Raw genomic sequence first — 60,716 nt, 5'->3', positions numbered from 1 at the left:
AAGAATTACCCACTACCAGAGATTAGAGCTCTATGTGTCTTCAGCAGCTAAGAACTCTAATCGCCATCATTAGGAGGGGGCTTCTGTGTGATCCATATCCCCCTCCTTCGAAGTGTCTGTTATAGTTCCTGTTTGATACCTCTAACTTTGGTCTCTATTTATATCCTTTTTATGAGTACAGGAGTTTTTTAAGAAATAAACTTTAATTTGTTTCATGCTCTGGAGAGCTCTTTTAGAGCTCTCTAAAATCCATGCTGCTCTCCTTCACATGATTTGATGCCTTAAAGGCATAGGAAGGATTTACCTAGTTAGGAGGACCGAGACTACAGGTGTGGCACCTGGTAATCCTTTGGTGGGTCCAGGTGTCCACACCAGGTAAGTCCTCAGATTTCCTTTATTTTAAAATTTTCTATTGGGCCATCTTCCAAGGCACTTTTCCTAATTTATGTAATACCTTCCAATAAGTGGCGCTGCATACGAGGACCACTGGGACCTTTTGCAGTGGATCGATTTTTGTGCTGAAACAGGTATACTGCAACATTTTCCATGTTATCAGGTTTTCATAGTTTCCAGTATTGGTAACATAATAATTCAACAATTTAAGGAGGTGGGAACAATGAGTCAAAAGTATATTTCAGCATATTGCCTGTTCAAATTGTTATATTTCTGAGTTGTATACGTATTATTAGGTCCTGCGTGACCCTTGATGGGGAATTTGTACTGTATTTTTGCAAAAATTTTACCTAATAAAAACAGATTAAGCATAACACTGATCACCAGCAGTCATCCACGGGATTACTACTAGAGATGAGCGAACGTACTCGTCCGAGCTTGATATTCGTGCGAATATTAGGGTGTTCGGGATGCTCGTTATTCGTAACGAACACCATGCGGTGTTCGGGTTACTTTCAGTTTCCTCTCTGAGACGTTAGCGCGCTTTTCTGGCCAATTGAAAGACAGGGAAGGCATTACAACTTCCCCCTGTGACGTTCAAGCCACATCTATCCGTTTCTTTCCACATCTATCCGTGTGCAGTACTGTCCAGGCTGCTGTTAGCAGTGTTGCATATTTTTTTTTTTTTCTCAAAACTGGCTGTGCAGACCATTGCACCCGGCATTAATACTACAGGGATAGAATTGTGTAGGCAGGGCCAGAAGACATACATTATTCATTGAATAGACGCAGTGTGGCTTTTCCTTTGAAAAACAAGGGAAAAAATTCTATTTCGCCTGCCTCTGACAGTCCTCAGGGCTCTGGGTACGTGTGTGCTGCGTGCAGAACGTTAAAAAAAATCAGACGCAGCCAGCTACGTTTTACTGCAGGCTTGCGCCAATTTTTTTCCTGCATGGGAAATCCCTGATCTGCTGGAGCCAATAACTTTGCATCACTGCAGTGCTGTGACACATTTGCAGGGCCACAACACAGTTATTAAACTTAGTAGTATTCATTGAATACACGCAGTGTGGCTTGTCCTTTGAAAAGCAAGGGAAAAAATTCTATTTCGCCTGCCTCTGACAGTCCTCAGGGCTCTGGGTACGTGTGTGCTGCGTGCAGAACGTTAAAAAAAATCAGACGCAGCCTGCTACGTTTTACTGCAGGCTTGCGCCAATTTTTTTCCTGCATGGGAAATCCCTGATCTGCTGGAGCCAATAACTTTGCATCACTGCAGTGCTGTGACACATTTGCAGGGCCACAACACAGTTATTAAACTTAGTAGTATTCATTGAATACACGCAGTGTGGCTTGTCCTTTGAAAAACAAGGGAAAAAAATTCTATTTTGGCTGCAGGCTTGCGCCACTTTCTTTCCTGCCTGGGAAATCAAATCACTGGTAATACACCATGCTGAGGGGTAGGGGTAGGCCTATAGGACGTGGACGCGGGCGAGGACGCGGAGGCCCAAGTCAGGGTGTGGGCACAGGCCGAGCCAGTGTGGTGGCCAGGGGTAGAGGCAGGGCCAGACCGAATAATCCACCAACTGTTTCCCAAAGCGCACCCTCGCGCCATGCCACCCTGCACAGGTCAAGGTGCTCTACGGTGTGGCAGTTTTTCACAGAGACGCCTGACGACCAACGAACAGTGGTGTGCAACCTTTGTCGCGCCAAGATCAGCTGGGGAGGCACCACCAACAGCATGCGCAGGCATATGATGGCCAAGCACCCCACAAGGTGGGACGATGCCCGTTCACCGCCTCCGGTTTGCACCACTGCCTCTCCCCCTGTGCCCCAACCTGCCACTGAGATCCAACCCCCCTCTGAGGACACAGGCACTACCGTCTCCTGGCCTGCACCCACACCCTCACCTCCGCTGTCCTCGGCCCCATCCAGCAATGTCTCTCAGCGTAGCGTCCAGACGTCGCTAGCGCCACAGTTTGAGCGCAAGCGCAAGTACGACGCCACGCACCCGCACGCTCAAGCGTTAAACGTGCACATTGCAAAATTGATCAGCCTAGAGATGCTGCCGTATAGGCTTGTGGAAACGGAGGCTTTCAAAAGCATGATGGCGGCGGCGGCCCCGCGCTACTCAGTTCCCAGTCGCCACTACTTTTCCCGATGTGCCGTCCCAGGCCTGCACGACCACGTCTCCCGCAACATTGTACGCGCCCTCACCAACGCGGTTACTGCCAAGGTCCACTTAACAACAGACACGTGGACAAGCACAGGCGGGCAGGGCCACTATATCTCCCTGACGGCACATTGGGTGAATTTAGTGGAGGCTGGGACAGAGTCAGAGCCTGGGACCGCTCACGTCCTACCCACCCCCAGAATTGCGGGCCACAGCTCGGTGGTGGTATCTGCGGCGGTGTATGCTTCCTCCACTAAAGCACCTTCCTCCTCCTCCTCCTCCAACGCAACCTCTGTCTCGCAATCAAGATGTGTCAGCAGCACGTCGCCAGCAGTTGGTGTAACGCGGCGTGGCAGCACAGCGGTGGGCAAGCGTCAGCAGGCCGTGCTGAAACTACTCAGCTTAGGAGAGAAGAGGCACACGGCCCACGAACTGCTGCAGGGTCTGACAGAGCAGACCGACCGCTGGCTTGCGCCGCTGAGCCTCCAACCGGGCATGGTCGTGTGTGACAACGGCCGTAAGCTGGTGGCGGCTCTGCAGCTCGGCAGCCTCACGCACGTGCCATGCCTGGCTCATGTGTTTAATTTGGTGGTTCAGCGCTTTCTGAAAAGCTACCCCCACTTGTCATACCTGCTCGGAAAGGTGCGCCAGCTCTGCGCACATTTCCGCAAATCCCACACGCACGCTGCCACCCTGCGGACACTGCAACATCGGTTTAATCTGCACTGTGCGACGTGCCCACACAGTGGAACTCTACGCTCCACATGTTGGCCAGACTCTATGAGCAGCGTAGAGCTATAGTGGAATAGCAACTCCAACTTGCGCGGTGCAGTGTGAGTCAGCCTCCTCAATTATTTACAGAAGAGTGGCCCTGGTTGGCAGCCATCTGCCAGGTCCTTGGAAAATTTGAGGAGTCTACCCAGGTGGTGAGCGGCGATGCTGCAATCATTAGCGTCACCATTCCTCTGCTATGCATCTTGAGAAGTTCCCTGCAAAGCATAAAGGCAGACGCTTTGCGCTCGGAAACAGAGCCGGGGGAAGACAGTATGTCGCTGGATAGTCAGAGCACCCTCCTGTCTATATCTCAGCGTGTTCAGGAGGAGGAGGAGGAGCATGAGGAGGATGAGGAGGAGGGGAAAGAGACAGCTTGGCCCACTGCTGACGGTACCCATGCTGCTTGCCTGTCATCCTTTCAGCGTGTATGGCCTGAGGAGGAGGAAGAGGAGGAGGAGGAGGATCCTGAAAGTGATCTTCCTAGTGAAGACAGCCATGTGTTGCGTACAGGTACCCTGGCACACATGGCTGACTTCATGTTAGGATGCCTTTCTCGTGACCCTCGCGTTACACGCATTCTGGCCACTACGGATTACTGGGTGTACACACTGCTCGACCCACGGTATAAGGAGAGCCTTTGCACTCTCATTCCCGAAGAGGAAAGGGGTTCGAGAATGATGCAATACCACAGGGCGCTGGTGGACAAACTGATGGTAAACTTCCCATCCGACAGCACTAGTGGCAGAAGGCGCAGTTCCGAGGGCCAGGTAGCAGGGGAGGCGCAGAGATCATGCAGCATGTACAGCGCAGGCGGGGGAACATTCTCCAAGGCCTTTGCCAGCTTTATGGCTCCCCAGCAAGACTGTGTCACCGCTCCCCAGTCACGGCTGAGTCGGCGGGAGCACTGTAAAAGGATGGTGAGGGAGTACGTAGCCGATCGCACGACCGTCCTCCGTGACGCCTCTGCCACCTACAACTACTGGGTGTCGAAGCTGGACACGTGGCCTGAACTCGCGCTGTATGCCCTGGAGGTGCTTGCTTGTCCTGCGGCTAGCGTCTTGTCAGAGAGTGTGTTTAGTGTGGCTGGGGGAATGATCACGGATAAGCGTACCCACCTGTCAACCGACAGTGCCGACAGGCTTACACTCATCAAGATGAACAAAGCCTGGATTTCCCCAGACTTCTCTTCTGCACCAGCGGACAGCAGCGATACCTAAGCAATACGTATTATGCACCCGCGGATGGAAGCATCGTTCTCTCTCACCATCCAAAACGGGGACATTTCTGCTTCATCAATCTGTGTATAATATTCCTCCTCCTCCTCCTCCTGCTCCTCCTCCTGAAACCTCACGTAATCACGCCGAACGGGCAATTTTTCTTAGGGCCACAAGGCTCACTCATATAATTTTTCTAAACAATTTTTATACGTTTCAATGCTCTTAAAAGCGTTGAAACTTTAACTTGAACCAATTTTTCGTTAAACTGGGCTGCCTCCAGGCCTAGTTACCACTTAAGCCACATTAACCAAAGCGATTAATAGGTTTCACCTGCCCTCTTGGTTGGCCATGGCCAATTTTTTGGATGTACATTAGTACTGCTGATACAGCAATTTTTGTGGCCACTCGCCTACAGTGTAATCATAGCAATTTCTATGTTCTTCGCCTGCACTCATGGTACAGAAAGGTGTGTGGGGTTGGCCCACACTTTAGCTACATAAATGTAACTTGTGCCTTGTCTATACTGCAGCTACTGAAATGGAACGAAGACTGCGCTCCCACTATACTGCTGCTTCGGAATTGTTACTGGGGCCTGTCTTGAGTGCTACTATTACTGAAATGGAACGCATACTGTGCTCCCCCTATAATGCTGCTAGTGATATGTTAGTGGGGCCTGTCCTAATGCTACGGCTGAAATGTTACTAATTATGGGCTCTGCCTATACCGCTGCTAATGGTATGTCTCTGGGGTGTGGAAACAGAGGCTTCCCAAAGACATGATGGCGGCGAGGCCATTTCCCACCAACGCTGTTACTATTAAGGTGCATATATCCACGGACACGTGAAGAGGACACGTAGTGCCTCCAAAACATCCCCCGCCACGGCCCACTTAATCCTGGCCACATTCCGAAAACCAACTACATAAAACCGCGCTACCAGGTCCGCAGTCACCACCACATTACCACCAACGCGGTTACTGTTAAGGTACATATTACCAGTCTGACTGTGGCATGCAGTGTTGGCCGGAGCCCACCTGCATTAAGCACGACATTACTACCTCAGCTGTGTTGGGCAATGCAATGGGATATTTTTGTGTACCGCCGGTGGCTTCCTGGCACCCACCCATGCTGTGGGTCCACAGGGAATTATAAATGCATCTGTTTCCACTTGTAAAGAACCCCAGTCTGACTGGGGCATGCAGTGTGGGCCGAAGCCCACCTGCATTAAGCACGACATTACTACCTCAGCTGTGATGGGCAATGCAATAGGATATTTTTGTGTACCGCCGGTGGGTTCCAGGGAGCCACCCATGCTGTCGGTCCACAGGGACTTCACAATAGGGAGTTGTACCTGCCTGTGTCTATGAATTAAAAAGCCCGGTCTGACTGGGGCATGCAGACACCTTGACAGAATGAATAGTGTGTGGCACATAGGTTCCCCATTGCTATGCCCACGTGTGCAGCTCCTGATGGCGGTGGCACAGGATTCTATTTCTCATTGCTTCTGTACAGCATTGTGGGCTATCGCTCCGCCACTTTTAAAGAGGGTCGCTGCCTAGCCGTGCCAACCCTCTGCAGTGTGTGCCTGCGGTTCCTCCTCATGGCAGACGCACTTCTAAATAGACATGAGGGTGGTGTGGCATGAGGGCAGCTGAAGGCTGCGCAGGGACACTTTGGTGTGCGCTGTGGGGGGAGGAGGGGCGGTTGGGCAGCATGTAACCCAGGAGAAGTGGCAGTGGAGTGTCATGCAGGCAGTGATTGTGCTTTGTTGGAGGTAGTGTGGTGCTTAGCAAAGGTATGCCATGCTAATGAGGGCTTTTCAGAAGTAAAAGTTTTTGGGAGGGGGGGGGCCCACTCTTGCCGCTATTGTGGCTTAATAGTGGGACCTGTGAACTTGAGATGCAGCCCAACATGTAGCCCCTCGCCTGCCCTATCCGTTGCTGTGTCGTTCTCATCACTTTCTTGAATTGCCCAGATTTTCACACAAGGAAACCTTAGCGAGCATCGGCGAAATACAAAAATGCTCGGGTCGCCCATTGACTTCAATGGGGTTCGTTACTCGAAACGAACCCTCGAGCATCGCGAAAAGTTCGTCCCGAGTAACGAGCACCCGAGCATTTTGGTGCTCGCTCATCTCTAATTACTACTGACTCCCAACAGCTACAACTTCATAAAGTTCCCCCGCTTCTGAAAATCCTGTGCGATGTCTCTTACTACCATCTACTATATGCCATAGACTATGCCCACCCCCCACTGTCAGTGTGCGACACGTGGGTGGTCTAAGAAGGATGTGCTGATGTCCGACTAGATCACGCTTAGGATGGACAACTGCATTCTCTGAAAAAGGCTTTACTATTTATGCAGCTGAGCTGACGCAGCTTGGAAAATGACTAGAACTAAAGGGAAGACCCCTCGGGGCTCTCAAATTACACCACGAGGTACCCTACCGGAACTATTTGCAAACCAATCTCAAGCCGATGCACACATAGAATCGAAGCCGCCAAACCTGGCCACATCTGAGCAGCTATGTGACTCTCCCATACTGCAAGATAACCCAGACCCAGCATCCCCAGCTCTCACAGGACCACGGTCAGCTTTGCTAATTCAAATGAAGTCAATTTTCAAAGCAGAACTTTCTTCAGCAGTGAAGGAATTCACTGACCAAATAAAAGACCTTGGCCAGAGAACCCATAAGCTGGAACAGAAGACAGACGACATCGTGGTTGCACTGAAGGACGATAAACAGCGTATTGCAGAGCTAGAGTCCAGACTAGACCTCCTAGAGTCCAAACATGAAGACTTGGAAAACAGGTTCAAGACAGTGAATATCCAAGTTCGAGGATTCCTGGATCAGTGACCAGTCTGAAAGAGATGGCCACCACCCTTTTCTTCGCACTTCTGCCCAATGTTGACAAGCAACTGCTGCGGACGGATAGGATCCACTGGGCCCTCACTCGCTCTCCTAACCCTGATTTAACCCGAGATGTAATCTTGAAATTACATAACAGTGAAATGCAAGACCAGCCTCTGATGTCAAATAACCCAACTTCTAGGACTTCCTACCTCAGTCCAACTTTATGCGGACATAGCCCCCACTACACTAGCAAAACGCAGATCACTGCATCCGGTGACTCAGGAACTTCAAACAGCTAATGTAAAATATGAATGAGGTTTCCTGTTTGCCCTTCTTTTCCAATACCAGGGCAGATTGTATTCAGCAAGAACCCAGGCAGAGGCCTATCAAGCTGCAGAGATTGCTCGCATTGCAGTGACAACTGCATCCACACCAAGAGATCCACCACTGCATCCCAGATGAACATAGGAAACGACAGATCCAACCAGATGACCAACTGGGCCGCCCTCCACTCCAGCTCAAACCAGAATGGACTCGGCCATGGGAGCAAATAATCTTTGGGTGGGCACCCTTATAGGGCGTTGGAGCATGGATACATGTGACACTGGTCTGTCTGTGACGGTGTTGGGCTTGTCCATAATGGTAGATGCCTTAGGCCAACTTGAGCTGAGTTGCAATGTTCACTAAGTCTGAACTGTAAGTTAGTGTTCTGTTTTTCTTTAACTAGGTCATCAAGTCAGTCCAACCTTACACAATTCTCCAGATTCCTATAATAGGACTCTGGTTTAACAGGTGTCCACTGGCTGTCTTTATCCCATCCTTATGGTCCATATTCATTCATATAACATATTAATTCCCTCGGTAGAGAAAGTGGGCTTTCCTCTCATATGGTAAACACCACCCAGACGTAATATGCATCCAAGAAACCCACTATTTTCAGTCCTTCACCCCTACCTACTTTCATCCACAGTATTCCAGATTTTTCACTGCAATGGCTCCCACAAAACACAGGGGGGAATTGACGCTCTTTCATAATTCCCTACCCCTACATATAAATGCAGACGAAGATGGGCGGTTCTGCATAGTTTCAGGGACACTGTATGACCAACAGGTTGTATTTGTTAATGTTTACGCCCCCTCAGAAAACCTACACCCTACTTATGAGCTGCAAGCTCGCACAGTCAACAGCAGCCCAACTAGTTTGGGTGGGAGATTTCAACCTTCCATTCTCCCCGAGATTGGAGAGAGCAGCTTCCAATCACTCCTGTCTGGTTCCTCTATTGATTCTTATGGGAATTGTTCCAGTGGAGGGGGATTTAAGGAGCATAGAAGGTGTAAAGTAGATGGCCTAGAGTGCAGAAATGAAGGGCTCCTGTATTCCAATGTGTTGTAAAACCCAAAATAAATATTTCCACGATAGTGTATCCAAAGCCTTCTGTAGGTCCAGTGCTAGGTGTTTGTACTAGAGCCATGGATGTTGTCTAGGGCTTGTCTTACAGGTATAAACTCTACCTGATCCCTATGGACCATGGCTGGGAGATGGTGATTCAGTCGTGTAGCTAGAATGACTATAAATATCTTGTAATCCAGATTAAGCAATAAAATAGGTCTGTAATTTTTTAGGGACAGGTGGTCTTCATTTTCTTCTGGGATTACTTCTATTTTTCCAGGCACAATTATATTACAAGCCTAAAAATCGCTCATCTGAATGAATACATTGGAATCCGATGCTTCAGATAGTCCCAATTTTTTGACATGGCTACATTAGCTACATATATATATATATATATATATATATATATATATATATATATATATATACTCATCTGAATAAGGCCTAAGGCTGCGTTGCACACGTAAGAGGTACCGGCTTGCAGCTGAAACTCCTCTCAGTCATGACAGCCAGGGGAAGCGTGATCTTGGCGATAATTTTTTTTACGCTCATGCGGCTATTGGCTGCCGCTGCTGGGTGAAGTCTCATCAACAATGCACCTCATCTCATCGGAGCTCACCACAAAACTTTCTCGGCAGGATTTCCAGAATCCCATAAATTACGATAAAAATATGCAACAAAACTGCACAAAAACCACCTTACATAATCTTACCCGAAAGCTGGAGTCACACGCAGAGTTCTTTTCAGTTTCGTTTTCAGTTTGTTAGAAATCCCCAGAAAATGAATGCAGCAACCATCAGGTGTGAAAGTAGCCTGATGTCAGAAACCACATGGTGTATATGTCCCTGGCTGATAACAGAAAGAACAGCCCAACACCTGTAACCATGACAATAGCTGTAGGACCTGTGATGACATCACCGCCATGTGATCAGTATGTATGTGTATGACACCCATACTATTACCTCAGGCGGTCTGTGCCGCACCTTCTAAGTGTAAGGGCTCATGCCCACGGCGTATGCATAAGATGACACGAGTCTTTTTTATTTCTGTACGTAACAACATTTTCTTTGTTTGCCTGTCTAAGAGTGCTGGCTGGAGAGTTTGAGGTCTAATAGATATCAACCCCTGTTACTCCTCTCTTTCCACCACCTTCTCTATCTTGAAGTAGACAGGCAGGGCTATCGGGCACCATTGAGGCGGAAATTTCGGAACTAGGGGACTATTGAGGAACCATCGAAAGTGATTCCTTCTCCGCATGTTGGTCCTTTATGTGTGTCTGATCACTTGCATCATCACATTCGCTATACAGTAGACGAGTGAGACTCATGCAGTGACGTGTATCTCCACAGCCCTAAGTTTTAAACTTCTTTCTAATAAATTTTAGTTTTAATTTGTCTATACTGTGAAAGGGCTCCAATATTAAGATATAGACTTCTTCCTGCTGCTGTGAAAGTCCACAGATCCATAGGATCAACATTGCAGGATAATAAGCTAAACGGGATAGAAGAATGCTTTTTTTCAGCACTACAAACTGTTACTATATGTGTCACGTCCAATCAGGACGCCCTGGATCCGAAAAACCTGAAACACTCATGAGCTGTGAACAAACAGGCCACAAGAGCACACAAAACAACTAAACAAAACAGACACCCAAAAAAAACACTGTCTCTATAAACAGTTTACCCAGGAAATGGACCTACCAGCACACAGATAATCCAGCCTAACAGGGGCGAACCTGATTATGTACCTAGGCCACTAGCAGACCCTACGTGGGAGAGGAGATAACCACAGTCACCAGAGTCAAAGGGAGACTGAATTAAACAGCAATGAGCTAAGCACAAGCCCAGGTCAAATAGTCCTCCTTAGTTACCCACAGGGGACACTAAGGCCCAATGTCCACGGGCAAAATGGATTTAAGAAATCTGCGCGTTTCCCGCACCCATGATCCACATCCATATGGATGCATTGGACATGTAATTAAATACCTGCAGATGTCATTTTTCCCTGACATGCGGATCACATGAGCGGGAAACCACCCGCAGCATGCTCCATTTTGTGCGGGTTTCTGTATGGACGGCTCCCGTGGCTTCTATTGAAGCCCATGGAAGCCTTCTGATTACTGCGTCTGTGCCGGGCAGACCTTGGGAAAGTAGAAGTTCAAAAACAAAAAGTGTGCATGGTGCATGCATGCGGCCCACTGCCAGCGTGCTGAGCACATCCGCCAAGCCAAAGAAAGAAGATCCAGCTGCGATGGAGGGGAGATCCGCAGCGTCCGGAGAGGTGAGTATTATCGATTTTGAGGCCACATGTCTGCGGGAAAGGAGGGACCTGCTGTGAGATTCCACATGGAGAATCCGCACGGGCCCGAATTTCCCTGTGGACATGAAGCCTAAGTAAGTCTCACCAAAAACCACTCCCACCAGATCAGAAGATGAGGAGAATCAAATACAAGACCTGAACCAGATTACTAGAAAGGAACAGATCCCAGAACTACGGCAACAATATGTTTAACTTTTAACCCCTTCGAGACGGCCCCATCGTGATTCTACATCCTCACTAAGTGGGCTTTAATCCTAGAGGACGTAGAAACATGTGTCCTCTTAGGATTAATGCCCACTTGGCTGAGGACATGACAGCTCCATGCTGTCGGTGCCCGCAGGTAGCCGACAGCATGGAGCTGTCATCCTGGGCTGCGGGCAGTCCCCCCCGGCAGTGCGATCGCAATAAAGTTAAAAAAAATCAAAAAAAGTTAAAGATTCAGCTGCCCTGATGGATCGGATCCATCAGGGCAGCTGAAATTACTCACCCGCCTTCTCCGGGGTCTTCTGCTGTGAAGGAGTCCTCCTGGACCCGCCGCCTCTCCTCTGCGCATGCGCGCCAGACGGATGATGTCACGCGCATGTGCAGAAGCCCAGGTGTCCCGGCAAATTCCAAATCTCCTGGCTCCCGGCTCCTGAGGGTAGCCGGGAACCAGGAGATGTCTCCGGGGACAGTGCCCCGGGTCCGCGATCGCCGCTATCCAGTCGATAGCGGCGATCGCAAAAAAGTTTTAAAAAGTGTCTGTTTCACCTCCCCTCATGGATCGGATCCATGAACTAAGGTGAAAATACTCACCTCGGGTCCTCCGCGATGTCCTGGTCTCCCGGGACCCGAGGTCCCCTTTTGCTCCTGGCTGCCATGTGTAGCCAGGAGCAGAGGGATGTCACTGGGGACATGATCACTGTTATCCAATGGATAGCAGTGATCATTTAAAGTAAAAAAGGTGTAAGAAGTAAAAAAAAAAGTAAAAACAAAAGTTTTAAAAAGTTAAAAAAGCTTACGTTTCATCTCCCCCCACGGATCATATCCGTGAGGGAGGATGAAATGACGTACCTAAGGCCCACAGATTTATCCGCAGACCTTACCTCAGCTTCTGCGCACGCGCCCGTCGCCAAAATGGCAGACGCATGCGCAAAAGCCGTGGATTGCCAGGGTAATTTAAAATCTCCCTGCTCTTGGCTATAAAACTTAGCCATGAGCCTGGAGATTTCACGGGGGGGCCGCGGTGAGCGGTTCCAGATCACGTGTTCGCCGTTATCCAATGGATAATGGCGATCACGTAAAAGTAAAAAAGGTGAAGCTTCATCTCCCCTCACTGATGCGATCGGTGAGAGGAGATGAAACTTTTTACCGGAGGCCTCCGTATTTGAGCCCCGACGCGATCTTCCTCCGTGAACTTTCCCGGATTCTGCACATGCGACCTCCGGCAAAACACCGGACACATGCGCAGAAGTCGGGGAACCCAGGAAACTTAAAATCTCCATACTCCCAGCGACCAACGGTCGCCGAGAGCCTAGAGCAGTGACCTTGTTGAGCGGTCGCCGATCACGTGATAAAAAGGTAGCGATCTACCTTAGGCCGGTCTCACATGACCGGATAGGAATTATGGATTCTGCATGCGTCTGATCCGTGGTAATACGCAGATCAATCGCATTGGATTACACAATTCCGCTCACATTAGCGGGTCGGAGTTATGTAATCCACTTGCAGAAAAGAGAACACAGCAGGCTCTATTTTACTGCGGATATCCGCAACATAGAGCCCATTGTGCTCCATGGTCGCGGATATACCCACAGCCCATACGCAACTACATTGTGTACGGGCTGCAGGTACCAGCATCATCGCTAAGTGACGATGCAGGAAATACAAACAAAAAAAAGTGTACTGCGAATAACCGCCTGTGTGAGTAGGCAGTTTTGTGCAGTACATTACGCGGTCGTACGCAGGGTCACAGCCGGGCTCACAGCTGGGATCTGCTGCAGGCCTCCGCAAGCGGATTTCACATACAGCCGTGTGAGCCCGGTGTTATTCAGACCGCTACCTGTAATCCGTAATTTACAAGAAGCCCCGGGAACGCTTGCCTTCATGCAGTTCTAGGAGCAGCTTGTTGAGCGTCTTCTGTGTGAGACCGCCGTACCTAATCAAGCTTACGGAGACTCACAGAGTGACACTTTTTACACCCCATACCTGCCGCTGAGGTCACAAAATACCCCCCAAAAAGCAGGAGAGGAGGGGGAATACCTGGTTTTATTGCCCCATGTACCCATTCCAACCAGCCTCCGTAATTACCCCTGTCTTCAGAAGTACCACACAGTTCACATTATTACTTTTATCTAAGATTTGGGGTACGCCGAAAAGGGTGCGGAGGGGAGGGGGATTTTTTGAGGTGTCAATTTTTATTCCGTACAAGTGGGCAATGGGGCCTGGAATTTATTCAGTTGTGCCCTGAAGTCCAACGGGTGTTCCCTCCATTATAGGCCTTGCCATGTTTCCTGTAAGTAGATTAGGGCCACAACGGGAATGTTTTTGAACACAGGACAAACGGGGGTATCCATTTTGGGTGAACGTCTTCATTCCTATGTACACTGCACAAAAAAAACTGTTTTTAAATTGACAAACTTGCCAAAAAAATGAAAATTGTAATTTTTTCCTTCTGCTTTGCTTAGATTCATTCAAATACTGTGGGGTCAAAATACGCAGATGAATTCGTTAAGCGGTCTAGTTTTCAAAATGGGGTCATTTGTGGGGGTTATTTATCGTTTTGGACGCTCAATGGCTCTATAAGTGGGCAATGGGGCCTGGAATGTATTCCGTTGCACCCTGAAATCCAACGGGTGCTCCTTCCATTATAGGCCGAGTCATGTGTCCTTTAAGTAGATTAGGGCCACAAGGGGTATGATTCTGAACAAGGGACAAAGAGGGGTATCCATTTTGAGGTGAAAGTCTTCATTTATATGTGTGCTGTACAAAAAAAACATTTTTTAAATTGATGCATCTGCCAAAAAAATTAAAATTGTAATTTTTTTCCTACTGCTTTGCTTAGATTTATTCAAAAATTGTATGGTAAAAATACACAGTACACCCCTAGATAAATTCGTTAAGGGGTCTAGATTTCAAAATGGGATCACTTGTTGGGGTTCTCTGTCGTTGTGACCGCTCAAGGGCTCTACAAGTGGGCAATGGGGCCTAAATCACCTTCATGCTAAATTTCTGTTCTGAAAGCCACCGGCTGCTCCTTTTATTTTGGGCCCCGTTGTGCATCCAGACACAAGATTAGGGCCACAATGGGTATGTCTCTGAACACGGGACAAGCAGGGGTATCCATTTTGGGGTGCAATCTTCATTCATGTGTGTGCTGTACAAAAAAGCTGTTTTTAAAATGACAGAATTGACAAAAAAAGCGAAAATCACAATTTTTTCCTTTTGCTTTGCTTGAATTCATTCAAAAACTGTGGGGTCAAAATACGCAGTGCACCCCTAGATAAATTGGTTAAGGGGTCTAGTTTTCAAAATGGGGTCACGTGTGGGGTTCTCTTTGGTTTTGGCCACTCAAGAGCTCTACAAAAGTGCTATGGGGCCTGTCATGTCTCATCTACCTGACTCTATTCATTGACATGTATAAGCTGTACCATATCTGCAAGTGTTTGCCTTTTAAATTGTCCCTTCTGGTTCTCTGTACCCCGTGTTGCATAACCCCTCCCTTTCCTCCTGCTAGGGAGTTTCCTGTCTATAGCCCACGTGTTAGGTCTCCACTCTATGCCTTGGCTAATCATCATTCTTTTTACCTACTGCTGAATGTGCATTCTACAAGATTTCTACCTGAATAAACCCTGGAATCTTCTCACATGCCTCTGCAGTCGAGTTCAGGGGTGTAACTATAGAGGATGCAGGGGATGCGGTTGCACCCGGGCCCAGGAGCTCTGGGGGGCCCATAAGGCTTCTCTTTTGCATATAGGGAGCCTAGTACTATGACTAAAGCATTATAGTTGGGGCCCCATTACAGATTTTGCATCGGGGCCCAGAGGCTTCAAGTTATGCCTCTGGTCGAGTTGGATGCTGTCTGACAACATATACCTGGTGTGAGTACTGGTCCATAACTACAAGAGCAGTTACCTCAACTGATACGCTCACAGCAACGTTATTGAGTCAGAATAGTAAAAAGAATGTATAAATCCTGCCAGACATGCTGTAAAGACTCCTCCAGCAGCTCCACATACAACCACAGCTGCAGCTCATAATCTCCCACTAAGTCATAACTCTCCTCAGTGTTACCTCCATCCTGTGTGTTGCATCATGGCTGAAGAACACTCTGAGGCACAAGCTACCATGGACCCTAGTCTTCAGTCTAGTGAGAGAGACAGGCGCTCTAATAAGCCAACCTGGAAGGTTAGAGAGAATCTTGAAAGTCTCAAACAGGAACTTTCCTCTGACATTTTAAAACTGTGGGAAACATTACCGAGTCATGTCTCCAACATTCGGCAGGGTCTGTCTTCACTCCATGTGTCACCACTAGATGGAGCCCTGCAACAGCTTCGTGCAATGTATGAATATTATAATATAAAAGTCCAGGAGTACGAAAACACTTTGAAAAGATTAAAGACAGAGGATTCCATAGAGGAATTGCAAAGTTTTCAACATCTTAGTGTAGAAAGAGACGGCTTAGTATGCGACATTAAGTCTAAGACAGAAGCAAGAATTGCGCAACTTCAGGAAATGTCATCTCACATTTCTGACTCTACTTGGCGCTCCAAGTGTACATCTAAGTCACGATCTTCAAAGCGTTCCACCCTCAGTAAGCAGCTTCTAAAAGCACACGCAGAAGCTACTAAGGTACAGGCTGTCTATGCGCAGAAGAAAGCAGAAGCGTAAATGGAGGCTCTGGAGAAACAATGTGAACATGCTACAGCCGTAGCAAGGTTAAGAGTTTTAGAACAAGCCGCGAGTCAGAGTGAAAGAGACAGCGTTGACTTCAGCGGACTGGATGCAGAGGAACCTCTCGAGCGTACAAGAGACTATGTACTAAGCCAATGCTTTGATTACGCATCTGCCGCAAACATTCCAGACAAAACAGACGTCTCTCCAGAGCGACAGGCCGCACATTCTGCTACAGCACCAGGCATGCAAAGTCAGCACAGAACTCTGCTCGTTCCTCACACCGACCTCTTGTCCTATATGGAGCACCAAGGCTCTGCACCCCAGCAAGCTCAATATGCGGGTATTCATGGACAATTCCAAACCTCTAGCAATTACATGGTTCCATATCCACATGTCACCAAACCTATGGACTTCAAACTAGCTCTTAGGCTGAACACCCTGACAGCCTCATATGTACCTATGCCTCTCACGCAAAACACCACAAACGATGTGATCAGCACCACTCAGCCAATTTCACACCTTAAGTCAGAGAGAAGCGATATGTCAGAGTTTGCAAGATATATGGTACGTCGTGAGCTCACTAAGACAGGACTGATAAGGTTCGACGACCAGCCTGAGAATTACAGAGGCTGGAAATGTGCCTTCAGAACTGGAACTCACGATCTCGGCATTACTGCTTCGGAAGAACTAGATCTACTGATCCGGTTGCTTGGCCCACAGTCTACAGAATGAATAAAGAGACTCAGATCTGTCCACATTGGAAATCCAGCAGCAGGCCTTGCGGTCGCTTGGGAGAGGCTGGAGAGGACATATGGCAGTCCTGAAGCAATAGAAAATGCTCTGTTCAAACGTCTGCAAGCCTTTCCAAGGATATCTGGTAAAGACAATTAGAAATTCCAAGAGCTCTGTGACTTACTGATAGAGCTAGAGCTGGCCAAGGCAGACACTCACCTACCTGGCCTCAGTTACATGGATACTGCTCATGGAGTAAACCCAATCGTGTCAAAGCTGCTATACAACCTTCAAGAGAAGTGGACTGCTCTGGGGTCAAGATATAAGAGAGAAAATCAAGTCTCTTTTCCTCCATTTTCCTATTTCTGTGAGTTCATCAAAAACATTGCAGAATCCAAGAACAACCAAAGCTTCTTCTATGAGGAATCCAATCCCGGTCCACTTCCATTCAAGTCTGACAACTCACGCACCAACTACAAAGGCCGCAGAGGTCCAGTGTCAGTAAAAAAGACTGATATTTTTCCCTCTACTTTGTCACAGGGAGTCAGCTACAAAAGCATCAAGATGAAAAGGTTGAAAACACTAATTGACTGGGTCCCTTCCATAAGAAGCCTCGTCCCCTCAAGAAGTGCATCGGCTTCAGGAAGAAACCACTCCAAGAACGCAAGGAGCTTCTAAAGAAGTTTGGGGTATGTTTCAGATGTTGTGCTTCAACTGAACACATTGCTAAAGACTGTAAAAATGCCATCAAATGCATTGAGTGTGGTTGTGAAGATCATGTACAAGCTCTTCACCCATCTCAAACTAGTACTGCACCAGCTACAGGTTTCCCTACCGCAGCAACATATGGCGGGGAGCATATCACTGCAGACTGCAACTGAGAGAACCTCTGGATTACTTTTGCCACAACAGTTGATTTGTTCATTTATTATTGCTGTTGCATTTGTTTAGTTGTTTTTTAGGTTGAACAAGAATTTCTGGACTTTGAAGGACATTATGTCAAAACAGCATTCAGTGAAATCTAAAGATTTCAGACGGGGAGTGTCATGTCTCATCTACCTGACTATTCATTGACATGTATAACCTGTACTGTATCTGCAAGTGTTTGCCTTTTTAGTTTGTCCCTTCTGGTTCTCTGTACTCCCTGTGTTGCATAACCCCTCCTTTTCCTCCTGCTAGGGAGTTTCCTGTCTATAGCCTATGTGTTAGGTCTCTACTCTGTGCTTTGGCTCATCATCATTCTTTTTACCTACTGCTGAATGTGCATTATACAAGATTTCTTCCTGAATAAACCCTGGAATCTTCTCACATGCCTCTGCAGTCGAGTTGGATGCTGTCTGACAACATATACCTGCTGTGAGTACTGGTCCATAACTACAAGAGCAGTTACCTCAACTGATACGCTCGCAGCCATGTTATTGAGTCAGAATAGGGCCTAAAACGCCTTCAAGCAAAATTTATGCTCTGAAAGCCACTGACTACTCCTCCCATTTTGGGCACTGTTGTGCATCCAGACATAAGATTAGGGCCACAATGGGTATGTTTCTGAACACAGGACAAGCAGAGGCATAGGCGTACATATAGGTGTTGCTGGGGTCGCGGTTGCAACCCGGCCCCTGAGCCCCCGGGGGCCCTCTTTCACACGGACTGACCACAGTTACTTTCACTAAAGTCTCTGCGATGGCCGGCAGCTTCTTCCGCACGCCGGCGCTTCCTCCCGAACCTTCGCTCAGACTCCTCCCCTAAGCGCAGGTCCGGGAGGAAACGCCAGCGTGCGGGAGAAGCTGCCGGCCCGCGCGCATATGTTTCTTTTCAGCCACACTTCTGTAGCCTTGAGCAATTCCAGCAACCTCATTGGTTGTTGGGGACACACCTTCCCTTCAGATGTGCCCAAGGATATAGTTACACAGAGCGGTGCACGAGAAGCAGGTGCTGACAGGAGTACCGTTACACAGATCTGCGGTGTATTCACTGCTTCTCGTGCACAGCTCTGTGTAACTGTATCCTCGGGCACATCTGAAGGGAAGGTGTGTCCCCAACAACCAATGAGCTTGCTGGAATTGCTCAAGGCTACAGAAGTGGGTCTGAAACTGCAGTCAGTGTGTGGGACCCTGTGTGATGGGGTGGCGGCTGAGGGAGAACAAGTGGGACCCTGTGTGATTGGGGGGTGGGGGGGTTGTGGAGCACGAGGGGGACCCTGTGTGATGGGGTGGGGGCTGGGGGAGAACAAGTGGGACCCTGTGTGATGGCAGGGGGGGAGCTGGGGGAGCACGAGGGGGACCCTGTGTGATGTTGAGGGGAGCACAAGGGGATCCCTGTGTGATGGGGGGGGGGAGAATGAGGGGGACCCTGAGTGATGGAGGGGAGAGAGAACGAGGGGCACCCTGTTTGATGGAGGGGAGAACGAGGGTAATCCTGTGTGATTGGGGGGGGGGGGGGGAGGACGAGGGGGATCCTGTGTAATGGGGGGAAAACAAGGGGGATACTGTGTGATGGGGGAGAGAACGAGGGTGATCCTGTGTGATGGGGGGAGAGCGAGGGGGATCCTGTGTAATGGGGGGAAAACGAGGGGGATACTGTGTGATGGGGGGGAGAGAACGAGGGGGATACTGTGTGATGGGGGGAGAGAACGAGAGGGATCCTGTGTGATGGGGGGGAGAACGAGGGGGATCCTGTGTGATGGGGAGTGGGGGGCAGCGAACGAGGGGCATTCTATGTAGTGGGGGGAACGAGGGTCGTTCTGTGTGATGGGGAGTGGGGGCGGTACAACGACAAGGGGTGTTCCATGTGATGGGGGGGAGTGTTTAGAGTGTCAATGCGTATGGAAACAATGTATTGCGTATGGGCAGTGTATCACATGCAGCCCATACAGGTGTACAGGGCTCACGTTGCATGGTACACAAATACAGAGAGCCTGCTGGGATTTATTTCTCTTGCATATCTACACGCAGTCCATTGACTTTCATTGACTCCGTTCACTGCGCACCACGTGTGTGCACGCAACGCACGCATAATAGGTGGTGAAAACCTGGCCGTGGACATGAGCCCTAACAGGTTAAATAATGTTAGTTTATGTTGTCTCTATTGTATGTATTGTTATTATGCTGTATCCAATGTATATGTGTGTGTGTATATATATATAAATTTTCTTTCCTGAGGGAGCGAAGCATGCCTTGAGGCTTGTGTTCTGGATGTTTTAAAACTCTGCTAAAACCCTGATTACTAATGATCTATTGATGGGTCATTTTAAAAAACAGTAATGTAGCTAAAAGTGATGTAGAAGGAGTAGCCGTGAAAAGGAATGGGGGTTGGAGGGGTCTGTAGGGGGGCCCCCAAGCTAAACTTCTGCACCCAGACCCATGAGCCTCTAGCTACGCCCCTGAGCAGAGGTATCCATTTTGGGGTGTCACTCCTTATTCTCATGTGCACTATAGGAAAAAAATATGTCTTTAAAATGACATATTTGCAAAAATATTAAATTTTATTTTTTCTCCTATAAATTGAATTAATTGCTGAAAAAAAACTGTGGGGTCAAAATACTCATGACACCCCTCAGTGGATACATTAAGGGGTGTTGTTTTTAAAATGGGGTCATTTGGGGGGGGTGGTATCTATTATTCTGACACTCATGAGCCTTTGCAAACTTGGCTTGGTGCAGGAAAACAAAGTTCCTCAAAATGCTGAAAAGTAATGTTAAATTTGTACGTCCTCTAAATGGTTAAAGAAAAAAAAAAAAAAACACACAAGTTTTTCAAATGTGCATTCAAAATAAAAGTAAACAGATGGAAATATATATATCCTATCAAAAATTTGTACAGTATGTTTGGACATATTTGAGCTATTACAGTTGAAAATGTGAAAAAAATGACAATTTTTTCAAAATTTTTCCAATATTGGTACTTTTAATAAATATACACAAATTATAAATCGGTCTATTTTTACCACCAAAATGAAGTACAACGTGTAGCGAAAAAACAATGTCAGAATCACTTGGATATGCAAAACCTTTATGGAGTTATGCTATGTTGAACGACGCATGTCAGATTTCCAAAATTTGGCTCTGTCACTAAGGCGCAAACAGGCTTCGTCACTAAGGGGTTAAATGTTTAGATTTAGGGTTTTTTTTTTACTTTTTCACTAAGTCACTCTGGATTCTCCTGCAGTGGGTGAATTTATGACTATAGTAATAAGAAGCAAGGGCCATTATGGTGACAATTCAGCTTCACTGCTTTGAAAGGAAAGGCAGATCTTTATTTGAACCTCTGGTAAGTATCATTTTGAGTGCTTGACAGATCCAGGCTAATTCCATGCAGGAAAAAAAGTTATTTACTGGGTGTTTAATATCTGAGAAAAACCTGGTTTCCTAAAAATGTTTTTTTTTTCTTAGCATTTCCTATATTCCAAACAAGAATCTGATCTCTTTGAAAATGTTGATTTCCTTGTAAAACATTTTAAAATGATCCCTATGTGTGGCACTGGTACTAAAACATTTTCCACATTTTGAACATAGAGATGGCTTCTTTCCTTTGTGACCTTTCTCATGTCTTACAATATCTGAGTTATTTATAAAACACTTTCTCTCATCCTGAACATGAATACAGCTTTTCTAAACACATTCTAAACAAGGAATCGGATTCTCTTCAGCGTGAATTCTCTGATGTGAAACAAAAAAACATTTTTTTTTGTAAGACATTTCCCACATTCTGAACATCAATATGGTTTTACTCCTGTGTGAATTTTCTGATGTTTAACAAGGTTTGATTTACCAATAAAACATTTCCCACATTCTGAACATGAATAAGGCTTCTCTCCTGTGTGAGTTCTCTCATGTGAAATAAGACTTGATTTTCTTATAAAACATTTGCCACATTCTGAACATAAATATGGTTTTTCCCCTGTGTGAGTTCTCTGATGTAAAAGAAAACTAGCTTTTTCTGTAAAACCCTTCCCACATTCTGAACAGGAAAATGGCTTCTCACTGTGTATTCTCTGATGTCTAACAAGAGTTGATTTATCAATAAAACATTTCCCACATCCTGAACATGAATAAGGCTTCTCTCCTGTGTGCATTCTCTGATGTGAATCAAGACTTGATTTTTTTATAAAACATTTTCCACATTCTGAACATGAATATGGTTTTTCTCCTGTGTGAATTCTCTGATGTAAAACAAGACTTGATTTTTCTGTAAAACACTTCCCACATTCTGAACATGAAAATGGCCTCTCTCCTCTGTGTATTCTCTGATGTGAAATAAGATTTGACTTTTGTGCAAAACATTTCCCACAATCCGGACATAAATGAGACTTCTCTCCTGTGTGTATTTTCTGGTGTGAAACAAGACTTGATTTTTTCCTAAAACATTTCTCACATTCTGAACAGGAAAATGGTTTCTCTCCTGTGTGAATTCTCTGATGTGAAACAAGCTCTGATTTTATGCTAAAACATTTCCCACATTGTAAACAAGGAAACTGCTTCTCTCTTGTGTGAGTTCTCTGATGTCTAATGAAGCTTGATTTATCAATAAAAAATTTCCCACATCCTGAACATGAAAATGGCTTCTTTCCTGTGTGATTTCTCTGATTTTTAACAAGTTCTGATTTGTGATTACATTGTTTCCCACAAGCTAAACATGGAGATTTCTCTGCGGTATGAACTCTCTGATGTTTAGCAAGATCTGATTTTAGGATAAAACATTTCCCACATTCTGAACATGAAAATGGTTTCTCTCCTGTGTGAGTTCTTTGATGTAAAGCTAGAGTTGACTTTTCTGCAAAACATTTCCCACATCTTGAATATGAATATGAAGTTCCTGCTGTGTAAATTCTCTGATGTTTAATAGGAGCTGATTGCAACATAAAACATTTTCCACAATCTGAATTCTCACATTCTGAGCATGGACCCTGCTTCTGCCCTGTGTGACCTCTCTCATGTAGAATACAATTAAATTGATCTGTAAGACATATCCCAATTTCTGAACAGAAGTATGGCTTCTCATCTCTACTGTGATGTCCTGGCTGTAAGTGAAGGGTAAGGAGGTTTTCTCCTGAAGAGTGCTGCGCTTTATCTTCATCTTCTACTTTGTAATTGGGTGATAACAGGACGTTTTCCTCTGACTTCTCACTGGGATTATCTGTTAAGATAAAAAAAATGTATTTTGTGATTTAAAACAACAACAAAAAACTATTAACCCCTTAATAGCGGGGACCTTTTTTTCTTCATTTTTTCCTCCCCTCTTTTAAAAAAATCGTAACTCCTTTATTTATTCATCAATGTTGCTGTATGAGGGCTTGTTTTTTGTGGGACGAGTTGGATTTTTCAATTGTGCTATTTAATGTACCATATAATGTACTGAAAAATGTTTAAAAAACTCTAAGTGGAGTAAAATGAAAAAGAAAACAACATTCTGCCATCTTTCAGTGCGTCTTGTTTCTACGGCACATAAACTGCAATACAAATGACATGATAACTTTATTCTATGGGTCAGTACGATTACTACGATACAAAACTTGTATAGTTTTTTTTGCTGTACTACTTTTAATTTTTTTCAAAGACATTTTATTTTTCACAAGTAGTGATTAAAGATGAGCGAGCCTACTCGGCCACGCCCCTTTTTCGCCCGAGCATCGCGATTTTCGAGTACTTCCGTACTCGGGTGCAAAGATTCGGGGGGCGCCGTGGGTGAGTGCGGGGTTGCAGCGGGGAGTGGGGGGGGGGGGGAAGAGGGAGAGTGAGAGGGCTCCCCCCTGTTCCCCGCTGCTACCCCCCGCTCCGCCACGCCTCCCCCCGGCGACCCCCGAATCTTTTCACCCGAGTACAGAAGTACTCGAAAATCGCGGTGCTCGATCGAGTAATTACTCAAGACGAGTATACCTCGCTCATCTCTAGTAGTGATGCTTTGATCGCTCCTGCAGTATGATGTAATACTATAGTATTACATCATACTGAGATTGGACAGGCAGTCTCATCAAGCCACCCCACGGCGATGGCTTGATAGGCAGTCAGTTAGAGCAGCCCTGGGGCCTTTCAGAAGGATCCCAGCTGCCATGACACCCACACGGCTCCCTGTGATCCCACGCAGGGGGGCCTTACAGGATCCTTGAACATGGGGGGATTAATAACAGATCAGAGGCACTGCTGATTGCAGCTATTGGGATGGGCACTTAGAAGGAGGAGGGATTTTATTGCCCTATGCTTTTTGGGGGTATTTCTTGACCTCAGCGGCAGGGATGGGGTGTAAAAAGTGACGCTCTGTGAGGCTTTGTAATCTTGCTGAAGGGCGGCGGTCTCACACAGAAGGCGCTCAACAAGCTGCTCCTGCAACTGCAGGAAGGCGAGCGTTCCCGGGGCTTCTTGTAAATTACGTATTACAGGTAGCGGTCTGAATTATGCCTGACTCACACGGCCATATAAGGAATCCGCTTGTGTAGGCCTGAAGCAGATCCCACCTGTGAGCCCTGTTGTGGCACTGCATATGGCCGTGTACTGCGCATAACTGCGTACTCACACAGGCGATCATGCGCAGTACACATTTTTAGTGTATATTTCCTGCGCTTGGCGATGACACAGCCTGTACACAATGTGGTTACATATGGGCTGCGGGTATATCTGCGACTATAGAGAACAATGGGCTCTATATTGCGGGTATCTGTGATAAAATAGAACATGCTGCGTTCACTTTTCTGCAAGTGTCTTACATAATTCCACCTCGCCAATGTAAATCGGAAATGTGTAATCCCTTGTATTTGATTGATCATCTTATTACCACAGATCAAATCGCATGCGGAATCCGTAATTATTATCCAGTTGTGTGAGACCAGCCTAAGATGGATTGCTACTTTGTCACGTGAGCGGGGACCACACAACGAGGCCACCGGTAACTGCCCCAGGCTCTCGGCTAGCCAGGAGCAATGAGATTTTGAATTTGCTGGGCGCTCCCTGGCTCCTGTGCATTTGTCCATCATCTTGTCGGTGCGCACATGAGCAGAAGCCAGGGAAGGTCAGTGGAAGATAATAGTGTCGGGGTTCAAATGCGGAAGCCTCCATTAAGAAGTTCCATCTTCCCCTCATCGATGCAATTTTTAACGTTTTTTTTAACCTTTTACATGATCGCCATTATCCACTGGATAACCGTGACCGCGGACCACTCACTGTGGCTCTCTGCCCCAGGCTCTTGGCTACCACTAGTGGCCAGAAACAAGACGATTTTAAATTTCCTGGGCTCTCCCCAACTTCTGCGCTTTTGTCTGCAATTTTGCCGATGGATCCGTGGATAAAGATCCCATCAGGGGACATTGCCGGAGGCCTTAGCTAAGTAATTTCACCTTCCCTTACGGATCGGATCTGTGATGGGAGGTGAAACTAACTTTTTTTTACTTTTACATGATCGCCGTTATCCATTGGATAACGTTGATCACGTGACCAGAGACCGCATACTGTGACATCTCCACGCTCTCGGCCAGGAGCACAGAGATTTTAAATCGCCTGGGCAATCTGCGGCTTTTGCGCATGCGTCGGCCATATTGCCGATGGGCGCATACGTAAAAGCTGAGGTAGGGTCCGCCCATAAATCCGGGGGCCGTAGGTACATAATTTCATCTTCCCTCACGGATATGATCTATGAGCGGGGATGAAACTTAAACTTTTAAAACTATCTGTTTTTTTACTTTACCTTATCGCCGTTATCCACTGGATATATCATGAAACCGGGAACATCCTCTTGCTGTCGGCTATGCATACTACCCAGGAGCAGGAAGATTTTACATTTCCAGGGCTGCCTGGCTTTCTGCGTGTGTACATGTTGTTTTATGTCGGGTGCGCATGCGCAGAAGGTGACGTAAGTTCCTGGAAGGACCAAAACACCACAGCACATCGCGGAGGACGGAGGTGAGTAGTTTCAGCTCCCTTCATGGGTCGAATATGTGAGAGGAGCTGAAACATTGATTTATTTTATTACTTTTTCTTTACCTTTATTGCGATCGACGTTATCCATTGGATTGGGGGTAGCTCCCCACAGCCCCCCATGACAGCCCCAGGTGGTGGGCTACCTTCGACAGCTGTCATGTCCACAGCCCCAGAGGCTTTAATCCCCAGGATGAGAGGGTTTTTATGGCCCTGAGGTTTAAAGATCACAAAGCCGGTATGTAAAAAGGCAATGGGGTGGTCACTAAGGGGAGCCCTACAATCATAGAGCCTTACAGTGAAAATACTCCTCTGTCTCCTGACCATTAATCAAGTTGTCCTGCTAGTGTGTAAGAGAGCCGTCCATTTGGGACTTCAACTAATAGGGATCTGTTCAGGATTAACCCCTTACGGACCAGGCTGTTTTGCACCTTAAGGACCAGACACTTTTTAGGGATTTTACCCATGTGGCAGTTTCACTACCCTATTTTTTTTCCTTTAGCTACCAACATTATTTTTGCTGTGTTATTTTTCCGTGACATATAGGGCTATTTTTTTAATATCTTTTTCACTGACTTTTTTCTGTTTTTTAGTTTTATTGGGGTTAAAATGCTTAAAAAAAATGATTTTTTTTAGCATTTATAGTTTTTTTTTATTTAATGTATTTATGCTAGAATAAAGTATGGGAATGGGTTCCTCTATGTATTTCGGATATTTTGATATATAGGATGTATGGTTTTGGTTTACAGGGCGCATACGGCGACGGCTTCATGTTATTTTATTTCTTATGTATGTATTGTTGTTTTATTCTGTTATTTTGCTTTATTTGTGTATGTAATCATATTTTTTTACTATCTATGTCCCCCATGACGTCATGTAAGACCTCTGGGGGACATTCTTTTTTTTTAAATTTTTTTATTTGACACTTTCTCACTGTTGCTGGGGCATCCATAGGAGCTCCAGTTGCAGGGGGAAACAGTCCCTGCAGTGACAGTAGTCACTGGCAGAGCTATCCAGGGTCTAGTTTGACCCTCCAGCTCTGCTGTAGCAGGGAACCCAGGCGGTCACATTGAGCACTGTGTACTGGGGGAAGCAGAAGGCAGGAAGGGTTAAAAACCCCTCCTGCCTTCTTCTCCGGGTTATCAGCTGATAATTTTACATACGGCGCGCTTTAAGCCCAGGACCAAGTGCCGTAAATTTACAGTGCCTGGTCCTAAATGGGTTAAACAGCTTTTCACATCACGTTTTTAATCTATTATCTATGTATATCTATATCTATATATAGACGAAAGCCCTCAGTGACTCCCTCAATGAATGACTCGCCACTAATTCTCACTTCCCGATGTCGTAGAAACATGAAATTTGGCACAAGCATAGATTATGTCCAAAATAGGAAAAGTAAAGGGGTCCCAACTCGATTATTTAATTCTAAGCGCAAAAGAATTAGCGTCCAAATTTTACGTACGGAATATAATTCACACTTCCTGATGTCATAAAAACTTGAAATTTGGCACGGGCATCCTTTATGTCATAAATAGGAACATTTATTGGGTCCCAACTCGATTATTCAATTCTAGCGCAAAAGAACTAGCATCCAAATTTTACGTACAGAATCTAATTCTCTCACTTCCCGATGTCATAGAAACTTGAAATTTGGCACGAGCATTGATTATGTGATAAGTAGGAAAAGTTAATGGGTCCCAACTCGATTATTCAATTCTAAGCGCAAAAAAATTAGCGTCCAAATTTTACGTATGTAATCTAATTCTCTCACTTCCTGATGTCATTTTATATAAAGGAAATGTCGTATGGTTACCTCCATGTGGTGTTTCCTGGGTAACGGAAAGAACCATGCAAAATGGTGAACATATTTTTTTCCCGGTATCTCTAAAGTAACCATGACTTCATAAGATTTTCCGTGTGAACACCAGATAAACACCAGTACCAAATTAACTCGGGCGAAGCCGGGTATATCAGCTAGTTTTGTATATACGTTAAATGTACATGAAAAACCATATATTTTTCACTATAAAGTCTTTCTTTTAAAGTTTTGAACGTACTTTTTGGCATTTAAGAAAAGCTTTGCATTTCCATACATTTTCCATAGACCGTAGTGTAAAACAAAAATGAGTATGTTAAGCATACATTTCTTCATGGGACGGAAAGCACTTTATGTTATGCTTTACTGTCCCACAAAAAATAAAGTGTACAGACGTAAAGAAGGCAAAACCCAGCCAAAGTATGCCCTGTTCAATATCTGACCAACTCTAGCCTATGGGAATGTCAAGCAATGCGTTTGAATACCGTATATTCCGGCATATAAGACGACCTTTTAACCCCGAAAAATCTGCTCTGCAGTCAGGGTTCGTCTTATTCGCCGGGTATACAAAAAAAAAAAAAAGGCTAATTCACACGGCGTGAGCCAATCACAGCCATTCAATGATGTCATTGAATGGCTGTGATTGGCTGACACCGCATGAGTTAGCCAATCACAACATTAGCTTTCTGGAGGCGGGGATTTCAAGCCCCGCATCCAGAAAGCAATGCTCTCTCGGGGACGGGGAGGGAGCGACAGCTTGCAGCAGTGCCGCAGAACGCCGGGGGAGGGGAGTACTGCTTTTTTTTGACACTGTATTCCCAGCGTATAAGGCGACAGTTGGGGGGGGGGGGGGTCTTATACGCCCAGTCGCTTTACACGTCGGAATATATGGTACTTTTTTTTACTAACACGTATATGTATGGCGGATGGCTAGAACGTGATGTGAACGCCACTAACTTCACACTATTAGATGTCTAAACCTTTAAGCCTATTTTTTTCTGATTAAAAATGCATCCAATAATCCGAAAAATACAAGGAAGGTGTGTGTATATTATAACATATCTTGTATTTCTCTCCTTACCTTGTGATATCGGAGGCTGGTGGTTCTCCATCATGACGTCCTTGTACAGATCCTTGTGTCCTTCTAAATACTCCCACTCCTCCATGGAGAAATAGACAGCGACATCCTGACACCTTATAGGAACCTGACAACACAATGATACCATCATTACCCAGACACCTATAGTGCTGTTACTGTATAATTACCCAGCATTCCCAGCAGGGTCACCTCTCCAGTCAGCAGCTCAGTGATCTTGTTGGTGAGTTCTAGGATCTTCTGCTCATGTATCGGTAAGTTAGGAGGAGCCTCTGTGATGGGGCTCTGGCTCCTGCTCCATCCTCCTGACTCATGGAGATGGTTGATGGGAGTTGTACCATCGCTGGATGTCTTCTTCACCATTATGTAATCCTGTAAATGAAGAGACATGTAGAGGACTGAACCCAGTATTCCTCCATCTTTAGAAAGAGTGAGATTATGATCCTCTTGCATAGAGTTCTAGTGAGACCACATCTGGAATACTTTATTCAGTTCTGGAGACTTCATAAAAGATATTAAAAAATAGAACAGGTCTAAAGACAGGGAACCAAAAAAGTGGTTCATGTTATACACAAAAGTTGTCATGAGAGACAAAGAACTTAAAGGGATTTTGTCATCATGTTCATGGTGCCTAACCACGGTCAGCATGAACCTGGACAGGTATACACAGTGCCCCATGTATGCTTTATTCTAAAAAGCTGTGGCGTTTCAGAATAACCACACTTGGGAATGCGGCTTCAAGTCATGGGGCAGACCATGCCGGATTCTCTCCGAGTTGTACAATCACCCAATGTCTTGTTCACTATTGTGTAATCCTGTGTATAGAAAGCGACATGTAGTGGACTGATGCCAGTATTCCTCAATCAATAAAAAGCGGTAGATTGTGATCCCACTGTATAGAGCAACATGTCAAAAGTTTAAATCAGTTGGGTGGCCTATGCGTCATCGCAAGATGACATGCAGCGGGAAAGCTCTGATCTGGTACCAGCGCAATCAAGGGCCATCAGAGCTCTGGCAGCACTTTACAGCTTTCTAAAAGCCTCCACAGTCATCCCCACACCAAGAGGCTCAAGAAAAGGGGCTTTGCAGCATGATTGGATGCCACAAAGGCTTCGGGTCTACCACGGCCTAGCTCAACCAGCAAAAGCTGTAGGATACATTTTTAGAGTATGACCGCAAGACCGATTGTGGCAATGGACCGGGGCTCATGGAGCCAAGAATTTTCCCTGCAGAGGCTCAGCAGAGGCCCTTGACGTGGGAGAAAAGTGCCACGGAAGGAGTGAACTGGATGGAGCTGGCAGATACATGTGAGTTAGCTCCATGCCCAGCACCTTACAGCAACATAAAAAACGACAGATCCACAGTGTACTGAAGACCCTAGAGTGCTGTAGCAGAAGGAGGAAATGACAAGGAAGCGGCAGATCAAGTCGAGGCTGAAAAGACTGAGGGACATCTTTGCTGTGAAAGAGCAGGTGGAGGACAAACAGGTCGCAGGACCTTCAATGCTAGAGGAAGGGATACTGGGAGAGGCAGCACAAGGTGACCCCTTGCTTCATAAATGTGGTAAGTGGGCACGCCTTGATCCCCTGCTCCCCAAGCACCAAACTGGTACACAAGGAGGGAAAAAGAGCTGGAGGAAAGCAGGAAAAGGAGACAGCCACTTCCCTCAGCATATGGCTAGAGTTACGAAAGCCACCATCTTACAACATTATACGCAATTCCTCCATAACAAGTCCAGAACAACTGCAACATGAAAGGTGAAGGGAGACAGTAGAGGTTCCAGACACAGCAAATAGAGAAAAGATGGGACAGGAACCCAGGGAAGAGAAAACAGACCCATTTTTGGAGATCCCCTGCTCTGATCAGGCAGCATCTGAAAATTTCATCAGGGATATGATACTAGCCTTAAGAGGATCCCAAAAAAGGCCACCTCGCATTGGAAAAGCTCAGTTCTTGCCGTGAGAACACTTCCAGGTGCAGACTGCGGCTCCGATCATCGGCTCCTGGTTGCAAGAGTCGAGGTCGGATTCAGCGACATCAAAAGGTCACCAGCAGTGCGCTGTTTCAATGTAGATAGCATCCCTTTGCAATATGCAAATCAAAGAAAATAACAGATTTGAAACACCCAGCACCATTGAAGAAGACCCTGACGGATTGTGGGAGGAGATCAGGTCCATCGCACTGAGTACAGCTGAACAAATCATCCCCTTCTAAGAATCAGCAAAACAACTGCAATGGCTATCGGATGAATTCATCATGATCGCCAACAAGCGCTGCGTGGCTGGAGCAGCGAGCACCACTGTTGACTTTGGACAGCTAAATGCGGAATTTCAAAAGGGAGTTTGATAAGACAAATAGCGCTACTGGAATGACCAATGCGCAAAACTGGAAGAAGCAAACCAGCAAGGCCACACCTGAGCTCTGTTTGCTCCACACAAGGCAGCAACCATCATCCGGGATGGCAAATCAAATCTAGCATAGGTGGCGAGAATTTACAGCAGAGCTGTATGCAGGCGATCAAGCAGACAACCTGTTCGATCATGTACATCAAGTGGAGTAAGAACCGGGTAGTCTGGAGGAAGAGGTCACATGGGTCCTGAAACAACTACCAAGCAGGAAGGCTCCAAGCATTGATCACACACCAGCTGAACTGCTCCGACCAGTATCAGTCAAGATCCTAACTGACCTATGTCAAATGATCTGAAACTCGAAATCGTGGCACAAAGACTGGATTAGATTTGTCTACATCACACTTCCAAAAAAAGAGGATGCTCAAGAATGTTCCAATTACCACACCATCGCCCTCATACATCACACAAGCAAAATTCTTTTAAAGATCATAGAACAACGCATTGTGACAATTGTTGAATGGGAACTGCCGGGCATTCAAGCTGGCAAAGGACATGGCACCAGAGACCAAACCGCAAACCTGTGCTGGATCATGGAGAAAACCCGGGAGTATCAAAAGGATGTGTACATGTTTTTCATCGACTACAGCCAATCTTTTCACTAGCGAACATGACGAGCTTTGGAAGTGTCTGAAGCAAGTGGAGCGTCCCAGAACATACTGAATACCTTATAAGGTCAGTTTACAACAACCAAGAAGCAACAGTCAGGCCAGCTTATGGAAACATGGATTGGTTCGGAATCGAGAAAGATGTACGGCAAGGCTGCATTCTATCACCAGTACTTTTCAATCTGTACGCAGGAACGATCATGAGGCGATGCAATCGGGACAAATTAGAAATCGGAGTCAAAATTGGTGGCAGAAATGTCAACAACGTCTGATATGCAGATGACACCACCCTGCTTGCGGAAAGTGAAACGAACCTGGAATACCTTATCCAATGAGTGCAAAAGGAAAGCTAACTAGAGATCTCCCCCAAATCTTTTCGTCCGAGTATTCAGTTACTCGGAAAAAGCGGTGCTCGAGTGCAAAAACACCCGAAACGAGTACGCTCGCTCATTTCTAAAGCTAATGCATGGGACTGTACCTCAGCAGCAAGTAAATGAAAGTCATGATCATGGTAGGCAACGGTACAGTGAACATAAAAATTAACAATGAAGAAGTCGAGACGGTCCAAGATTTCATCTTCCTTGGATCCAAAATCAATTGCAACGGGCAATCTGGACCCGAGATCAAGAGATGGATTACACTTGGTTGGAATGCAATTCAAGGAATGGAAAAGATTTGGAAAAGCAAGGATATTAGCATTGCAACAAAAACCAGACTGGTCAACGCAATTGTCTTTCCCATAACAACGTATGTTTACAAAAGGTTGGACGCTCAGAAAAACAGACAAAAGAAAATTGATGGTTTGAACTCTGGTGCTAGAGGAGAATGCTACGGATACCGTAGACTGCCATGACAACGAACAAGGTAGTGTTAGATCGTGTCAAACCGGAAATATCACAAAAGGGCAAAATCATCAAACCGCGGCTCTCTTTTTTTTGACACGTGATTCACGCTAACTCACTGGAAACAGTACTGATGATTATAGCACACATACTTTTTCATGTTAAGGAGAATATGATGCAAGCAGCAAGGAAACTTAAGAATCTACTACATCCGTACGAAAGAATCCAACTATTCGCAGACCTCTCCCAAGCTACAATGCTCGCCAGGAAAAGAATTATCCCCATTAATTCCATACGAAGGGAAAATAACATCCCATACAAATAGGAATTACCAACAAATCTTATACTAGTTAGGGAGAGAACCCTAAACATACATCTCAAGCCAAAAAATATTAAACTAACTGCTAACAGAAGTTTAAAAATGACTTCTGTCAATGCAAAGCGATTAAATTCGCCTTACAAAGAGATTGGCTATTTAGAGAGAATCTGTTGAGTCAAAAACGAATGTCACACTTCTTGACTAAAGGAGACCCGAAGTTCTCCCACCACAAGTTCCCCACAATCTACATGGCCGATGCCGACAAGAAAAGAGCAGGAGTAGTGATCGCCATTAAAGATACCATAAATTTCCAACTGCTCAAGCTCGAAGAGGATAGAGGTGGAAGATTCTTGATTGTAGTATGCAAAATAAACAACTGTATGCTGACAATTGCCAACATATATGCGCCAAACTCGGCACAAATTCACTGAACAAGATGGCAAGGAAAATAAAGAAGATCCAGAAAGGCAACCTGGTGTTATGTGGGGACTTCTACATAATCGCAGACAAGGACAAGGCCACCAACAACCCACAGAGAAAATCAACACATGCCCTGACTTCTTGGATGAGGAGACAAGAACTATAGGATACCTACAGATGTATGGCTTAAAATATCATGTTTTATAAAGACTCATCTGTCTAGGAGTCAGAACGTCGCTGCTGTATGTTGCTGTGAGGAATAAAGTCTACATATGAGCTAGAGGTAAGTTTGCACCACTTATGCTGCCCTTGAAAGTTCTTTTTTATTGTTACCTACAGATGTATGAACACTAGCTCCAAAGAATTCCCCTTTTACTTGGTGAGACATCGCTCCTTCTCCAGAATTAATATGTTTCTAGTTGACGTCTTTCTGTTCCTAAAAATTCTCCAGGCCTCAATAGAAATAGCAACATAGTCAGACCATACCCCAATCTATATAACCCTTAAATTATCCCAAAACATGAAAATCCCTAGAACATGGAGAAATAATACCTATTTAATGAAAATCCCGAAAATATCAAGAAACTATACGCCAAGCAATTAAAGAGTATTTCCATTTCAATAAATCCCTAGAGATAAACCCATTTGTCCTATGGAGCACCACAAAACAGTGATCAGAGGGGCCATGATCCAGCTAGGGTCACAACACAAACAGGAAAGAAACTAAATATTAAAAGGCATGAGGTCACTAGAAAAATTAGAGAACGAGTTAAAGAGAAACACGCTCAGGTGGGCGTGTGTTTATGCGAGGGATTATCTGTCCACCAGGCTCCATTGGGTTCTTCTGGCATTTGTTTGCCATGCATAAACAATGTACTCATTGTGTATGCAAGGCAAACAAAAAACATCATGCAGTCGCTCAAAAGACTGGAGGAATTCCAATCAAATGAAAAATCTTTTGAGCAGCCCAAACATTTTTTTTTCCTGCTAAAAACCAGCGGCTAACGTCAAGTGAACGAATAGTGCACTTTTGCCCCCATTTACACGTAGCAATTACCGCTCACTTTCGGCCGATTGAATTAATTTTTAACAACAATCGTTGCTTGTAAAAGAGCCTTCATGGAAAAACTGACTGGAACTTTTAATGGGGCCATGTAAGAGGGTGTCTTTCCCCCAGAGATGCTCCAGGCCACTATTGTGGCAATACTCAAGCCAAGGAAAAGTACAACCACGCCAGCAAATTTCAGGCTGATCTCACTTTTAAATAGTGATCTGAAATTATATGCCAAGATTATAGCCCAACGCCCATTAAAAATACCACAATTCATACAACATGGAGAGGTTGGAATACCCTATTTCCACAAAAGAACTAAAGTTGCCAGGGGTTCAAATCTCTAAACAAATTCAAATATCAAGCTAAACCCACAACAGAGAAGAATAACCTGAACTGTTACAAGTAAAAGAGCAGCAGTGGAAATTGAGGTTCCTTTTTTTTTGTCACTCCTACCCTTCTGCAATATACTTCCCCCAACCCCACCCCTCGTCCCCCCCCCCCCCCCATAAATTATTCCCATGCTCTTCCTCTCCCCATCCATGAGATTAATCTAGGCTAAAAGAAATATGACAAATACGAGATCATTTGTTTGACAAGTTACAAGAATATGTAAACGATGTCTCTTATCTTTTTAAATCTGTAATTCTGTACATGGAAAACGATTTCAATAAAAATTTAATGTTAAAAAAAAAAAAAAGTTTTAACTAGAGATGAGCAAACCTACTCGGTTCAGGCGTTTTTGAACTCGAGCACCGCTTTTTCCGAGTAACTAACTACTCGGACGAAAAGATTCGGGGGGCGGCGTGGTGGAGCGGGGGTAGCAGTGGGGAACAGGGCGGAGCTCTCTCTCTCCCCCCCCCCTCTGCAACCCCCCGCTCACCCCCGGCGCCCCCCGAATCTTTTCGTCCGAGTAGTGAGTTACTCGGAAAAAGCGGTGCTCGAGTTCGAAAACACCCGAACCGAGTAGATTCGCTCATCTCTAGTTTTAATCAGTTGGAGGTCCGGATGCTGAGACCCCCACTGATTTCAGAAATCAAGAGGCTGCAGCAAGCACTGTGCCCCTTCAGCTGTCATAGTTTCCTATTGGCTCAGCTTGGGTCTTCTATGTTTCTATATAGATCACAAACTAATAGCAAAAGTCCAAGTCTGCAGGCCGAACTCTGGCCATGTGATCCTGCTGGCTCCTGGCTGCCCTTCCCTCCTCATCACAAGGAGCCTACTTACCATTCTAATTGCTCCTACAACATTACTATTAGGTCATTGGTTACCACCTTACGGAACTGACCATATTGGTGGCCGATCTTCACTTTCTCTGTTGGGATCATAGTTCATGGAAACCTTTATTGACCTTTTTCACTTTTATTAATTTAAAAGGTCACAAAGCTATAATGTAATGTTTGGTCATTTTGACCTCTGCCACATCCAAAGTCGCTGTGTCACCCTAGCCATAAGAACTTAGAAATACAGAAACGTTTACCTCTACAGTCAACAGGTATATCATCTTTAAGGTGAAATTCAATATTCTTTTGGTAATCTCATTGCTGTTCTTCTCCATCCTTGGTGAGTCATTTAAGAGTAGGACTCTTTCGGAGGAGAACTTGAGAGAACTGGATGAACTGGAGGGTTCTAGTACTTCCGTCCCTTTATGAAAAAAAGTAAAGACTCTAAATCATACAGGGGATATCTTCATGTGTGATAGACAGAATCTCAATTATTGAAATAGTATAAAGGCAGGCTAGATAGAGCATGTATTCTCCTTCTGCCGTCAGTTTTCTATGCTTCCAGTCGCCATATAGTGTAGGGCTGCATTACACAAAATGACCTGTAGAGGGCAATAGACAGGCATTCTGATACTGCAGAGAGGGTTAACGCCAGATGGGCATGGCAGGAACTAGATAAAATGAGCAGATCCTGCCACAATCAGGAGAGGAAGTAACAGCTCAGTGGAGCTAGGAGGGCTGCTAGCTCAAGGTCCAGTTGGGACCACAGTGAGGACCAGTAAACACCTTGAATCCAACAGGGATGACAACCCTGCATTAACACCCAGGTGGGGTGCTAAAAGATGTTGACCAGTGAGGTCCAGCAGAGGCCTTGAGTTTGACAGGAAAAACAGCCCTAAACTCACACCTAGGTGGGGTGCTAAAAGGACGATATATGGACTTTGTATGCTGTTTACGATATTAATGTGTGATGCTGAATAAATGCTGGCGGGTGCCAGATTTAAAGAGAATCCATGTCTCCTAAGTGTTTCTGCATGTGTGGTGACAGTAGCAAGCTTGCCTACAATAGGTTCTAAAAGATGTGACCTACAATACAGTATATAAAAACGCTACACTCATTGCTACGTTCGTGTGGGCTTTTGCCGCCCCTAGGAACCTATGCACCAAAGCTAGGAAGCATACACATGCCACCACCGACAGAGACAACTGGACAGGATAAGAAGACACACAGAGTCATAATCACACCATACAGCAGCCAATACGCAAACACTAGTAGCAGATGTTAATGCAATAAATGCCAGGTATTTGTTGACATTTTGGCTAAAATATGGAAGGCAGCAGGCCACGCCATGGCTCCCCACAATACTGCTAGTCCCTACACTAACCAGGAGTCCAGCGACACAACCAAAGACACAAACCTCTCTTGCAGCAAACCACACATAGAACTTACTCACACAACACAGAGAGAGAGCATAGGAACAGAGAAAGCTGACCACATCCACATCTGGGAAGACAGCTTTTATGTATACTGACCTGGAGTGATTGGCTGACTGAAGACACACCCACACCCAGCCACCACAATCACCCACACCTGAGCAGGAAAGCTCCAGAGACCCTGCAGTACCACAGATCTCAGGAGACAGACGTAACACTTATCTTGCGCAAAAAATTTTCTTTTTAGAGACAATTCACAGACATTGTGATGTTTTGGTCGGTTACTCAGATCTTACTCTTAACTTCAGACTATTAGACGCCTAAACCTTTCAGCCACTTTTTTTAAAATTAAAAATACATTTAATAATCTGACAAATACAGGGTAGGTGTGTGTTTATTATTACATAATATATTTTGTATGTCTCTACTTACCTTGTGATATCAGATGCTGGTGGTTCTCCATCATGACGTCCTTGTACAGATCCTTGTGTTCTTCTAAATACTCCCACTCCTCCATGGAGAAATAGACAGCGACATCCTGACACCTTATAGGAACCTGACACACACAATGATACAGTCATTACCCAGACACCCCTAGTGCTGTTACTGTATAATTACCCAGCATTCCCAGTAGTGTCACCTCTCCAGTCAGCAGCTCAGTGATCTTGTTTGTAAGTTCTAGGATCTTCTGTTCATGTATCGGTAAGTGAGGATGAGCCTCTGTGATGGGGCTCTGGCTCCTGCGCCATCCTCTTGACTCATGGAGATGGCTGTTGGGAGTTGCGTCGTCACCCAATGGCTTTTTGACTGTTGTGTAATCCTGTGTATGCAGAGAGACATGTAGAGGGCTGAATCCAGTATTGCTCTGTCAATAAAAAGAAAGAGATTGTGATCCCACTGTATAGAGCAACATGTCCATCGCAAAAGGACAGGCAACAGGAGAGCTCCGATCTGGTACCAGCACAATCCGACACCACCAGGCCTCCTGCTGCACTCTGCAGCTTACTAAAAGCCTCCACAGTCCTCCCAACACAGAAGGTTTAAAAAGCGGGGCTTTACAGCCTGATCAGATGCCACGAAGGCTTCCGGTCTACCACAACCAGCGAAGCCATGGGCTACATTTTCAGGGAATGCCCGCATGGCCGATCACAGCGCACTGATGACCCCACAGTGCCACACCAGAAGGGGTTGTGAAAAGGTAGTGGCAGATGAGGTTGGGGCTGAAAAGGCTAATGGACTTCTTTGCCGTGAAAGAGCAGGAAGTGGACAAACAAATTATGCTCATAATGGATCCCTACGCAGAAACAATTAGGAGAAACACCAACATTAGAGGTATCCCAATGTCATTCAGGCAACATAAAATTGGACTATTTGCAATTCACACAATGCTATCAATAACTCCTCCCCTTGGTTCACTCCAAGAAATTTTCCAAATAATTAAAGCTTTAGCCATATATCCTGTTATAAAATAAACATAACAAAATCCCAAATAATAGCCATGAACGTATCTTGTAGTTTGAGAAGGCCAAATAGAAAAAGACTTCCCTTTTTCGTGGGAAGAGCCAGTGGTCCCATACCTTGGAACGGGAATGAAATTCTCGCTAGAGGAAATTCCAAATAAAAAAAATCAGCAGTCTATACGAAACAATCCAAAAAGCCCTAGACTCCTTCACCAGAACAGAGCCTTTCTGGTTGGAATGCTAATCTTTCCAAAAATACTGTATAGCTTCCTCTCCCTCCCACTCCCGTGCTCTCAAAAAAGTATGCAAAAAATTTGCAAAGACAAATGATGTCATTCATTTCGGGGAATAAAATGCCAAGAGTAGCAGCATCCATTATGTACAGCTCAAGGCAGAGAGGGGGCCAGGAAATTCCAAATCGACAGGCCTATAGGCAAGCAAACCTAATAAAACAGATGAGACTGTGGTTCTTCCTAACTGACCGGATTAGTTGGTCATTGCTAGAACAACACTCAATAAAAGGGAAAGGCATGAGAAATCTAATATAGCAGTAGCCTTGGCCTCTTCCTTCCAAATGCCAGACAGCCCAACTATTAAAGCCTCAGTACAAGCATGAGTGCTCCTATTGCAGATTTCGAGATCGCACTTACCTAAGAAACAAATTCTAGTACCAACAGAGGTCCCTGAGCTTTTCTCGGACCACCTTTCGGTAGACAAATGGAAGGGGGGGGGGGGGTAAGTGACAAACATCTCTGATCTCTTCCACAAGCTGTGTAAAGAATTTAGTCATCAAAGAAGCGAATTCTTCAGGTACCTTCAAATTAAAGATATTCTGGAAGAATTCACAACAAAAGAGCTCCATCTCCCGAACTACTTAGACAACTATCTATTCAGCAGTCTTCCTTACAATCGTAGTCTAAAATTTCTCTGCAAGATCTTTAACAAAGAAATGGCGGAGGGGGAAGGGAGTTTCAAGAAAGCTCACATCCTCAACTGGGAGAGAGATCTAAGGGCCTCATATTCTGTGGAGAAGTGGTCCTGAGTGTTCACATGGGCCCACAGGTCTACACTATGTGCAAGCCTAATAGAAGTCCACTTCAAGGTAACTACCAGATGGTATTATTCCCCCTTCAAGATAGCTTTCCTCTTCCCAAATACCACTGACGAGTGTTGGAGACTAAGTGGGGGTCAAGGTGCCCTACTCCATATATTTGGACTGTGTTGCCGGTGGCAGGATGTCTTTAAATTAATAACATGGTAGGAGTGGAGATCTCTCCTTGCCCCGAGCTAGTCATTCTCATTGGTATAGAGAAGATCCCCACTGAGTGTAGAAGGATGGTTACCCACATACTGCTGACAGTCAAACACCTAATAGCTAGTACCCTGTTGGACATCTACCGCCATCGGAGTAATACAGGCTTCAATCAGAATGTCAGAGGACGTCAGACAATGGATTGAAAAGGGTTAATGCATTCTAAATTAACTTTGTTTAACTTGTTCAATACTGCAATAAGGATAGGGCTACATGGCGACTCCAGTCGAGACACATGGCGCTTGGCCTAACACTGCAATATTGCTCTACGACATTGTAAACTAAGGTAGCTGTGTGACCCGAGCCATAAAAACTGAGAAATACAGAAAAGTTTACCTCTCCGGTCAGCAGGTAGATGATCTCCAAGGTGAAGTTCAATATCCTCTTGGTAATCTTATTGCTGGTCTTCTCCATCCATGGTGGGTCAATCGATAGGACCATTTTGGATGAGAATATGAGAGAACTGGAGGAACTGGGAGGGTTCTAGTGCTGCCCGCCCTTTATGAGAGAAGGAGAGACTCTAAATCATCCGTGGACATCATCATGTGTGATATACAGAACCCCCTTATAGCGCATTCTGAGAAACGGGGTGTTCAGAGCCGTCACCACATTACAGCGGGATTACCAGTTAGATGCTTGGAACAACCTTTCAGCCGATCTGGTTGGGAAATTATCAATAAATGAATTTCTGCCGCCTGGGATAAGCAGAGATCTATACTGTGGCCGCTGTCACACGGCGAGAAGACGGCACGAGGTTTGTGCGCTGTGAGATGAACAAATATGAACCATATACTTTTGGATGGGGTCAAATACATGAGGGATATTTTCCTGCATAGTAGAGCGGGAAAAAGAATTGCGGCCTGTCCAATCTTTGGGTGTTCCATTGGAACGTCTTGCCCACTGTTTTCAATGCAGTTGGACAAAATATGGCATTGCATGTGAGGAGCACTTGAGTACGATACAATGTTTCCTATTGAAAACAATGGGAAACACTTAACGATCCTCCTTTCACTACTTCCCTAAAGTAATGCCAGGCAGGTTCGATAGTAAAATGCCTCACATCCGGAGACATCGCACGTTGCTGAGCGCGATATCCGCCCGAGTTTCACACCCTGACATTGCACTTACCATATGAAATTAGCCTGAGGAGAAACAACCCCTGAAAAGCCCTTATTATACCTGCCGGGAGGGGTCTGCGCACCACGAGCCCTTCTTACAGCCGCCGGGAGGGGTCTGCGCACCACGAGCCCTTCTTACAGCCGCCGGGAGGGGTCTGCGCACCACGAGCCCATATTATAACAGCAGGAAGGTGTCTGCGCACCAAAAGCCCATATTATACCTGCAGGAAGGAGTCTGCGCACCACGAGCCCTTCTTATACCTGCAGGAAGGAGTCTGCGCCCCACGAGCCCTTCTTATACCTGCAGGAAGGAGTCTGCGCCCCACGAGCCCTTCTTATACCTGCAGGAAGGAGTCTGCGCCCCACGAGCCCTTCTTATACCTGCAGGAAGGTGTCTGCGCCCCACGAGCCCTTCTTATACCTGCAGGAAGGTGTCTGCGCCCCACGAGCCCTTCTTATACCTGCAGGAAGGTGTCTGCGCCCCACGAGCCCTTCTTATACCTGCAGGAAGGTGTCTGCGCCCCACGAGCCCTTCTTATACCTGCAGGAAGGTGTCTGCGCCCCACGAGCCCTTCTTATACCTGCAGGAAGGTGTCTGCGCCCCACGAGCCCTTCTTATACCTGCAGGAAGGTGTCTGCGCCCCACGAGCCCTTCTTATACCTGCAGGAAGGTGTCTGCGCCCCACGAGCCCTTCTTATACCTGCAGGAAGGTGTCTGCGCCCCACGAGCCCTTCTTATACCTGCAGGAAGGTGTCTGCGCCCCACGAGCCCTTCTTATACCTGCAGGAAGGTGTCTGCGCCCCACGAGCCCTTCTTATACCTGCAGGAAGGTGTCTGCGCCCCACGAGCCCTTCTTATACCTGCAGGAAGGTGTCTGCGCCCCACGAGCCCTTCTTATACCTGCAGGAAGGTGTCTGCGCCCCACGAGCCCTTCTTATACCTGCAGGAAGGTGTCTGCGCCCCACGAGCCCTTCTTATACCTGCAGGAAGGTGTCTGCGCCCCACGAGCCCTTCTTATACCTGCAGGAAGGTGTCTGCGCCCCACGAGCCCTTCTTATACCTGCAGGAAGGTGTCTGCGCCCCACGAGCCCTTCTTATACCTGCAGGAAGGTGTCTGCGCCCCACGAGCCCTTCTTATACCTGCAGGAAGGTGTCTGCGCCCCACGAGCCCTTCTTATACCTGCAGGAAGGTGTCTGCGCCCCACGAGCCCTTCTTATACCTGCAGGAAGGTGTCTGCGCCCCACGAGCCCTTCTTATACCTGCAGGAAGGTGTCTGCGCCCCACGAGCCCTTCTTATACCTGCAGGAAGGTGTCTGCGCCCCACGAGCCCTTCTTATACCTGCAGGAAGGTGTCTGCGCCCCACGAGCCCTTCTTATACCTGCAGGAAGGTGTCTGCGCCCCACGAGCCCTTCTTATACCTGCAGGAAGGTGTCTGCGCCCCACGAGCCCTTCTTATACCTGCAGGAAGGTGTCTGCGCCCCACGAGCCCTTCTTATACCTGCAGGAAGGTGTCTGCGCCCCACGAGCCCTTCTTATACCTGCAGGAAGGTGTCTGCGCCCCACGAGCCCTTCTTATACCTGCAGGAAGGTGTCTGCGCCCCACAAGCCCTTCTTATACCTGCAGGAAGGTGTCTGCGCCCCACGAGCCCTTCTTATACCTGCAGGAAGGTGTCTGCGCCCCACGAGCCCTTCTTATACCTGCAGGAAGGTGTCTGCGCCCCACGAGCCCTTCTTATACCTGCAGGAAGGTGTCTGCGCACGACGAGCCCTTCTTATACCTGCAGGAAGGTGTCTGCGCACGACGAGCCCTTCTTATACCTGCAGGAAGGTGTCTGCGCACGACGAGCCCTTCTTATACCTGCAGGAAGGTGTCTGCGCACGACGAGCCCTTCTTATACCTGCAGGAAGGTGTCTGCGCACGACGAGCCCTTCTTATACCTGCAGGAAGGTGTCTGCGCACGACGAGCCCTTCTTATACCTGCAGGAAGGTGTCTGCGCACGACGAGCCCTTCTTATACCTGCAGGAAGGTGTCTGCGCACGACGAGCCCTTCTTATACCTGCAGGAAGGTGTCTGCGCACGACGAGCCCTTCTTATACCTGCAGGAAGGTGTCTGCGCACGACGAGCCCTTCTTATACCTGCAGGAAGGTGTCTGCGCCCGACGAGCCCTTCTTATACCTGCAGGAAGGTGTCTGCGCCCCACGAGCCCTTCTTATACCTGCAGGAAGGTGTCTGCGCCCCACGAGCCCTTCTTATACCTGCAGGAAGGTGTCTGCGCCCCACGAGCCCTTCTTATACCTGCAGGAAGGTGTCTGCGCCCCACGAGCCCTTCTTATACCTGCAGGAAGGTGTCTGCGCCCCACGAGCCCTTCTTATACCTGCAGGAAGGTGTCTGCGCCCCACGAGCCCTTCTTATACCTGCAGGAAGGTGTCTGCGCCCCACGAGCCCTTCTTATACCTGCAGGAAGGTGTCTGCGCCCCACGAGCCCTTCTTATACCTGCAGGAAGGTGTCTGCGCCCCACGAGCCCTTCTTATACCTGCAGGAAGGTGTCTGCGCCCCACGAGCCCTTCTTATACCTGCAGGAAGGTGTCTGCGCCCCACGAGCCCTTCTTATACCTGCAGGAAGGTGTCTGCGCCCCACGAGCCCTTCTTATACCTGCAGGAAGGTGTCTGCGCCCCACGAGCCCTTCTTATACCTGCAGGAAGGTGTCTGCGCCCCACGAGCCCTTCTTATACCTGCAGGAAGGTGTCTGCGCCCCACGAGCCCTTCTTATACCTGCAGGAAGGTGTCTGCGCCCCACGAGCCCTTCTTATACCTGCAGGAAGGTGTCTGCGCCCCACGAGCCCTTCTTATACCTGCAGGAAGGTGTCTGCGCCCCACGAGCCCTTCTTATACCTGCAGGAAGGTGTCTGCGCCCCACGAGCCCTTCTTATACCTGCAGGAAGGTGTCTGCGCCCCACGAGCCCTTCTTATACCTGCAGGAAGGTGTCTGCGCCCCACGAGCCCTTCTTATACCTGCAGGAAGGTGTCTGCGCCCCACGAGCCCTTCTTATACCTGCAGGAAGGTGTCTGCGCCCCACCAGCCCTTCTTATACCTGCAGGAAGGTGTCTGCGCCCCACCAGCCCTTCTTATACCTGCAGGAAGGTGTCTGCGCCCCACCAGCCCTTCTTATACCTGCAGGAAGGTGTCTGCGCCCCACCAGCCCTTCTTATACCTGCAGGAAGGTGTCTGCGCCCCACCAGCCCTTCTTATACCTGCAGGAAGGTGTCTGCGCCCCACCAGCCCTTCTTATACCTGCAGGAAGGTGTCTGCGCCCCACCAGCCCTTCTTATACCTGCAGGAAGGTGTCTGCGCCCCACCAGCCCTTCTTATACCTGCAGGAAGGTGTCTGCGCCCCACCAGCCCTTCTTATACCTGCAGGAAGGTGTCTGCGCCCCACCAGCCCTTCTTATACCTGCAGGAAGGTGTCTGCGCCCCACCAGCCCTTCTTATACCTGCAGGAAGGTGTCTGCGCCCCACCAGCCCTTCTTATACCTGCAGGAAGGTGTCTGCGCCCCACCAGCCCTTCTTATACCTGCAGGAAGGTGTCTGCGCCCCACCAGCCCTTCTTATACCTGCAGGAAGGTGTCTGCGCCCCACCAGCCCTTCTTATACCTGCAGGAAGGTGTCTGCGCCCCACCAGCCCTTCTTATACCTGCAGGAAGGTGTCTGCGCCCCACCAGCCCTTCTTATACCTGCAGGAAGGTGTCTGCGCCCCACCAGCCCTTCTTATACCTGCAGGAAGGTGTCTGCGCCCCACCAGCCCTTCTTATACCTGCAGGAAGGTGTCTGCGCCCCACGAGCCCTTCTTATACCTGCAGGAAGGTGTCTGCGCCCCACGAGCCCTTCTTATACCTGCAGGAAGGTGTCTGCGCCCCACGAGCCCTTCTTATACCTGCAGGAAGGTGTCTGCGCCCCACGAGCCCTTCTTATACCTGCAGGAAGGTGTCTGCGCCCCACGAGCCCTTCTTATACCTGCAGGAAGGTGTCTGCGCCCCACGAGCCCTTCTTATACCTGCAGGAAGGTGTCTGCGCCCCACGAGCCCTTCTTATACCTGCAGGAAGGTGTCTGCGCCCCACGAGCCCTTCTTATACCTGCAGGAAGGTGTCTGCGCCCCACGAGCCCTTCTTATACCTGCAGGAAGGTGTCTGCGCCCCACGAGCCCTTCTTATACCTGCAGGAAGGTGTCTGCGCCCCACGAGCCCTTCTTATACCTGCAGGAAGGTGTCTGCGCCCCACGAGCCCTTCTTATACCTGCAGGAAGGTGTCTGCGCCCCACGAGCCCTTCTTATACCTGCAGGAAGGTGTCTGCGCCCCACGAGCCCTTCTTATACCTGCAGGAAGGTGTCTGCGCCCCACGAGCCCTTCTTATACCTGCAGGAAGGTGTCTGCGCCCCACGAGCCCTTCTTATACCTGCAGGAAGGTGTCTGCGCCCCACGAGCCCTTCTTATACCTGCAGGAAGGTGTCTGCGCCCCACGAGCCCTTCTTATACCTGCAGGAAGGTGTCTGCGCCCCACGAGCCCTTCTTATACCTGCAGGAAGGTGTCTGCGCCCCACGAGCCCTTCTTATACCTGCAGGAAGGTGTCTGCGCCCGACGAGCCCTTCTTATACCTGCAGGAAGGTGTCTGCGCACGACGAGCCCTTCTTATACCTGCAGGAAGGTGTCTGCGCACGACGAGCCCTTCTTATACCTGCAGGAAGGTGTCTGCGCACGACGAGCCCTTCTTATACCTGCAGGAAGGTGTCTGCGCACGACGAGCCCTTCTTATACCTGCAGGAAGGTGTCTGCGCACGACGAGCCCTTCTTATACCTGCAGGAAGGTGTCTGCGCACGACGAGCCCTTCTTATACCTGCAGGAAGGTGTCTGCGCACGACGAGCCCTTCTTATACCTGCAGGAAGGTGTCTGCGCACGACGAGCCCTTCTTATACCTGCAGGAAGGTGTCTGCGCACGACGAGCCCTTCTTATACCTGCAGGAAGGTGTCTGCGCACGACGAGCCCTTCTTATACCTGCAGGAAGGTGTCTGCGCACGACGAGCCCTTCTTATACCTGCAGGAAGGTGTCTGCGCACGACGAGCCCTTCTTATACCTGCAGGAAGGTGTCTGCGCACGACGAGCCCTTCTTATACCTGCAGGAAGGTGTCTGCGCACGACGAGCCCTTCTTATACCTGCAGGAAGGTGTCTGCGCACGACGAGCCCTTCTTATACCTGCAGGAAGGTGTCTGCGCACCAAAAGCCCTTATTATACCTGCAGGAAGGGGTCTGCGCGCCACGAGCCCTTATTATACCTGCAGGAAGGTGTCTGCGCACCATAAGCCCTTATTATACCTGCAGGAAGATGTCTGCGCACACCACAAGCCCATATTATACCTGCAGGAAGGTGTCTGCGCACCACAAGCCCTTATTATACCTGCAGGAAGGTGTCTGCGCACCACAAGCCCTTATTATACCTGCAGGAAGGTGTCTGCGCACCACAAGCCCTTATTATACCTGCAGGAAGGTGTCTGCGACCACAAGCCCTTATTATACCTGCAGGAAGGTGTCTGCGCACCACAAGCCCTTATTATACCTGCAGGAAGGGGTCTGCGCACCACAAGCCCTTATTATACCTGCAGGAAGGGGTCTGCGCACCACAAGCCCTTATTATACCTGCAGGAAGGGGTCTGCGCACCACAAGCCCTTATTATACCTGCAGGAAGGGGTCTGCGCACCACAAGCCCTTATTATACCTGCAGGAAGGGGTCTGCGCACCACAAGCCCTTATTATACCTGCAGGAAGGTGTCTGCGACCACAAGCCCTTATTATACCTGCAGGAAGGGGTCTGCGCACCACAAGCCCTTATTATACCTGCAGGAAGGGGTCTGCGCACCACAAGCCCTTATTATTCCTGCAGGAAGGTGTCTGCGCACCACAAGCCCTTATTATACCCGCAGGAAGGGGTCTGCACGCCACAAGCCCTTATTATACCCGCAGGAAGGGGTCTGCGCACCACAAGCCCTTATTATTCCTGCAGGAAGCTGTCTGCGCACCACAAGCCCTTATTATACCTGCAGGAAGGTGTCTGTGCACCAAAAGCCCTTATTATACCTGCAGGAAGGGGTCTGCACACCACAAGCCCTTATTATACCTGCAGGAAGGGGTCTGCACACCACAAGCCCTTATTATACCTGCAGGAAGGGGTCTGCGCACCACAAGCCCTCATTATACCTGCAGGAAGCTGTCTGCGCACCAAAAGCCCTTATTATACCTGCAGGAAGGTGTCTGCGCACCAAAAGCCCTTATTATACCTGCAGGAAGGTGTCTGCGCACCATAAGCCCTTATTATACCTGCAGGAAGATGTCTGCGCACCACAAGCCCATATTATACCTGCAGGAAGGTGTCTGCGCACCACAAGCCCTTATTATACCTGCAGGAAGATGTCTGCGCACCACAAGCCCATATTATACCTGCAGGAAGATGTCTGCGCACCACAAGCCCATATTATACCTGCAGGAAGGTGTCTGCGCACCATAAGCCCTTATTATACCTGCAGGAAGATGTCTGCGCACCACAAGCCCATATTATACCTGCAGGAAGATGTCTGCGCACACCACAAGCCCATATTATACCTGCAGGAAGGTGTCTGCGCACCACAAGCCCTTATTATACCTGCAGGAAGGGGTCTGCGCACCACAAGCCCTTCTTCTCTCTGCTTACTGCAATTACAGAAACTGCACCAAAATACCCAACAAAACTGCACAAAAACAGCTTAGCATAAACTTACCCCAATCCTCCAGCTTCACAGGGAGATTATATACTTTTTTCCTCTTAATTTGCTTTAAATCCTAATAAAATAATGCAGCAACCATCAGGTGTGAATGTAGCTGATATCAGTGTGCTGTATATGTGTGTATATAACCTCTGGCTGATAACAGAGACAACAGCACAGACCAGAAACTGCTACACTGCAATATCTGAAGGACCTGTGATGATGTCGTCATCATGTGATCAGTATATAAGGGGCGGAGCTCAACAGTGAGGAGCTCACACAGTGGCCGGTCACAGGAGGAGGCGGCTTAGTATTATACTTGTACATAGATAAGGCGTCTACAGGGTGTCAGTCTCCCCTGCTGCTGGAGTTGCGGTCACACGCCACTTTCATTCCTGCCCTCTCACTCCTTTGCTCACAGGTCTCTGCCAGTAGGGCCTGCACACACTCCCACCCTTCCTCATAAAGGGCCATTATGAACTCCCTAAACCCGTTCCTCTCTGATCCCTGAACCACCTAGATCAGGAATCCATACCCAAGGGTGGCTGCTAAGCAATTGGTCGCATTAGCCATTTGTAACAAAGCCCCAGTTTTTGTGTGTATTCTGGTTCTGACTCCCTGAGCTCAGCTGTGGATTTTGGATTTTGCTATTGTCTGGCCTGACCTACAGCCTGGACCTTCGTTTATGCACCTCCAGACCTGACTAAAGCCTGTTTTCATACCACACCCCTGTTCAGACTTTCAGGTACCTCGCTTCGGCCCAGTGTAGCGTTAGCAACCACATTGCTATAGAAGCAGAAACCAAAGAGTGGCAACAGCACGCAGAATACATTTACTATCAGAGGTGTACATACCTATAATCAATACTCTAACCACATTAAATAATGCAAGGTTCATGGTGTATAATTTGATCAAATCATATTGGCCCATCTATCAATGTCAAGGTGACCAAGCTCCCAGATGGGTCCTAACGCTAATACCAGGGGGTTTAATCTTAATCTGGGAAAGATGGGGACCTACCTCTAAGAGTGCTCCTCTCTGGGGACTAAGCCTACAAATAAAACCAGGGAAGGTAGGATACCATTTATATGGTCCAATAGGAGGGACAGAAGGTAAAAATGGGGGGCGGCAGGCGTGCACGATCAGGTGGAGGCAGCCACTACTCCACAATATTTGCAGAAAAAAAAAGGATAAAATAGGTCAGCACTTCCCAATAGAAACCTATAGGTGCACGTTGAACCATGGCTGCAACATACAGTAGAAGCAGAAACCAAACAATGGCAACAGCACTCAAAATATATTTTCTATCAAAAATATACATACCTATATTAACCTCTTAAGGACCAGGTTGTTTTGTACCTTAAGGACCAGGCACTTTAGGAATTTTACCAATGGGTTGGTTTTACTGCTCCATTTTTTTTCCTTTAGCTACCAAAATTATTTTTGCTGCGTTTTTTTTTCCGTGACATATAGGACTATTTTTTAAATATATTTTTACTGACTTTTTTTTCTGTTTTTTAGTTTTATTGAGGCTAAAATGCTAAAAAAAAGATTTTTTTTTTTACATTTATAGTTTTTTTTTAAATTATTTTTATATTTACACTAAAATAAAATATGGAAATGGGTTCCACTATTTATTTCGGACGTTTTGAGATATATAGTAAGTATGGTTTTGGTTTACAGGGCGCATACGGCGACGTTTTTTGTTGGCGTCTGCTTTGTGTTATTCTCTTTCTTATGTATGTATTGTTGTTTTATTCTGAAATTTTGTTTTACTTATGTATGTAATTGTGTATTTTACTCTCGGTGTCCCCCATGACGTCATGTAAGACCTCTGGGGGATATTCATTTTTTTTTTTTTACTTTATTTGACACTTACCCACTGTAGCTAGGGCGTCCATAGGAGCCCTAGTTACAGGGGAAAGCAACCCCTGTGGTGACATTAGTCACCGGCAGAGCTGCCATTGTCTAGTCTGACCCTCCAGCTCTGCAGTAGCAGGGAATCCCAGGAGGTCACATGACCCCCCGAGGCTCCTGTAGTGAAAGTAAATGTTACTTTCACTTTCCCCATACAGTGATCATTGAGCACTGTATATAGGGGAAGCAGAAGGCAGGAAGGGCTAAAAACCCCTCCTGCCTTCTGCTCCGGGTTATCAGCTGGAGACTTAAAGCACCGCCGTAATTTTACTATCGGCGGTGCTCTAAGCTCAGGACCAGCCGCTGTAAATTTACTGTGGCTGGTCCTAAACGGGTTAAATACTCTAACCACATTAAATAATCCAAGGTTCTTGGTATATAATTTGATTAAATCATATTGGCCCATCTACCTCCTATTGGACCATATAAATGGTATCCTACTAGTGATGAGCGAGCATACTCGCTAAGGGCAATTACTTGATTGAGCATTGCCCTTAGCGAGTACCTGCCCGCTCGGGAGCAAAGATTCGGCTGCGGGGGAGAGTGGGGAGGAATGGAGGGGAGATATCTCTCTCCCCCCGCTGCCCCTGCTGACTGCCGCAACTCACCTGTCACCCGTACCGGTACCCGAACCTTTTCTCCCAAACGGGGAGAAACTCGCTAAGGACAATGCTCGATCGAGCAATTGTCCTTAGCGAGCATGCTCGCTCATCTCTATATCCTACCTTTCCTGATTTTATTTGTAGGCTTAGTCCCAAGAGAGGAGCATTCTTATAGGAGGTACCCATCTTTCCCAGATTAAACCACCTGGTATTAGCGTTAGGACTAGAGATGAGTGAGCACACTCGTCTGAGCTTGATGCTCGTTTGAGCATTAGGGTGCTCGAGGTGTGCGATACTCTAGTCAATTCCATTTCCTTCCCTGCATGTTTAGCGCCATTTTCTAGCCAATAGATATGCAGGGAAGGCATTACCACTTCCTCCTGTGATGTGCCAGCCCTATCCCACGCCCCTGCAGTGAGTGGCTGGCGAGATCAAGTGACCGCTGAGTATTTAAAGCGGTCCTGCCCGCGGCTCGCCTCAGACACACACTGGGAGAGATTAGGGAAAGTTCTGCTGACGAGATAGGGAAAGTGTTAGTGTAGGATCCTGTCCTCAAGAACCCCAACAGTCCTTCTTAGGGCCACATCTGACCGTGTGCATTACTGTTGTGGCTGCTGGGAGCAGTTTTGCACAAAAAATTTTTTTTTCATCTCGGGCTGTGCAGGCCATTACAGCTATAGTGTTTTAAGTCTGCAGTCTATTATACAGAGTATAGGGACAGAGCTGCTGAGATAGGGAAAGAGGTAGTGTAGGATCCTGTCTTCAAGAACCCCAATGGTACTTCTTAGGGCTACCTCTGACAGTCTGCATTTTACTGGGTGCCTGCTGGGAGTTCTCCTGCTTCACTATTTCACAGCTAGGCCTGCGTTAGTTTGCGTTACAATACCGCTGTCAGCGTGAAAGTGTACGCAAATAATTCCATAATTATTTATACAGTTCTCTGTCTGCAGTGAATTACACCGTGGTCTCACCGCTAAACAGTACTGTAATATTACCGGGTTGGAATAGGAGACGAGGGATGACAGTATGTCACTTGATAGCCACACCACCCTCATGTCTATATCTCAGAAAAACATCCGTTTTGGAGGAGGGGGAGGAGCAGGAGGAGAGGAGGAAGAGACAGCTGGGCCCACTGCAGAGGGTACCCATGCTGCTTGCCTCTCATCTGTTCAGCGTGTATGGGCTATGGAGGAGGAGGATCCTGAAATTCATCTTCGTAGCGATGATAGCCATGTCTTTCATACTGGCACCCTGGTACACACGGCTGACTATGTTGGCTGCCTTTCTCGTGACCCTCGCGTTAGACGCATTCTGACCAACACGGATTACTGGGTGTACACCCTTCTCGACAGACGGTACAAGGAGAACCTTTCCACTCTCATTCCAGAAGAGGAAAGGGGTACGAGAGTGATGCAATACCACTGGGCCCTGGTGGACAAAGTGATGCTAAACTTCCCATTTGACAGCGCTAGTGGCAGAAGGCATAGTTCCGAGGGCCAAGTAGCAGAGGAGGCGCGGAGATCAGGCAGCATGTTCAGCACAGGCAGGGGAACACTCTCCAAGGCCTTTGCCAGCTTTATGGCTCCCCAGCAAGACTGCGTCACCACTCCCCAGTCAAGGCTGAGTCGGAGGGAGCACTGTAAATAGATGGTGAGGGAGTACGTAGCCGATCGTACCACCGTCCTCCGTGATGCCTCTGCTCCATATAACTATTGGGTGTCAAAGCTGGACACATGGCACGAATTTGCGCTGTATGCCTTGAAGGTGCTGGTTTGCCCTGCCGCTAGCGTCTTGTCAGAGTGGGTGTTTAGTGCAACTGGGGGAATCACCACAGATAAGCGTACCCGCCTGTTAACTGCCAGTGCCGACATGCTTGCACTCATAAAGATGAACAAAGCCTGTATTTCCCCAGACTTCTCTTCTCCACCGGCGGAGATCAGCGGAACCTAAAGATTCTTTTCGCTGCAACTGCAGATAAAAGCACTCTTCTCGATCACCGGAAAAATGGGGCATTTAGCTTCGTCAATCTGTCTCTGATATTAGTCCTTTTCCTCCTACTCCTCCTCCAGACACAACATGTCATCTTGCTGAACTGCCATTTTTTCTGCGGCCCAAAAGGGTCATCTAACAATTGTTTTTACAATTTTTCAAAGTTTCAAAAGTATTGATACTTTAACATGAACCAATTTTTTTAACAGGGCTGCCTCCAGGCTCTGTGACAAATTAAGCAACAGCGAGCTGTATCTTTCAAAAAATATTTATGGGTTTCACCTGCCCTGTCGGTTGAGCAATTTTTCAGGGGGACATTTGTACTGTTGGTACACTAATTTTTCTGGTCCTTGCCTATACTGTTATCCAACTAATTTTTCCGGCCTTCGCCTACACTCATGGTACCCCAATTTTTCAGGGGTTGGCCTCTACACTTGCTACAGAAGGTTTACTGGGGTCTGCCTGCCTATACTTCTGCCACATTAATGTTACAGGGGTCTGCCTATACTTCTGCCACGTAAATGTTACAGTGGTGTGCCTATACTTCTGCTACAAAAATGTTAGAGGGGTCTGCCCATACTTCTGCTACACAAATGTTACAGGGGTCTGCCTATACTTCTACTACAGAAATGTTACTGGCGTCTGCCTATACTTCTACTACAGAAATGGTACTGGGGTCTGCCTATACTTCTACTACAGAAATGTTACTGCGGTCTGCCTATACTACTGCTACCGAAATGTTACAGGGGTCTGCCTATACTTTTGCTACAGAAATGTTACAGGGGTCTGCCTATACTTCTGCTACAGAAATAGTGCAAGGGTCTGCCTATACTTCTATTACAGAAATGGTGCGGGGGTCTGCCTATACTACTGCTACCGAAATGTTACTGGGGTCTGCTTATATTTTTTATACTGGAATGTTACAGGGGTCTGTTTATACTATGGGTGCACACAGACTTCCCATCACGGTGTTTTACCTATCTGGCCCAAAAACACTGACCGACTAGGGCATAAATTGTGGGCTGAGGCCAATATGTATTTTCTCCCGCGTTATCCCAGTTATCCGGGGCACTGCTTTGGGCCAAACAAGAGGAGCGATACTGCCCTTATGAGACCTTCACAGCTGTACTAGCATCGAAGTCGGCTTCATGCCTGCGATTGCTAAAGGTGTGGGCCGAGGCCTACGTCCCGGGGGAACTGCAACTGCGCCAGGTTGAGCCTGTGGAACTTTTTCCTGGCTAATCCAGTCTTGGAGCAGTGAAAGAAAACGTAACTGCTTTAATGAGACCTTCACGGGTGTACTAGCATCGAAGTCCGCTTCATGCCCCCGATTGCTGAGGCTGTGGGGTGAGGCCTATGTCCTCGGCGCAGTGAAAGTCTACCATGTTTGGGCACTCTGATTTCTTCATGGTTCACATCTTGTTTGATTAGGACCCACCTATGCTGTGGGTGCACACAGACTTCCCATGGCGGTGATTTACCTGTCTGGCACAAAGTCACTGACTGACTTGGGTAGGGTGCAGAGTGCAGATGGCTTTCCCCTTGCGGTGTAGATTGAGGTATGCAACACCAACACGGAATGAATAGTATGAGGGGACCCAGATTGCCCATTGCTATGTAACTCGTGGCACCTTGGCTCACACAGTGTGTTTGCTGGGACCGAGCCTGACCAAGGGCCCGCTCACATACTTCCCTCACAGGCTACAGCGGGTCCTGGTCATGGTTTCTTGGCCTTGTAAGGCCACCTCCTCCTCCTGCTTGGGGTCAGGGGATCAGCACTGGGCATCATGTATTTGCTCTCGTGTTACCACAGTTATTTGAGACACTGGTTTGGGCCAAAGAAGAGGAGCGTTAGTGCATTAATGAGACGTTCAATGCTGTACTAGCATCAGAGTCCGCTTCATGCCCGCGATTGCTGAGGGTGTGGGCTGAGGCCTATGTCCCAGGGGAACTGCAACTGCACCAGGTTGGGCCTGTGGAACTTTTTCCTGGCTAATCCAGTCTTTGGAGCGGTGAAAGAAAACGTAACTGCTTTAATGAGACCTTCACAGGTGTACTAGCATCGAAGTCCGCTTCATGCCCGCGATTGCTGAGGCTGTGGGCTGAGGCCTGTGTCCTCAGCACAGTGAAAGTCTGCCATGATTTCTTCATGGTTCATGTCTTGGGTTGCCTAGGACCCACCTATGCTGTGGGTGCACAATGACTTCCCATAGCGGTGTTTGACCTGTCTGGCACAAAGACACTGACTGACTTGGGTAGGGGGCAGAATACAGATGGCTTTCCCCTTGCGGTGTCGATTGAGCTATCCGACACCAACACAGAATGAATAGTGTGAGGGGACCCAGATTGCCCATTGCTATGTAACTCGCGGCACCTTGGGTCACACAGTGTGTTTGCTGGGACCAAGCCTGACCAAGGGCCCGCTCACATACTTCCCACACAGGCTACAGCTGGTCCTGGTCATGGTTTCTTGGCCTTGTAAGGCCACCTCCTCCTCCTGCTCCTCGCCCTCCTCCTCCAAAACGCGCTGAGATTGCTCTACGCTGCTCGTACAGCCTGGCCAACATGTGCAGCGTAGAATTCCAGTGTGTGGGCACGTCACACAGCAGTCGGTGCTCTGGCAGCTGCAACCGATGTTGCAGGGTCCTCAGGGTGGCAGCGTCTGGGGTGGACTTGCGGAAATGTGCGCAGACGCGGTGCACCTTGCCGAGCAGGTCAGACAAGTGGGGGAAGTTTTTCAGAAACCACTGAACCACCAGATTGAAGACGAGGGCCAGGCATGGCACATCTGTGAGGCTGCCGAGCTGCAGAGCCGCCACCAGGTTAAGGCTGTTGTCACACACGACCATGCCCGGTTGGAGGCTTAGCGGCAAAAGCCAGAGGTCGGTCTGCTCTGTCAGACCCTGCAACAGTTTGGGGGCTGTGTGCCTCTTGTCTCCTAAGCTAATTAGCTTCAGCACAGCCTGCTGATACTTGCCCACTGCTGTGCTGCTGCGCCGCGCGATACTGACTGCTGGCGATGTGCTCACACTTCTTAATTGAGAGGTAGAGGTGGTGGAGGAGGAGGGGGAGGGTTTGGTGGAGGTGGCATAAAACGTCGCAGATACCAGCAAAAGGTAGGACCCGCTATTCTGGATGTGGGTAGGACGTGAGCGGTCCCAGGCTCTGACTCGGTCCCAACCTCCACCAAATACACCCTATGTGCCGTCAGGGAGATATAGTGGCCCTGCCCGCCAGTACTTGTCCACGTGTCCGTGGTTAAGTGGACCTTCCCAGTAACCATGTTGTTAAAGGCACGATTAATGTTGCGGGAGATGTCCTAGTGTAGGGCTGGGACGGCACACCAGGAAAAATAGTGGGGACCAAGTAGCGTGGATCCGCCGCAGCCATCATGTTTTTGAAAGCCTCCGTTTCCACAAGCCTGTACGGCAGCATCTCCAGGCTGATTAATTTGGCAATGTGCACGTTTAAAGCTTGTGCGTGCAGGTGCGTGGCAGCGTATTTGCGCTTTCGCTCAAACGCTTGTGTTAGCGACAGATGGACGTTGCGCTGAGAGACATTGCTGGATGGGGTCGAGGACAGTGGAGGTGAGGGTGTGGGTGCAGGCTGGGAGGCGCTCGTGCCTGTGTCCTGAGAGGGGGTTGGATCTGTGTGGCAGGTTGTGGCAAAGGGGAAGAGGCAGTGGTGTGACCCGGAGGCGGTGAACGGCCTTCATCCCACCTTGTGAACACCTAGCCCTCTGCACGGAGGCTTGCTGTGAGGTAGTGCTTTGGGAAACAGTTGGGGGATTCTTCGCTCTGGCCCTGCCTGTCCCCCTGGCCACCCCACTGCCTCTTCCAACCTGTCCTGCTGCTGCACTTGCCTCCCCCTCTGAAGCCCTGTCCTGAGTAGGCTTAGCAAACCAGGTGGGGTCAGTCACCTCATCGTCCAACTGCTCTTCCTCCGAATCCTCTGTGCGCTCCTCCCTCGGACTTACTGCCCTTACTACTACCTCACTGACAGACAACTGTGTCTCATCATCATCCTTCTCCTCACCCACAAAAAGCTCTTGAGACAGTTGCCGGAAGTCCCCAGCCTCATCGCCTGGACTCCGGGAACTTTCCAAAGGTTGGGCATCGGTCACGACAAACTCCTCAGGTGAGAGAGGAACCATTTTTTCCCACTCATGGCTGAGACCCGAGAACAGTTCCTGGGAGTCTGCCTGCTTAGAATATGTAATTTTCATGAAGTGAGGAGGCTGGGAAGAAGGAGGAGCAGCAGCCAAAGGATTCAGAGTTGCAGTCCCTAGACCGGGAGTAGTGGACTGCGAAGACAACTGAGTGGTCGATACATTGCTGGACGCATTTTCTGCCATCCATGACAGGACCTACTCACACTGCTCTGTTTGTAATAAAGGTCTACCACGCGGACCCATAAATTGTGATATGAAGCTGAGGACCCCAGAAACTTGCCTCTCTCCTAATCCCGCAGCAGCCGGCTGTGATTCACCTGGACCAGGAACTTGGCCGGTGCCCACACCCTCACTTGGACATCCACGTCCACGTGCACGTGCATGTCCTTGACCCTTACCCCTACTCCTCATCATGGCGGATTACGAATAGAGCAGGGGCCAAATAAATTACCCCACTGTATAGCACTGACAACTGGGCCTTAATTCACCGCACACAGAGACTTGTAGATAGCGGAGGCTCTATGCTGTGACTTAAAAAAAGTTACCCGCTGTCTCGGGCTGATACCTAGGGGTAATTTACTGCTCGCAGAGACTTGTAGATAATAGAGGCTGTGTGGAATGGGAGAAGACTCTAAAGCCAGTGGATAGTGCTGGTAAATGTGGCTATCTCAACGCCACCAAGGAAATGGAATTGTGAGATGCTCTGCACAGCGGCAGAGCTGAAATACTTTGCAGTGGCCCCGGTAATATTACAGTACTGTTTAGTGGTGAGACCTCTGTGTAATGCACTGCAGACACAGAACGGTATAAATGAAGTCGTTTGCAGTAGGCTAGGGAATGTTTGAGTGCAGTTTTATGGTGAGAGCTGGTTGTACAGCACTGCAGGCTGAAAAAACTATTACTGAAAGTCTGGGAACAGGCCTAGATGCGTAATACAAAAATCCCACCCCCCAGCCACACACTGCTGGGGGGTGGGATAGGGCTGGCATGTCACAGGAGGAAGTGGTAATGCCTTCCCTGCATGACTACTGGCTAGAAAATGGCGCTAAACATGCGGGGAAGGAAATTGAATTGACTCGAGTACCGTAGTGTTCGACTCGAGTAACGAGCATCTCGAGTACCCAAATGCTCGAATGAGCATCAAGCTCGGACGAGTGTGCTCGCTCATCTCTATTCTCAAAGAAACATTTATTTATGTACTAGAAAAGGTGTTGAAAAAATATCCAGCTACTGAAAACAAAGAGATTTCTTATGATAAAGCATTGCCTGTGTCTTCACAATAGTCCGACTGTAAGCAGAGATATACTGATGTAACAGCACTAAGACACCCCAACTTAGTAGGCTACTGAATTAGTCACACCGAGGCACTGCTATGCCTTTTTTGCTATTAACTGAATGGCAGTGGCTGTACTATGCAAATAGTGTAGCAGCGCTAGGCAGTCTGCAGTAAAAATATAGCGTGCCGTCCTTCAAGGATGACGCTGCTACATCTGTTTCAAAATATTCTAACAAGTCCAGCAAAAAAATTAAATGATTATTAAAAACTTTGTTGCATCTCCTTTATGTAGAATGACTTCTAGTGGAAATCAATCAAGGTGTGGCTGGTACTAGTACATTATGTCTCCACTGGAAGTATGGGTGGGGACATGGGTTGGCCGGGCTGAGTTACAGGGGATGGCCAGGTTGTGCCCACAGCTGCGGATTGGCTGATGAACACACACCTCCCTAGACACACATGCACTGGCCATCCCCGCTGACAGCTCACACATATCCCCAGCCTCCTCCCATCTCAGCTCCTGGCCCCACTGTCACTGTCCCCGTGGACCTCCCATCTCTGCTCCTGCTGTTACTGTCCCCATTGGCCTCCCTGGCCCCACTGTCATTTTCCCAGCTGGCCTCCCATCCACGCTTCTGGCCCCGCTGTAACTCTCCCATCTGTGCTCCCAAACCCACTGTCACTCTCCCCGCAGGCCTCCCATCTCCTCTCCTGACCCCGCTCTCTTTAAACACTCTGACGCCTGCCAGCATTTTCTTCATATACAGCAAAGTTCATTACATCACCAAAGTCCATCCGTACCCCACCAGGATTAGGATATAGGGTCGTCCTCCCTGTCCGACTCAAGGCCTCCACTGGACCTTAGGCCTGCAGCCCTTAAAGCTCTGCTGCGCTGTCAACTTCCCTTTGGGTGTGTCAGGAGCTCATACTCTTATGTTACTTCCTGCCACACACACACAGGTGTTCTCTATAACCTCTAAAGCCTGAATGTTTGTCTACAGCCCTGTAGGCCTTTCTGTGTACTGCAACACCACAATATGTATACCCACACCATTACAGAAGCTGGAAATTTCATTGTCTGTTAGGCACTCTGGGTGAAATGCTCCTTCAGAAGTTCAGATCACTTAGTGATCATTTAACACCTAGTGTGCATATGGCTGTATTGCGTGTTACATTACTTAAATTCTTGCCGGTAATGAAATTCTACTCCACTGAAATTGCATCAACTGATGCCTGCTGCTTTTTCTTAACAATTCTGTGCAACGCCCTTCTCTCTTGGGTAGAATTTTTTGACTTTCAGCCTATTTTCTCCTTGATAGCAGTTGAGCTTGTTTTTATATATTTTGAAACGATTCCTGGTGTCAGAAACGCTCTTTTCTCCTTAGGGAGAGCAACTTTATACTATAAAGTGAGGAGACTCAAATGGCCACGCACGCTCCTCTGGGTAATATGCAAATAAGGGAGATAGAATAAATCCTCCACAATGCCACCTATTGAAAGGCAGCATTCCTTCAAGTCAAAGTCAGACTTTTTTATACAAGCCTTGTTTATAAAAAGTCTGACTTTGACTTGAAGGAATGCTGCCTTTCAATAGGTGGCACTGTGGAGGATTTCTTCCATCTCCCTTATTTGAAACGATTCCTTTAATTGTCAAGAAGTACATCCAATGTTTTGGAAATCGCCTATTAAGATTTTCCCTTTTAATGCAATTTTATAATTGTTCGTTATGTATTTGTTTGCCAAACAACATTTTTAGAAATTTTATGGAACAGTTTTTAGACTGTCGCTTAAATATATTTTACTGTATACTTAGCCTGGCTTAAACAGGAAGCCATAGTGTTCTTTAACCCCTTCCCGCTGCAGGACGTACATTTATGTCCTGCAGCTGCGGGGTATATATGAAGAGAGATCGCGGGGCGACCATCACTTCTTACAGCGCGGACATCAGCTGTATATTACAGCTTTAACAGCTCCGATCGGCCGCACAGCTGATTGGGTATGGTAACTTTTTAAATGCCACGGTCAACCCTGACAGCGGCATTTAAGTCTCCCGAACTTCGTAGGTCCCAAAGTTCGGGGGTCCCATATGGCCCCCCTGCAATGAGATCACAGGGAGCCATGCGGTTGTCATGGCAGCTGGGGGCCTTCTGAAAGGCCCCAGGGCTGTTTTAGCAGTATGCCTTTGAAGCCATCCCCGTGAGGTGGCTTGATAGAATGCCTGCCCGATAGCAGTATGATGTAACGCTATGGCATTACATCATGCTGCAGGAGCGATGAAAGCAACGCAAGTTGTGGTCCCTTAGGGGGACTAAAGAAAAATGTAAAAATAAGATTAAAGAAAAGGAATCAAAGTTCAAGAATCCCCCATATTTGCCATATTTACAATAAAAGAATCTAAGTAATAAAACAAAAATACATATTTGATATCGCTGCATCCGTAAAAGTCCAATCTATCGAAGTAATGCCTTTTTTATGCTACATGGTGAATGTTGTCCGAAAAAAAAAAGAATGACAGGAATGCGCTTTTGTGGTCACCCTGTGTTCTAAGAAAAAATGCAATAAATAGTAATTAAAAGATTGTATGTATTCCAAAATGGTACCAACGAAAACTACAGGACGTACCGCACAAAATGAGCCCTCGCACAACCATGTCGATGGAAAAATAAAAACGTTATTGCGCGCAAAAGATGGCGGCAGAAAATAATTTTACAAATTTAAATGCCTTTGAAAAAAAATAAAAGTAGTACAGCAAAAAAAACTATATAGGTTTGGTATCGTAGTAATCGTACCGACCCATAGAATAAAGTTATCAGGTCATTTTTGCTGCAGTTTGTGCGCCGTAGAAACAAAACGCACTGAAAGATGGCGGAATGTTGGTTTTTTTTATTTAATTTTACTCCACTTTGAATTTTTTTTGTTTTTCAGTACATTATATGGTACATTAAATAGTACGTATAAAGAATACAACTCGTCCCACAAAAAACAAGCCTCATACAGCGACGTCAATGGATAAATAAAGTTACAATTTTTTAAAAAAGGGGGAGGAAAATGGAAAAATGGGCCTTGTCCTTAAGGGGTTAAATTAATGTTATTTAAATTTAGTCTCCCTGGGGTATTTTCCTGCGGGTTCTTCGTCTTTGCTGGATGAAAGTTGAAAGGATAAATGGAGCATCATTCTTACTTGCTGCCTTTGTGTCAAAGAAAATGAGATTTGGGGCAATTTT

At 47.4% G+C, this 60,716-nt stretch overlaps 2 protein-coding genes across 2 annotated transcripts; both read right to left on the bottom strand.

The window, feature by feature from the left end:
- Positions 1-20,630: 20,630 nt before the first annotated feature.
- LOC136607933 (oocyte zinc finger protein XlCOF7.1-like) lies at positions 20,631-35,814 on the bottom strand. The gene is made up of 4 exons (XM_066589073.1): positions 35,668-35,814; positions 28,732-28,911; positions 28,525-28,648; positions 20,631-22,856 (listed from the first exon to the last, which is right to left on the bottom strand). The coding sequence occupies exons 1-4, from the start codon at positions 35,743-35,745 to the stop codon at positions 21,436-21,438; spliced, it is 1,803 nt and encodes a 600-aa protein (XP_066445170.1). The 5' UTR covers positions 35,746-35,814; the 3' UTR covers positions 20,631-21,435.
- A 1,390-nt stretch (positions 35,815-37,204) lies between these two features.
- On the bottom strand, positions 37,205-40,057 carry LOC136613799 (gastrula zinc finger protein XlCGF66.1-like). Its single transcript, XM_066594080.1, has 4 exons — positions 39,953-40,057; positions 37,485-37,709; positions 37,277-37,400; positions 37,205-37,212 (listed from the first exon to the last, which is right to left on the bottom strand). The coding sequence occupies exons 1-4, from the start codon at positions 40,055-40,057 to the stop codon at positions 37,205-37,207; spliced, it is 462 nt and encodes a 153-aa protein (XP_066450177.1).
- Between the last annotated feature and the right edge of the window lie 20,659 nt (positions 40,058-60,716).

Source organism: Eleutherodactylus coqui, chromosome 1, assembly GCF_035609145.1.
Source record: "Eleutherodactylus coqui strain aEleCoq1 chromosome 1, aEleCoq1.hap1, whole genome shotgun sequence".
Classification (NCBI taxonomy): Eukaryota; Metazoa; Chordata; class Amphibia; order Anura; family Eleutherodactylidae; genus Eleutherodactylus; species Eleutherodactylus coqui.
This window is presented reverse-complemented; position numbering and strand designations above follow the sequence as displayed.

What these genes read in the sequence shown, in the direction of transcription:
- LOC136607933 (XM_066589073.1), bottom strand. Translation starts at nt 35,745, where the DNA reads ATGGAGAAGAACAGCAATGAGATTACCAAAAGAATATTGAATTTCACC. An exon ending in TATACCTGTTGACTGTAGAG is followed by an intron (nt 28,912 to 35,667) that starts GTAAACGTTTCT and finishes CTTCATTTACAG; the next exon opens with GATTACATAATGGTGAAGAA. An exon ending in CCAGCCTCCGATATCACAAG is followed by an intron (nt 22,857 to 28,524) that starts GTAAGGAGAGAA and finishes TTATCTTAACAG; the next exon opens with ATAATCCCAGTGAGAAGTCA.
- LOC136613799 (XM_066594080.1), bottom strand. Translation starts at nt 40,057, where the DNA reads ATGGTCCTATCGATTGACCCACCATGGATGGAGAAGACCAGCAATAAG. An exon ending in TCTACCTGCTGACCGGAGAG is followed by an intron (nt 37,710 to 39,952) that starts GTAAACTTTTCT and finishes TTTTATTGACAG; the next exon opens with AGCAATACTGGATTCAGCCC. An exon ending in CTGAGCTGCTGACTGGAGAG is followed by an intron (nt 37,401 to 37,484) that starts GTGACACTACTG and finishes TGTGTGTGTCAG; the next exon opens with GTTCCTATAAGGTGTCAGGA.